This window comes from Halichoerus grypus, chromosome 7 (assembly GCF_964656455.1).
Source record: "Halichoerus grypus chromosome 7, mHalGry1.hap1.1, whole genome shotgun sequence".
Taxonomy (NCBI): Eukaryota; Metazoa; Chordata; class Mammalia; order Carnivora; family Phocidae; genus Halichoerus; species Halichoerus grypus.
Window position 1 is genome coordinate 64,332,680 of NC_135718.1, and position 62,146 is coordinate 64,394,825.

General features: G+C 42.2%; 1 protein-coding gene, 1 long non-coding RNA gene and 3 pseudogenes across 2 annotated transcripts in view; 3 read left to right on the forward strand and 2 right to left on the reverse strand.

Moving 5' to 3' along the window:
- Positions 1-190, forward strand: part of ANK3 (ankyrin 3) — a 333,563-nt gene extending 333,373 nt beyond the window's left edge. The window contains exon 46 of the mRNA XM_078076917.1: positions 1-190. This exon is cut by the window's left edge and continues 1,237 nt beyond it. The gene's annotated coding sequence lies outside the window, so the exon portion shown is untranslated.
- Positions 191-7,284: 7,094 nt separating this feature from the next.
- On the forward strand, positions 7,285-17,763 carry LOC144382572 (uncharacterized). The gene is made up of 3 exons (XR_013449756.1): positions 7,285-7,450; positions 9,840-9,966; positions 17,543-17,763. It is a non-coding gene; the product is annotated as an uncharacterized LOC144382572 (long non-coding RNA).
- Positions 17,764-31,628: 13,865 nt separating this feature from the next.
- On the reverse strand, positions 31,629-38,737 carry LOC118542520 (GPI alpha-1,4-mannosyltransferase I, stabilizing subunit pseudogene; annotated as a pseudogene).
- Positions 38,738-40,305: 1,568 nt separating this feature from the next.
- Positions 40,306-43,017, reverse strand: LOC118542519 (small ribosomal subunit protein RACK1 pseudogene; annotated as a pseudogene).
- A 2,559-nt stretch (positions 43,018-45,576) lies between these two features.
- On the forward strand, positions 45,577-53,115 carry LOC118542518 (cytochrome c oxidase subunit 4 isoform 1, mitochondrial pseudogene; annotated as a pseudogene).
- The last annotated feature ends 9,031 nt before the right edge of the window (positions 53,116-62,146 follow it).

Sequence of the window (62,146 nt, forward strand, 5' to 3'; positions counted from 1 at the left end):
TAAGGCTGCTGTGTTTTAAAGGGCATTTTTATTTGGGTTTTGGTGAAATCCTTTAATTTGTTGATTATATTCATATAAAATCAGCATTCATTGACACATAGCTCTAATGACATATGTATGAAAAACCATACACTGGATGACCTAGTCGATTATTTAAGCCTAAAATAAATTGTGTTAAACTCTTCACCCACCTCTGCTCTATAGTGTCCTTGTGTTCTCTGGCAAAAGGTAACCGTCTGACTCCTGGGCGTCTGGCCTCCCCAGCCCCCTCCCCGGTCCTGTTCCAGCCCCTGCCTCCGGAGTCACTAGAGTCCCTAACGTTCAGTTGTGCCCTGCAGACTCCCAGCTTACAGAAATCTGTGGAGGAGCCAAGACTTAAACATTAACTGACAACTGATCTTTGCCCTCATCTGGTTTGTGCTGCCCCCAGAAAAGTGGGGAATTGGGGCTGTTGCAACCGCATGTCCGGAAGTTGTACACAGACCCTTGCAGCAAGCATCCAGCCTGCAGTTGTTTTAGCCCCTAAGGCACTTGCTTGTTGGCCATTGGCGTTCATTGTCACTGCTTGTAAGTCGGGAGACTTCACATGATAACCCAGATTCCTAACTTCTCCTAAAACACAAGATTGGGCAACAAGAGCCCTCGTTCCCCGATGGCAACAACCTGCCAGGGCCACATGGCCCCTGCGCTCCAACCCGGTGTGTGCGGTCCAGGCCACACGGAGGCCAGCCCACCTCTTACATTTATGGGTCCTGACGGGCCTAGTAGGCACCGGAATTTGCAATCACACCCTACATGATAACTTCAACAGGGGCAGAGACCGTGGCTGTTTTAATTTGCATTCCAGCCCAGAGCCTGGCACATAGTGGTGATACTAGCAATTCTCACTGCTAAAATTGGAACCCTCACTGCATGCTCGGCTGTATACACAAGCGCATTGCATCGAGCAACTCAGTCCTCATAACCACCATATGAGGTAGGTACTATCTTTGGTAGTAGTTGGCCCCATACCAATATTACATGGGTGCTTGGAGCCATTTGACAGCGTCCCGTATTTCTGTCCATTAAAGATGACTGCCGACGGGACACCTGGATGGCTCAATCAGTGGAGCATGGGACTGTTGATCTGGGGTGTTGAGTTCGAGCCCCACATTGGGGGTGGAGTTTACTTTAAAAAGATGCTGAATCAGATGAGTTGTTCCCAAAAAGGATTCAGTATCAATGCAGAACACATGTACAGAGAATCTACTCTGCATGAATAATGGGGCTAGACATTTGCATGATATCCCAAACAAATGGAAAGTACCTCTACACCTACACCAAAATCATCTTATGATGAGCAAACTCAGACCCCTGAAAGGCTTTAAAAAAAAAAAAAAAAAAAAAAAAAGCTCCCCCAAAGCTTCTCTTTGTAAAACTGAGATCAGAATTCAGATATTCTAACTTCCCATCTAAGAGTTATGGATTTCTGACTCCCAGTCCTTGACAGATAGGTGTTTATCCTGAATTGGAAACTCAGTGAAGTATACTTATCTGGGTATTAAATAATTGTTATATTACATTTATATAGCTAAAAACTTTGACTGCTGTTCAAGAAAAAGCTCATAAACTTACTCAGAAGTATCCAAAATAGGAAAATATTTTATTTGCATTTATACGTGTTTATGTATATATTTATATATGTGTGCATAGATTGAATGAGGGCATACATTATATATTCCTAATAGTCTTTGGTCTGCTGGCTTATAAAAATGTATTTAAGCTTTCCCTTGATTTACATTGCTGTTTAAAAAAAAAAACTGATTGATAGATTTCTGATATTTGCTCTGTTTCATTTTATATTCTTAGCAAATTCCTGAATTTGTTAAATTGAAATGTATTATCACTCTTGTGTTGCCAAGTTATAGCAATATACTGTGCATGGTTATTTCACCATTTCTAAGAGGGATCCACTTCACCGAACACATGAGCATTTGTGTTTCTCCAGGGCAAATAAAAAATTGTTCATTTCCTTTATTATTATGAGCATCAGGTCACATTTGGCTGTGCAGCAGGGATATGTGGTAAGCCCAGAAATAGAAATCACAGGAATAATAACTCATTCCTGAGTCGCTGAAGAAACCAGAATCCAAAAGCTAACTTCCCATCTGGATAAGTCTTAGTATTTTTGGTTTGTTAAGGAGGCCCTAACATAGTAAAAGATGTATAATTCCCTAGTCATATAGCACAGCTTCTTTCTCATGAAGTCATGACAAAACAGTCCATAAACAAATATTTTTGACATTGAGCTACGAGTCAAACTTCACAAGACTTCTTTCGATAATGGCGACAAGAAGCAATGGTGTAATTTCCTTATGTGGTGACTTGGCTAACAATGTACCAATACAAAACAAAGAACAGAATAGACTCTGAGGAGCATCCTTGGTAATCAGTCCAATAGCCTTTACTTCTTTAATAGGATTAAATGCAGACAGTTCCAAATAGGGCACAAGGAGCTTCTGCACTGTATCTGCTATGCTCGGTGAGTAGAAGCTGTGAGTAGCATGTACAGCTAAGTGAGTCTGCAGTGAAGACATTTTATTCTTTATCCCCCGGGCCTTCCTGAGTTAAGAAATAAACATCCCAAGGGTTGCATTTTCAACAGGACTTCCAGGGTGTCCTCATCAATTCCAAAGTCGACCCAAAGCAAAGTAGCGAGGGACATACTCAGAGGATTCTAAAGGCCGTGGGAGCTGCTAGGCCATAGGAGGCCCCCAGGAAGCAAAATCTGCCAGGACTTTTTTTTTAAGATTTTATTTATTTATGAGAGAGAACGAGCAGGGGGAAGGGGCAGAGGGAGAGAGAGAAGCAGACTCCCCACTGAGGAGGGAGCTTGACACGGGACTCGATCCCAGGACCCTGAGATCATGGCCTGAGCCAAAGGCAGCCACTTAACCAACTGAGCCACCCAAATGCCCCCTGCCAGGACTTTTGGTCCAAGACCACCTCAGAACTTCTTGTTGATATCCCAGAACATAAGCGCTCTCCCTGCCTCCTTTCCCCTGACATCCTCAGTTGCCACTTCTCTTCTGACCCATAAGTCAAGCAAGGGCATAACTCTGGGAGCTGGGAAAGAACAGTGATTTGCCGGATTTTTATTTTATTTTTATTTTTTTTAAAGATTTTGTTTATTTGACAGAGATACACAGCGAGAGAGAGAACACAAGCAGGGGGAATGGGAGAGGGAGAAGCAGGCTTCCCACAGAGCAGGGAGCCCGATGTGGGGCTCGATCCCAGGACCCTGGGACCATGACCTGAGCCGAAGGCAGACGCTTAACGACTGAGCCACCCAGGCGCCACCAGATTTGCCAGATTTTTAAAAGTCCCAGTCCGTGAGGCACACTACCGGGTCCTCATGCTAGACTATGCACTTCCTGGAGCAGGAACCAGGTTTTGTTCTCTGCTATATCCACAGCACTAGAATACCGCTCGACACCTCATAGGTAGTTTGAGTTCCTGAATGAATGAATCCATCACACGTCAGAGGTCACAGAACAGTAAACAGGAGATGTTACTCCATGCACCATCTTGTGCACTATTTTCTTTTTTTTTTAAGATTTTATTTATTTGACAGAAAGACAGCCAGAGAGGGAACACAAGCAGGGGGAGTGGGAGAGGGAGAAGCAGGCTTCCCGCTGAGCGGGGAGCCCGATGCGGGGCTCGATCCCAGGACCCTGGGACCATGACCTGAGCCGAAGGCAGACGCTTAACGACTGAGCCACCCAGGCGCCCCATTGTGCACTATTTTCTATACAGTTTCAACCAAATTGGAAATCAAAGGAAGGCACAGCTTTCAATTCTAATGATTTCATGCACCAAGGACCAATGTGCTCTTTCCAGTTGCACCATGCCCTTGTTAGCCATGAAGCCTTAAATAATTAGATTGGAGTACACCAGTGCCCTCCGCGCAAACAGCACACCAGCCGCACTGCTGAGCTGGCCATCTTTCCCATGGCCGAGCTATCGTCCGTGTCCTTATCACAAAGAGGCCACCGAAAAACCTGGCAAGAATGTGGAGAACCCATCATGAACCCTTGTCTCTGTGAAAGGCACCTTGGTCTCCTCTCTTTCAGATGTGATAGTCAGATTTTTAAAAAAGTCTTGCTACCTCAAAATTCCCACCCCACTGCTGTTGTGTTTGCTGGGTTGGTAAAGGACCAGAAGGTCCAGAAATTATACCCTAGAAATCCTGGGGCCATATCCAGCCTGCAGAGATTTTGTTGGATCACATAAAGTTTAAAAAAAGATGGCCAGCATTTCTTAAAACTCAGGAGATTTTAGGGGCACCTGGGTGGCTCGGTGGGTTAAGGGTCTGACTCTTGATTTCGGCTCAGGTCATGATCTTGGAGTCATGGGATCGAGCCCTCTGTCGGGCTCCACGCTCAGCGGGAAGTCTGCTTGGGATTCTGTCTCTGTCTCTCCTTCCACCCCTCCCACTGCTCACGCACTTGCACTCTCTCTCTCTCTCTCAAATAAAATCTTTTTTTAAAAAAAATCAGGAGATTTTAATCGAAAAATGGATTGTGAGTTCTTTTTAAAATCTAAAGAAGTGACAATGCTATTTCTGAAATTCCTTCTAACAAAGGCTTACCATGGCCCGCCCTTGTCCTACTGCCTCTAAACCCAATCAACTTTATTCTGGTCTATTCAGTCTCAGTTTGGTCTCATTGGAAAATGGAGACGACAAATTGATGTGATCCTGCTTAAATTCTTCCTTTGTTTTTGGCAAACCAAACATCTACCTCATTTTCATCCTCTCTCTCAGTTTCAATAGGAAGATGGAATAAGGGCATGAGGAACTGAGAAGAGGAGGAGGGTTCTCCACACCCACCCATCCAGCCATCTCGCTCAGCAACAGGCATTCCGGGCTGGCCATTTTCCAGGGGCTATCCTGGGTGCAGGATGCCACAGTTCCCTGCCCCCGCCTTCAAAATGAGGAGCACACAAACAGCCTCTGTGTGCAATCGAAACTAAGGCCCCCTCAGGAAAAAACCCTATGATGACTTGTGGCAACAAAACTGGTGCAGGACACTGTAAGGAGCCCATGCTGGAGGACGAGGGGAGACCAGGCAGAGGGAGAGAAGCAGCCCTGTGGCCGCTGAGTGTAGCCATGGCGCTTTCATATCACACCAGCTGGTCCTAATCCAAGGAGACTCAAGGGCTGATGAAAATAGCAATTCAACAGAAAACTTTTTTTTAAGATTTTATTTATTTAAGAGAGAAAGAGTAAGCGAGAGAGAGACAGACAGACAGAAGGAGCAGGGGGAGGGGTAGAGGGAGAGGAAGAAGCAGACTCTGCACTGAGCAGGGAGCCCTACCTGGGGCTTGATCCCGGGACTCCAGGATCATGACCTGAGCCAAAGGCAGATGCTTAACCAACTGAGCCACTCGGGCACCCCTCAACAGAAAACTTTAAACACATCTCAAACTTATTTGATCAACTCTACAAGAGAATACAAGCCGATCTCTCTTCCAAAGATTCTGGATTTAGATGAAATCAGTTGAAACTTTAAATTCATGCATGATGTTTTTCAACTTCCAGATATAAAGTTCTTGCTAGTCAGACCTCCTCACAAAGTCTCCCCTGCTGATGCTAACCCACACTGGCAGCTCAGGTCAACTAAATGGGTATCCCATGATTCAGCACGCAAGTCTCCTACCTTGACAGTTTCTCTGAGTGTCTTGCTCTTCAAGAACAAGGACTGTGCTCTCCACAGTCCCAAGAGCAGATCTGGGCACACAGAAAGCTTGTAATAAATACTCTGCTTTGCATGTCTAACTATTTACTAGTTCTCTCTGGTGAAGTCTCAGCAGACTCTAGCTCTGCTGCAGTACACACCAATGGCTCAGTAGGGGTGCACACCCCACACTCCAAAGTCAGGGCTTGGATACAGTCAAGGGCAGAGGTAGAGCTGCCTCACAGCTTGGCTCACTAGCACCGTATCATGGTCAGCGTGACTTGTCTGCCTAGAACCTAAAGGAAGAAATAAATAAAGGGTATCTAAGAAAAAGCCTGTGGAACCTTAACCTTGAATGGTCAAGGCCATCTATGTAAGTAGGTAGGTAGGTAGATGATGGATGGATAAATGGATGGATGGAAGGAAGGAAGGATGGAATGGTGGTCATTGAAGCATGGCAAGCTTTAGAATAACTGTCATGCTTCTGGCTACGATAAAGCTCTGAATACTCAAGTTCCATAGGCCAAAGTGGTCATACTCTCAAACATCTATGGGCACTTAGGCAGGTCATCTAAATTAGGCAAAGAGGTGTGGTAGACGGTGTTATGTATAAGTTATTGTCTGCCTCTTCCTGCAGGTGACTACTCTCCAGCCCCATGGCTATCACCTTAACTGTGCAACTTGCTTTGGCCAATGAAAGCAGAGCAGATGCTCTAAGAGCTAGTGCATTTTTCTTCATGCTCCCTTTCCTCCTACCTCAATACCAGGGATGCTCCCCCAAAGAGACTGCTTCCTGACCTGGTGCTGGAGTGAAGGTGATGTGGAGCAGAGACCGTCACCCCGCAATGGACATGCAATGTGAGCAAGAAATAAACCTTGCTAGTAAGCAGCTGAGATCTGTCAGTCCTCTGTTACTACGGCATAACCCGGCATTAATATACAGGTCAGGGAGAAGACATTAGGGGTGTTGGGTACCAGGTAAGCATAGTCCCCTTCTAAGTTGTTAAAATGTTGGCAATTGGGGCACCTGGGTGGTTCAGTTGGTTAAACGTCTGCCTTCGGCTCAGGTCATGATCCCAGGGTCCTGGGATCGAGTCCAACATTGGGGTTCCCTGCTCAGCAAGGAGCCTGCTTCTCCTTCCCCCACTCTGTGCACGTGTGTGCACTCTCTCTCTCTGTCAAATAAATAAATAAATCTTTTAAAAAAATAAAATACTGGCAATTAATTTGATTTTTTCCCCAATAATTTTGTGTAGGTCAAACCAAACATATCTGTGAGCCACCGGTCTTCAACCTTTACCACTGGCTGTTGGCATTTGGAGAACAAACATGTACCTGGATCACACTATATAAATTTATTGACGTGTGATTTTTAATTACACACTATAAAGTTGGTTTCCATAAGCAAACAATTTAATTCCTGAGTCAGTCTGAGGGATTACCTAACATCCCCGCCTCAGTGCAGCCTGGCTGTGCTCTAAGTACCCTTTCAAGTGCTAACACTCTCATTAAGGGTCTAGAGGAGTCACTTGGCTTTTTCAGTTTCATTTCATTGCCTGTTAGTGAAGAGCTGATCTTCCCTTGTGCATCTGGGCCTGCGGTGATGCCTGCCTCCCTCCGCGGCCACACCCCGTCCAACTCAGCCTTTTCTCTGAGGACCCGGCAGACCCGTGAGCAAGTGCAATCCACGGACCACTCTTCATCTGGGAATTCGCTGTTGCCCGCCCAGTGAGGTAGGACACCAGATCCAGAATGTAAACCAACTGTGTTACTAAGCTTCACTTCAGCTGAGTTTCTTTTTTTTTTTTTTTCTTTTTTAACATCTATGAGGCTTTTTTGAGAAGGAAGTGGTGCACAGATTTACAATCTGGTGCAAGTTCCTCGTTGCAGATTGATGCGCTGTGTCGCACAGCTCTGGCAACACTAGCTTTCTTTTCTGTTCCTCAAAAGTGCCAAGTTCCTCCTCATCTCCTTCCCATCCCATTTGTCCTCTGCCAGGGAACCTCACATTTCACTCCCCAATGTCCCCTCCTCAGGCCTTCCCAGCACCCCTCCCCGACTCCCCCATTACACCGTCACACCTCCATATTTATTATCTTCATAGCATCACCACTCTAATCACTCTTTCGTTTGTATGTTTGTTTCTTGTCCCTATCCATTGCTATCTCCAAAGCAACCAACGCAAGGTGTTGCAGTAGTGGGCGCTCAGACATTTGCTGAATAAATAAAACGAGGGATGGAGGGAAGGACAAACCAGAATGGCTCAGGACACATTCCGTACAGATCTGTATGTGACAAGGAAACACAGCAACACCTGCTGTGACTCATTGTGAAAGATCAGAAAGACTTTGGCTTGCCTTTGAGGGTTGCTGTGCTTCACCCCCCAGGGAAGACTTGCTGAGGAGAGTTTTATAACTCAGCTCCCCCTCCACGGCATTTTATGAGAGCTTTGTTACAGACCGTCAGGTATCATTGTGGTGTTTTTCTGTCTTGTGCTGAAGACATGTGATGGGAAGTTTGTTAAAGTCATCTGGTATGTGTCACAGCATCAGATCTTCAAATGACTCTCTGAATCACCCAAACACACAGCACAGCTCCTGTTAAACTGGTACTAGACAAATGAGCCATCTTGCCGGATGAAACAAGAGTCTTGCTGGTGGGACAAAAACGGAAAAGGGCTGCTCAGACAGCCCGAGGGACTACACTGTATCATGGCTACAACTCTCCCTACCCTGGTGGGGCCAACCTAGAACTGGAATCTAAATTCTCCTTGGGCTTCGCAAGGTTAAAAAATCAGATGCTACAGGGCCTGATGCAAGGCATGAGAAGTGATAGGGCCTGAGAGCACATGCCCCAACTAAAACCATGACAGTGAGTTCTAACAAGATATTACAATGCAGGAAGGCAGGCCCAGCGTTGTCAGCACTTCTGGGTTTTTTCAAGAGAACCTGGAAATCTAAATGAGAATATGGAAGTGGGATATGGATATGTAGGAGTATAGTATCTATCCAATTCAACTCCAGTGCTATTTATCTCGCCCATGCTATGTCCAAGTCACTGTCCTAGATATCTTTATATATCCTAGATAGAACTATTTTTCAAAAATAAAAAAGAACAAGAACTGGAATCCATAGACTCAAGAGGCTTTAACCTTCTCAGATAAGCAAGATATGTTCTTAAATAGAACATGAGACGATCCGCGGAGGGCTATGTATTAAATAAGTAAATGTGTGTAGAGCACCTTGATGGTCCTGACACGCAATCAGTGCTGCATGTGTCGGCTCCGATGATGAATGTTCTGAGCGTTAATAGTATGATTACATTATCCTGACAACCATGATCGCAGGATCACCCTGACAAAGTGAACAGAGAAAGCCAGGCAGAGAGTCTTGCACATGTCGGGCGCTCAGTAAACGCCAGCTGAAGGAAGGACTGCTTGCTGAGGGGGCGGGACTTGGGAAATGAGCAGAATTTCAACATATCAAGAAAGGAGGCCTGGGCAAAAGGAACAAAGAGGGTAGAAGAGGAGAAATGCATCCCTGAAGCGTGGGCAAAGCTGGTTTGGGTCAGAACATCAGGAGAAAGCACAGGAGGCCAGGGTGGAAGGAGACCCTCAGTAGGAGAGCCCGGGCTGCCCGCGCAGACTCTGTGTGGCCCACAGGAGGCACCGGATCGCATCGTAAAGCCCGCTGGGCACAGCCTGCTAGACAGTGTAAGTGACAACTCGGCCAAGAGAGAGGCTAGTTCTCAAGAGCAGTCCCAAATTTTAGATGTTTAGGACCTGGAGAATGGTTCCATGTGCATACATGCTTTTGTGTAATTTATATCACGCTGTACTAGTTATATGGCCTCAGACAAGTTACTTAACCTTTATATTTCTTCATCTGGAAAATGGGGGTGTTAGTTTTATCAACCGCAAATAGCGGAAATGAGATCATCCACGTAAAGCACTTTAAAAAGTATCTGACAGAAAGGAAAGTGCTCCATAAACGTTACTTTTTATTATTTGTGGGGGTGTATTATGCTGAGAGGTGAAAGAGAGGAAAATGCCTTGCTTGGGCCTCTGTGATTTGTGAGTCGTGGTGTAGGTGGGAGGCCCATGACACAACCTTTCATGTCTAGGTTGCTCCACGCTGCCCCAGAGACCAGGAGATGGACACCCGCTCTGGGACTCTGCAGTCCAGCCCCATCCCCATCACCCTCCGAGGCTCCAGCAGCCCCCCTCTCTCCCACCCTTGCCGGTGGACAGGTAGGCCTCCATCCCCAGCCCAGAGACAAGAAGTGAGTCTCCTGCCAGGAAACCACCCCCCACCCCCCATCCCCCATCCCCCGCGCCGCCGGTCTCCACCTGCTGCCCCACCCCCTCAGTCAGTAACGAGCTCCCACTCTAAGGCAAGAAGGTCCCCTCTTGACACAGTCGCCTCTAATCTCATTCTTGTTTCTCTAAATTCACTTCCTCTGCTCCATGAGAAAAGAGAAGTACTTTTTTGTTGTTCACAGAAGCCTAAAATGTCTATCTGTGGTGAGGAGCGGAGGTTGAGTTATGAGAAACTTGTATCCAGAACCTGTTTTTTAATGACCTGGACCCACAAGTTATACCAACAGATTAAAATGAAAAGATTTTGATTCTTTGATTTATCGACCTCTTCATCATCCACAATCATATTAAAATTCAAAGCTTACCAAGTCCTAAATGAGAGCAAACGCCCTGCAAAAATCCAAGAGGACGTTAGGCTGGAGAGCTGCGTCTTCCGTGTACAGGCTGGGCAGCAGCCCACGCCGGGGACACACTGAGTTACAGCAGAGCACACACCAAAGCTCCGCGTCCCAGCCGCGAAGCCAGGGCCGCAGTCAGGACTGCGGGGGGTTCTCGTGAGGACGCAGGGAGGCTTTCGAAAGCAGTAATCCAGAAGCAAAGATGAGTTTGGCAACCAGGCAGTTGGGATAGGAGGTGAGTCAGGAAATTGGATTCAGGATTGCTGTCAAATGCTTTCCCTGTTGCTTGAGCCGGTTTCTATTTTACCACTTTCAAATGTGGCAGCTTTCATTCCAGCGACATCATAAGGCACCACTTGCCTCAGACGTCAGTCCTTTACAAAGTACCTCAATAACACAGGTTGTTTTTAATGGTTCTGCTATTAATAGTGAATGGTGGCTCTGATTCATCAGAAATCATTCAAAGTCTATTTGCCTTTCACAAATGTCTATTATTTTGGCTAAAGGACCAGGCACTCAATTTCAGCGCTTTGTTGCTTTTATTGCTTTGCTACTGTGCCACCAATAGGAACAAGAAGGGACATTAGGCTCCAAAGACTTATTTTTCTCCTTATTTCTCTAACTTTCCAAATGCTGCAAGTTTTCCTTGTTTTTTGGTTTAAGTCTGTTTAAAAATAACAGAGAGATAAAATGTAAATACTGGTTAAAGAGAACTTGTCCTGTTGCCATAAAAGTCTCCTGCGAAGCGAAGGAAACCGCCAACAAAATGAAAGAGCAACCTACAGGGGCACCTGGGTGGCTCAGTTGGTTAAGTGTCTGACTCTTGATTTCGGCTCAGGTCATGATCTTGGGGTCGTGAGATAGAGCCCCGTGTCGGGCTCTGTGCTGAGTGTGGAGGCTGCTTAGGAGTCTCTCTCTCTCTCTCTCTGCCTCTGTCCCTCCTCCTGCTTGTGTACTCTCTATTTCTCTCTCTAAATAAAATCTTAAATAAAAAAAAAAGCAACCCACCAAATTGGAGAAAACATTTGCAAATCATGTATCTGATAAAGAGTTAATCTCCAAAATATATAAAGAACTCATACCACTCAAAAGCAAAAACAAACAAACAAAAACCTCCCCAAACAATCCAATTTAAAAATGGACAAAGAATCTGAATAGACATTTTTCCAAAGAAGACATGAAGACATTCAGATGGGCAAACAGGTATGTGAAAAGGCGCTCAACATCACTCATCATCAGGGAAGTGCAATTAGAAGCCAATGCGGTATCACCTCACACCTCTTAGAATGCCTATTATAGAAAAGACAAGAAGGACAAATGTCGGCAAGGTGTAGAGAAAAGGGAGCCCTCGTACACCTTGGCATGAATGTAATTTGGTTGCAGCCACTATGGAAAATTATATGGAGGTTCCTCAAAAAATTAATGATAGAACTGCCATGTGATCCAGCAATTCCACTCTTGGGTATTTATCTGAAGGAAATGAAAATGCCAACTCAAAAAGATACATGCACTCCCGTGTTCATCACAGCATCATTCACAATAGCCAAGACATGGAAGCAATCTAAGTATCCATCAACGGATGAATGGAATATTTTCTATATGGAAATTTCCGTAATGGAAATGTGGCATATTTTTCACCCATTTAAAAAAAAAAAAAATTCCTGCCATTTGCAACAACATGGATGGACCTTGAGGGCATTACACTAAGTGAGATAAGCCAGACAGAGACAACTCCCATGTGATCTCACTTACATGTGGAATCTAAACAAAAACCAAACTCCCAGAGAACAGACTGGTGCTTGCCAAAGGTGGGGGATGGGCAAAATAAGTGAAGGGGATCAAAAGGTACTGACTTCCAGTTATAAGAGAAATAATTCCTGGGGCTGTAATGTACAGCATGGTAACTATAGCTAATAACACTGAACTGTATATTTGGAAGTTGCTAGGAGAGTAGATCTTAGAAGTTCTCATTGCAAGAGATGTGGAGGTGATGTGAACTGGACTTACTGTGATCATTTCACAATCTATACAAATCATGTTGTACATCTGAAACTAAGATGTTATATGTCAACTATACCTAAATTGAAAAAAATCTGAATACATCAAGCAAGTAAAGGCAATATGGAGAAATAGAATAGTCACAGGCTTCTCAGTATGACAAATTTGGGTTCAAATCCTGACTCTCGGTGATCATGGGAAAATGATTTTTCCATACGTATGTGGAATACTAACCCTATCTTGCAAGGATATTTGGGGATTCAAGATAATGTATGTAAAAGTTCTCATCTGGTAATGGTGCTATTTTAATCACAGACAGAATTTTGACCAGGAATTCAGTGATTCAATGATCATGCCCTGACAGAGTCAGGTTGAACACCATGCAGATAGCAAACGAATCACTTTAAAGGTGCCTTGTGCTGTGGCAGGACTGCCGCATGGCTGGGTAGTAACAAATGGAAGGGATATGTGAGGGGCAGGGAACAAGTGGATTGCAAGTCAAAAACATTCTTTGTCTTTAAATATGCCGTTATAACTGTTCTGAAAACTCTTTGTTTCACATTGTTTGGGATAAATTAAAATATTAAAAAAAGAGAGAGAAAGGTCTTTTCATTCTTGACAAATGAAACTAAAAATGTCTACCTTTACCTCCTCCCTCAAAGGGAAGAAAAAAAGAAACTTGCTTTTGTCTTTTTTTTTTTTTTAAAGATTTTATTTATTTATTTGACAGGGAGAAAGAGACAGCGAGAGCAGGAACACAAGCAGGGGGAGTGGGAGAGGGAGAAGCAGGCTTCCCGCTGAGCAGGGAGCCCGATGTGGGACTCGATCCCAGGACCCTGGGATCATGACCTGAGCCGAAGGCAGACGCTTAACGACTGAGCCACCCAGGCGCCCGAAACTTGCTTTTGTCTTAGAAAATACATAATGCTTAAGATAACTCATTATTAAGTACGTTGACTTCCAAAAATGAGCTCTGTGGGTCGGTATTAAATCAGAAGTATGCTTATTGCCTGTACTGTGGGGGAAAAAAATGGCTTTAAGTATATTTGTATCCCTTTATTTGTCTTAAGTCCTAAACATCCTGTTGTCATGGAAATGCATTTCCTGAGCATCATATATGAGGTGCGTTCATGTTCCGCGTAAAGAGATTTCCAGTATTTGTCACATTGACCAATCCCATATAGAAGAAAGCTGATTATCCAGGATTCATATATGATATATAATATCTGAAGCATCTGGCATGATTAATCCACGAGCTGGAACTGAAATGGAGTTGAAAGGAGGCATTGACAGCTCCAGAATGGCGAGGAGGAGGAGGAGAAGAAAGATAAGAATAAAACCATCGAGTGAGGCTACTTAGGTAAGAAGCACCACAGATAAGGCTGCATATTTCTTTTTTTTTTTTTTTTTTTTTAATTTATTTTTATTTGAGAGAGAGAGAATGAGAGACAGAGAGCATGAGAGGGAGGAGGGTCAGAGGGAGAAGCAGACTCCCTGCCGAGCAGGGAGCCCGATGCGGGACTCGATCCCGGGACTCCAGGATCATGACCTGAGCCGAAGGCAGTCGCTTAACCAACTGAGCCACCCAGGCGCCCCAAGGCTGCATATTTCTTCTCTGTATTTTTCTAATGCTGATAACGAGTCAGGGTCCTTGGTTGAAAACAAAGGAATCCACCTGGCTAACCTGAGCAAAAAAAAGAGTTTACTGAAAGAATGTCAAGCAGCTCACAGAATCATGGAAAAGGTTAAAGCTTTGGAAAACAGGCACAAACCAGGCGAAACCGGGACGCTGGAATTGGAGCCAGAGTCATGTCACAAGCAAAGCTTGGCTAAGTAGACCTTGGAAATGCCAGCCACGCTCAATGCCACCACTGTGCTCGCTTCGTCGTGACACTCACTCTAGACACAAAATTCCAGGTGGGATGGTCTGACAGGCTAAGCTGGGTTGCATCCTAGTGGCCAGGGGCCAAAAGGAACTTCCACAGCTGGAGGTAGAAACCCCACCTCCTACCAGACTCATCAAATAGAAGGAGGCTTAGATGTTGGGCAGCCCCCACACAAAATCACAAAGTTCTCCCGCAGAAAATGTTCTTTTGCATTTATGGTTTATATACTCTTTCTACCTTCAGAGAAGACTTAAAGAGGCTAGCAGTAAAATGTACAGATTCAATGGCCATATGAAAATAAAGGAAAGTATTTAGAAGCCCTGGAACAAGGCTAGAAAGGCCTTAGATTGGGGCAGAGGGACGCTAGAAGCAAGAAAAAAATGTATCCTATTATTTCTGTTACATTTTTCCCTCTCCCTCCCTCGATGAATTTTCTTTCATTCTCAGTAGTGTGAAAAGGTATAAAAAGACACTCCGAGGCCATAGGACTTCTAGAACTTGTTCTTCTGTCTTTCTGGATCAGTTTTCTCAAGGTTTAAATGTAAAGCACAACTAGTAGGTGCCTGGGTGGCCCAACTGGTTGAGCGTCTGCCTCCAGCTCAGGTCATGAACCCAGCGTCCTGGGATTGAACCCCACATAGGGCTCCCTGCTCAGCAGGGAGTCTGCTTCTCCGTCTCCCATCTCCCCCACTCATGCTTGCTCTTGCTCTCTCTCCCTCTCTGAAATAAATAAGATCTTTAAAAAAAAGAAAAGAAAAGAAAAAAGGACCGCTAGTATACAATGTTGAAAATCCTGGCACATCACTGGCCATTACTAAAAGCAAACTCCTCTGAATCTCTCCAAGAAATGAAAGTGGTTGAATTCAGGTGCTATGGTGAGATGAACCTTAGCCTGAGTCATCAAAAAACCATATTCCAGCCCAAGGTTTCACCTATTAGAGGTTAGATGACCACAGGAAGCCCGCCTAACCTCCATCTTGGTATTCAACATGGCTAGAGTGACAAAAGACTATGTATGAAAGTTAAGGTGATTCCAGACAACTGTATTCATCCATCCATCCATTTATTTATTTATTCATTGAGCACTTACTACATGATAAGCCTAGTGAATAAGCCACAAGGTTACTACCCTCAAGAAGCTGACATACTTGTAGGTTATTTAAGGTTTGGATAGAACTCAAATGCCTTCAGTGAACAGAACAGACAAGCCGTGAAGAAGCTGTTTTTTTTGTCAGTATTGAGTGGGGAAGACACTCTGCACAAGTCCTACCTAAAAGCATTGTCTGTTTAAAAAAAAAGAAAGAAAAAAGGGCATATATGTGAACAAATATTTAAATACAGAATACTGGGTATAATAAAGTGTGTACAAATTAACACAGAAAAGAGATTTGTTCAGCATGGGCGTCAGGGTGTTAAAGTTTCCAAGAGAACATGATGCCTAAAAAGGGTTCGAAAGACCAAAAGGAGACTCCCAGGCAGATAAGTGGGAGAAGGGCAGTTAAAGGCAAAGTGAGTATCCAGTGCAAAGGTTGTAGGATTGAAACTTTCAGTGTATGGTGGGATCTATAAGATGTTTGGAGCAATGGAAACCCAGAAGGAAGCAAGGAAGAAATGAGACTAGAGAGAGAGACTAGGGACAATGAGTGGAACACCTATTATGACCACTTATAGGCAAGTGGGGAACAGACGGTTTCACACAGGGAACTGAGAGGATCTGGAAGCAGTTGGGTGGATAGATTTGAGAAGCATAAAACTGCAAGTGAAGAGAGTTACTAGAACGGATGGCCGTACCACAGGTGACAGATGATGAGGCCCTAAGTGAAGTGGCTGCGGAAATAGACAATCTAAGGACAATCAAGGAAGTAAGGCTGAGAAAAACTAGTGGTTTAATAAATCTGTGAGCTGGGGCACGTGGGTGGCGCAGTCAGTTAAGCGTCTGACTCTTGGTTTCAGCTGAGGTCATGATCTCAGGGTCGTGGAATGGAGCCCCACATCAGGCTCCACGCTCAGCAGGAAGTCTACTTGAGACTCTCCCTCTGCCCTTCCCCCTACTCACATGCTCTCTCTCTCAAAATAAATAAATAAATAAATCTTTTTAAAGAAAGTCTGTGAGTTAACCTAGTGTTAAATGTTCTGCCATTGAGGGCGCCTGGGTGGCTCAGTTGGTTAAGCGACTGCCTTCGGCTCAGGTCATGATCCTGGAGTCCTGGGATCGAGCCCCACATCGGGCTCCCTGCTCAGCGGGGGGTCTGCTTCTCCCTCTGACCCTCTTCCCTCTCTTGCTATCTGTCTCTCATTCTCTCTCTTTCAAATAAATAAATAAAATCTTAAAAAAAATGTTCTGCCATTGAAAGAGATCTGTAGGATCAGGGAGGTAGAAAGACAACAAGGAGACCACAGTGTCATGAAAGTCAACAGAGGAGACCATTTTAAATGGACATGAATGTTACCAGTGTGAAATGTTATGGAAAAGTTAACTTAGAGGCAGAAACATGTCTGCTTGACATTTGTAAGGCTTTCAGACATTTTGGCAAAAGCAATGTGAGCAAATTTAATGAATGGTAGTGATTACCCTAAAACAGGGAAATGTATCTCAGAAGAGGACAGGTTTTTTTTTTTTAAGATTTTATTTGACAGAGAGAGAGAGACAGAGAGAGCACAAGCAGGGGAAAAGCAGAGGGAGGGGGAGAAGCGGACTCCCCGCAAAGCAGGGAGCCTGATTCAGGGCTTGATCCCAGGACCCTGGGACCATGACCTCAACTGACTGAGCCACCCAGGCAGTCCAAGAGGACAGGTTAGTAGAGGCCACGATGAAGAGGACCACTGGCCCTACACGGTAGACACAGAAAGGGAGAGGTGAGAAATGACCAGATAACTCCTATTTTGCACCCAGACATACATTCCTCCTTCTAGCAACAGCATCTTGATTTCCCTTTAGAGAACTAATCTTCCATCCCCCAGAACTGACTTGGCTGGGGATGTAGCCACCATATGGACACAAGACCCAGGCCTGGTCAGAGAATTCCATTCCCTTGGCCACAACAATGGATTCAGTGATGAGCCCATAACCCAAACCAGACCGTGAACACACAATCCTCCATTTGTTTTTCATATATCTGGGTTGGTTTGGTTTGGTTTAGTGTGAGCTGGTTTTCTGGGTTTTGTTGTTGGGGAGGGGCAGGTTGTGGAGCCTTGTTTTTGGTTTGGTTTTGTTTTGTTTTTTAGAGCTTTTGGTTCTTCTCTCTGGAATCACTAAGTTTATAGGATACATCCCTGGAGATCCCACCAGCTGCAGAAGACCGGCCTTGGAACAAGGCCAGCACAGAGGAAAGCAGCACTGAGAGGTGGGGAGGAAGCAGAGGAGGAGAGAAGGGGGAAAGAAGTGAGGTTGTAATGACGTCATTCAAGCCACACTCATATACTTTTCAATAAAATGGGCCAGTAGATCCTCTCTGGTTTTCTTTCTCTTCTATCCTAAAAGCCCGGTCTGAAACAGCAGGTGGAGAGGTTTAGAAGTAAACCAGGTCCTGCAGCCTTGCCGGGAGCCAGCTCTGAACACGGATCTCCACGTTCGCCCCCCACCCACTCAGGCACCCAGAAGTTTAGGGGCCTTACCCTCCAACGCCCCCAGGGGACTGAGTCAGAAGAACACGTGAGGAAGCTTGCAGGATCTCAGCAGCTTGGCCCTGAGCCCGGGCCATCCTCTTGCTGATGGATCAAGGTTTCCAGGAACCAGCTGTGAGAAATGGAGATAGGGTCCAATTCTGAGGGCTTTTGGAGCAAGGACCCCTGACTGCTGCTATTCTGTAGAAATTAAGGGCCAGACCGCCCTTTCCTGCCCAAGTAAGCCAACTTCTAAAATGCAATTACTGTAAGAAAGAGAATCCCAAACGCCTGCCACTCGGCATTTAAAGCAGATATTGGGCCTTCTTTGTGCAGAAGTGCAGGGCTTACCCCCAGGGGCACCAAACCCACGCAGTTATGTGAGCAGCACCCCCTGGGGTTATACCCTGTCCCACCTGCACCGCCATCTGTAAGGCTCCTGGCAGACGCTCCCTAACCAGCTAACGCACATTCGCATCCCTGGCCCCTACCGCCCAGAAAGCCCCTGCAGCTGTGTGCACTCCAGAGTGGGGTGAGAAGAAAGAAGCCCTGTGCAACAGCTCAGACAGCAGGAACCTTTAGGGTTTCAGATCTTCAGAAATGAGCTGCTGAGTTGTCTGTATGAACCACCTTGTCCTGGTCCTCGGAGCTGAGTGCAGGGCAGGGTTCACAACCAAGGTTAACGGAACAGTCCACCCCAGTCTGAGCCCCTGTGCCTTCTCTTTCCCAAGGGGATTAAGTTGATGAAACAGGGACTAAAACAGCTGCTCCTTAAGAAGGCATTTGGATTTTTGGCAATGGTGCTATTGAGTCCATTTATAATAAATAAAAATCAGGTAATTTAAATGTGGGGCAGCGTCAGAGTTTGGGGCCTTATTTAAACCCTCAGGATTCCATGGTGGCCCTTTCTCCTCCAGATATGGGACACAGTGAAAATTCAGAATGAAGTGCCCAAAATCTTTGCAAGCCTGATCCTGAGTCCACCTTCCAGGATAGGATTAGTGTGTCCAGTGAGGCCAAGCTACAGGGGTTTGCTCCCCAACAGTTCCACGTGGGAAGTACAGAGAGATGGTCTCTAGCTTCCCAAGGCAGAGAGGGTCTCAAAGACCCAGTAATTGCCCCTAAACCTCAAGGAGAGCACCATTCTGATAAGAGTGCTGTGTTGTTTTCCCCACACAGAAAGACTAAAAAGACATTTTTCTTATTTCTTCTGTGAAACTGCAAGTATTCAGAAATCATTTTCTCCCTAACTGTATCGTCCATTGGCAGTTTATTTGTGCTCATGGGTACAATCTGATTGGAGATTTTTAAATTTTCTTGTACCAGTGAGAACTTCTGCTCACAGCGAATGATCTCCTGACCTCACCTGCATTTTTCTGAGTAGCAGAAACGTTCACCTTGGATGATCCAGCCCTTAAAAGTCTGTGCTGTGTGTTTGTTTCCAAAGAGTCACTGTTCCAAAATAAGAACTGCATTCACAATTGACAGAGGCCTTTGTCTTCGCTCACACTTTCCATGATGGGCTCTCCCGGCCCAGCATCAAATATGCTGCCAGTTCCCAGTTGTGTAAATCAAACAGGAAAATCTTTTGATTCCCTTCAGTATTTCAGAGGTACGGATTATAACTAGGAGATCAGAGGGAGAACCTACCATGTAGTAAGCACCTAAGATGCGCTTTACAGATACTATCTCTAATCTTAGAATAACCCAGCAAAAGAGGTATTATGAGCCCCATACAGAATTATTGGATGTTACAGCTGAGATTTAAACTCACATCTACTTAGGCCCAAAGCCCAGGATCTTAGGCCACGGACTTACTCACTAGATCAGTTCAAGCATAGAAAGGCAGACATCTTTAGCTCGCAGAAAACAGGAATTTTATCAACTTGATATCACACACAGCACAGTTGCTCCAGGGACTGATTTGGAGACCCTGATGGCGGCAAGAGAGTGCTGATCATTAGATTTATAATGATCATGCGCTCAGGGATTAGGCCTCATTGGCTCGGTCAATAAGTCGGTAACACTCTTCACAGCAAGGACACAGAGGGGAGAAATGGCCTGTAGCAGATCAGCCAGAGCAACAGGAAAAAGCAGATGCCAATCTTTGTGATTGGGTCCAGTGTTCGAAGGCAGCCAGGTATTTGATATTCAGACATAAAACACTGAATTGAAGAGTTGAGCACCTAAGTGGAACACTTACGAGGCTAAATATTTCCTGCCTGGTAATGAGAAGCAAGATGTAGACAGCCACGAGTGCCCGCCAATGACAAAGCACCTTCTAGAAACCATACCGATGATCCTATCAGTGTCACCAGATGCATGTAGAAGATAATGGGTAGGTAAGGAATCCTTCACATCTCCAGTTCAAACAAGTGAGCAACAAAAATTTTCATCAAAAATATCTGAATAGTTATGGTTCTTATAAAACTTTTAATATACTGCTAGAAGATAATTAGGAGGACAGAATAATTGGCATTATATTACACAACAAGCAGATTTGTTAAAGTATATTCAAACTTAAGTTGGAGAAAAACTAGACTAATCCTGGAATTCCCTGGATTTTAGTTTACAAAAATTCATATAGATTTATGTGTGTCTGATTCTAAATCTGAGTTTTAAAATACTAAGATTCCAGAAAGACAGGTGTTCTAAAACAAAATTAAAATTAAATCTTATTTAAAAAACACACACACACACGCCTCAGCTGACTTGACCATCACATAAAAGACAAGGTCACACTGAAATAATAAATCTCCTATTTTTGAAAGAGAGAGAAAATTTATTTCTCTATTATCTCTGTTATTATTTATTTCTATATTATCATCAAACAAATGCTCTTAAAAACCATAGGGAAAACAGAATCGAATAAGTGAGGTTCGTGGACCTGTAGAGTTGAGGAGTTGGGTGGTCAGGGGATGTGTGAACACTCTGAAGTCTTCTGTGTATTTGTGCAGTTGGTGAGAGGAGATGGGGGAAGCTCATCACATGCTTCTCAGAGGAGTATGTGACCCAGATAAGGTTAAGACTGACCGTAGTAAAGTCTGAGAAACTTTTAAAGCCTTGGCAATTATTGGAAGCTGTGACTGTCACTGATTGGAGCCTAAAATAAGAACTAACTAAAATATAGGTACAAAATCTCTGAACTCCAAACTCAGAAGAACAAAGAACCCTTCGGGAATTATAAAAGAGCTGACTCTGTGACCTTCAGTAGCATCCAGAGAGCCAATAGTCCATCAGGTCATTGTCCCTCTCTATCCCCCCTACAAAGGACCAAGCCTAAAATGTGTACGGGATTTGCTTTGTTCTTCCGACCACAGGGCCCTAGCCACTCACAGCAGCTGGAGCCAGTCCAGGCCACATGCTGGAAGGGGATGGGCCTTGTATTTCATTTTTATAGACCAAATGGCTTCTCAATAATTTATCATCCGTGTGATGGAGAAAGGTACCAATAAAATGTGACTGTAAATCTCCACCTTCTTCCAGGATCAAGGAAAGAACTTAAAGAAAGCCAAAAGAAAAATGACAACACAGCTTTGTGAGCTAAAAATGCAGGTCTTCCAAAATCAGATGCTGCCCCTATTTCCTGAACTAAATGTCTTTGAAGATGTTGAATTTGAAAAGTAGGGAAAATTGAGTGGGGGAGGGGAGAATGTAGAAGAATTGTGCATAGCTGGGCAGCCTATTGAATGAGATCTCCCCGACATAGAGGTGGTAAGAATCCCCTGTGAAACCTGTTATCTGTTATTTCCTGTTAACATGCAGAGCTGCATCTCTGCATTGTGTTTGAGCCCCTCGTCCCAGAAAGGGTTCTTTACAGATGAAGGAAAATAAATCACGCACATGAAGAGGAGGACGGGGCTGACATTACAAAGGGCTATAAGGAATAAAACTCAAAACAATAATAATAAACAAAATAATTAAAGAATGTTTAAAAAGAAATAAAACATCACTGGATGGATTTCACTAGAATCTATTTCTGGGATGACTCCTACTTACACATTTGTGGCATTTTGCCCCAAAGAATATATTTTCATTATAAGATTTTTTTCCCTTTTCAGCAAAATTCTGTGGCACTGTGCTCTCTCAGATGCATCGTCAGCAGCTACCTTGAAAGGTCAGTAGCTCTGGCCTCTGAGCAACTTCCACACTGCCCTCTACAAATATAGGCGCCCGTAAGAATTCCAGCCTGCACTGAACAACCAGGCTGGAGACTGGACCCCTTGCTGCCTTGTCAATGTCCCAACCAAACCCAGGGCACACAGGAGGCTATTCCGTAGTCACAGAACAACAACAGCTAACATGCCTATAGAGCTTACTGGGCCCCAGGCACTGTTCCAAGTTCTTCTCAAAAACCTTCCATGGTTGGTACTATTATTACCCCATTTTATGGATGAGGACATTGAGACATGAGAAGATTTAACTTTAACGAAGGCCACACAGTTCTTCAATAACAACCCAAAGGGGGACAGATGATTTTTCCTACTTTTTGGACAAGGACCATGAGCCTCAAGAGGTCAAGTGGCTAACCCAAATTCACACAGTTAACAAAAGCAGCCAAGATAGAATCAAACCCAGAGCAGTCAGTACTCTTTCCCAATATCTGTTTACAAGCCTATAACAGCTTCAGCAGCACTTAAATCCTGGACAAAACTTCGTACTTTAGTTCTTTTTGACTTAGAGGACATCAGAAACCATTCTTCCAGACGGAAAATAAGGGCTTTAGAAATAAAGCTCCCAAGAAATAAAAATGTTCTCTAGATTTCTTGTTCTCCCAATTGGTGAAAGATTAATACAGTAATGTGCTTAATTGCTTCAAACTCCACTGGCAAGAACAAACAAGTTTGAAGATCACGCACACTCAAAATATCAATAGCACAAAAAAGGAGATGAAAATACATATCAGTGTCTTGTCAAGAACAAAGGAATTTCAACTTACATCACTTAAATTCAGCTAAGGATGAGATATATTAGATCTTTATTTCTAATAAATGAACTATTTACCTTGGCAAACATCAGAGTAGAACTTGCCTTCTGAAGCACAATGTCATTTGTAAAAAATGTACTCATCCCTGCATAATAAGGACATTTGCACTTAGAAGCGTTTATAATCTTAGAGAGAAAACAAAATGTTTTTGGCACAATGGTTTTAGGCTTTGAGTTAGATAAACCAGGGCTTAGACAAAGGACTTGTTCTTGGCAGTTCTCTGTGAAGCAGCCAAATCTTGCTGTCAGCACCTCTCCAGCTTACCTGCCTCCTCTGCCTCCAGGTGTGTTCCTAGGACTTACATACTGTTCCAAGGATGTGCACCATCAGATCCACCCCACTACTGTTAACATTGCCTCCCTGCAAAGTCTGATGTGACTCTCTCTTTTTGTACAACAAAGACTGACTTTTCTCCCTTAAGTTCAGAGAATGCAAGGGCATGTTTTTGAGAGGGGAGAGGTATGAACTGGAAGAATAGAAGATATTGCTAAATATCTCTCCAAAACCCATTCACTCTTTCTATATTTTTGTAATATAATTCCCCTGCCAGCTAGAAATGATATAGCACAGCATCCCTTCCACCTAGTCTTGACCATAGGACTGACCAAAGTAGTGGCCAATAGGATGTAAGCAGGAGTAATGCATGCAACTTTTTTTTTTTTGTTGTTAAAGATTTTTATTTATTTATTTGACAGAGAGAGAATGAGAGAGAAAGCACATGAGAGGGGGAGGGTCAGAGGGAGAAGCAGACTCCCTGCCGAGCAGGGAGCCCGATGCGGGACTCGATCCCGGGACTCCAGGATCATGACCTGAGCCGAAGGCAGTCGCTTAACCAACTGAGCCACCCAGGCGCCCAGTGCATGCAACTTCTTAAAAGTAAGTCATCAGGGGCGCCTGGGTGGCTCAGTTGGTGAAGTATCTGCCTTCGGCTCCGGTCATGATCCCAGGGTCCTGGGATTGAGCCCTGCCTCGGGCTCCCTGCTCTGCGGGGAGTCTGCTTCTCCCTCTCCCTCTGCTGCTCCCCCTGCTTGTGCTCCCTCTCTCTTTCTGTGTTAAATGAATAAATAAAATCTTAAAAAAAAAAAGTGAGTCATCAGGCCTCCACTCCCTTTTTCCCCTTCCATGGGTGCTGGTAAGCCAGTTTCAAATATGTGGATGAGGATAAAACACAGGGAATGGGGAACAACCAAACAGAAGGAACCCAGGTCCCTGGATGTCGTCAAGGACTAAACCTTCCTATAAACCCAGGACCATCTGCCTACCATCACATCACTGAGAGAAATAAACTTTAATTCTGACTGAGCCCCTGTTATTTTGACCCTGTAAAGTGGTCAAACCAATATCCTAAGTAGTATGGGCAAGAAGAGAAAGACCAGAAATCACACTCACACACACACACACACCCCTCCTCTGTGCCCAATTTCTTCATCTAGAAAAAGTAATAATACCTCTCTTTCAGCACTATTGTGAGGATTACATTAAATAATGCAATGTATTAAGTAGACATCATAAGGTTTCAAGTTATGATAGCTTTAAAAAAGTTACAATCTTCTCAATTGAAACATCAGATGTTCTTTCCTTCTCACATTTCTATGTGCAAAATATCTTAATCAGAAGATTCTAGGAAGATAGCAGAGTAGGAATCTGTCTTCCCACCTGACAACAATTGCACTAGCAGAACTTGTCTAACAATTTTGGAACTCTGGAGTCTATGGAAGGCATGAAATTCTGTACCTTGTGGTTAATTTTGGTCAATTTCAGCTGTTAGCAGAGTACCCATCCCTCCCACCCCCATGGCAGACAGCTGTGGACATGCTCTTAGAGCAGCTTGCACACAGCTTGCAGGACTCAAGGTGGGCCTAAAAAACCCTGTTCTTGGGTGTCTGGATGGCTCAGTCAGTTAAGCATTGACTCTTGGTTTCGGCTCAGGTCATGATCTCAGGGTCTTGAGATGAAGTCCTGCATCGGGCTCTGCAGTCAGCACAGAGTCTGCTTGGGATTCTCTCCTTTTCCCTCTGCCCCTCCCCCCACTCATATGCTCTCTCTCTCTCTCAAGTAAATAAATAAAATCTTAAAAACAAACAAACAATCCTGTTCTCCACATATCCGGGATCTATGCTCTGATCACTGATTGCTGCTTCTGATCACAGAGGAGCAAAGAGGCAAACAAGCACCATTGTTGTACCTCCCCTTCCAGCTGACATAACTGCCAGGGAATTGAAAGGCTGGAACAATTCCACCTGCTGCATTCCTTCCCTTCTTTTAGGAGGCAGACATTAAAGATGAAGACATTCAAAAGCAACTGCATAGATGGGGAAAATTAGAAAATGTGCACACCCAGCAAAAGTCACAGACTCAGGAAAGACCTGAGAAGACCTTAAGCTTACACCTCAGGCTGATCCTTGGCACAGAGACTGCCTATCACAGTCAGCACAACAAAAACAGCAAGCCCCGAGGAAGAGAGAGAATCCCAAGGTAACACATTCTTAGATTCAAACGTCCAGCTTTCAACGACAACAAAAGAATCACAAAGCATAATTAAAAAAATAAACAAAACAACAGGAAGTATGGCCCATTCAAAGGAAAAATAAAAATCAACAGGAGCTTTCCCTGAAAAAGACCTGATGGCTGATCTACCAGAGAAAGTGTTTTAAAACCACCATCATAAAGATGCTCAAACACTAAAGGAAGACACGGAGAAAGTCAAGAAAATGATGAACAAAATGGAAATAGCAACAAAGAGAAAACTTAAAAAGAAATGAAAAAGAAATTCTGAAGCTGAAAGTAAGATAACTGAAATGAAAAATCATTAGAAGGATTCAAAGGCAGATTTCAGCAGGCAGAAGAAAAACATCAGTGAACATGAAGATAGAGTAATGAAAATAATGGAGTCTGAGGAACAGAAAAAAAAAGTTTAAAGAAAAGCAAACAGAGCTTAAGAGACCTTTTGGACACCATATGCATTGTGGGAGTGCCAGAAGAGAAGAGAGAAAGAGGCAGAGAGAATATTTGAAAAATACAGCAGCTGAAAACTTCTCAAATTTGATGAAAGACATGACTATAAATATCCAAGATGCTTAATGAACTCCAAGTAAGGTGAAATCAGAGACTCACACTGAGATGTATTATAGTTAAACTTTAAAAAGACAAGGAGAGAATCTTGAAAGCAGCAATAGAAGCAACTCCTCACATACAAGGAATCTTCCATAAGATTAGAAGCAGATTTCTCATCATAAACTTGGGAGGCCAGAAAGCAGTGGGCTGATATCCTATATCCAGCAAAACTGTCCTTCAAAAGTGACAGAGGTTGGAAGATGGCAGCAGAGTAGGAGGAACCTAGGCTCACCTCGTCCTATGAATACAGCTAGATAACTATCAAATTATCCTAAATACCCCAGCAATCGACCAGAAGACTGGCAAAACAAACTCCACACTAAAGGTAGAGAAGAGGCCACATCAAAGAAGGTAGGAAGTTGCAGAGATGCAGTTTGGGAGAGAAACAGATCTTGGCTGCTGCAGTGGGGAGGGAACTATGGTTGCAGAAAAGGGCAAGACACAAATTAAAACACAGAGGAACACAGGGGGAAAATGATTCCACATGGCAATCAGCTTGGAAAACAAGAGGACCTTAATTTCTTGCAACCAGTAGGGCTTAAAGCCTGGAGTGTTACAGGTCAGTGTGCTTGGCTCTGGGAGAGCTTGGAGGACATTGGGGCTGCTCTTGGAGAAAACAGGGCAAACAGCCTTCATACACACAGCACAGACACAGTGATCTGAAGAGTGCCTGTGGCACACAGTGGGGAGGTTAGTTGCTCATCTTGGAGTGTGTCCCAGAGAGGCAGAGTTCACAAAGAGACCTCTCAGGGAACAAAGGAAGTGGCCAGCACCATTTCCCTCCTCCTCTCCTCAGCATAAACACAGAGCCACCTGTAGGAACTTGCTACCTAACTTGCTTACACCAAACCCCGCTCCCCCCTCCTCCTGCCCCATGCTCCAGTGGAACCACCCTTCCTAGTCACACTTGCCCCAGTTCCAGTGATTCTGGCCCCTCCCCCAGAAGACCTGCCCAAACCCCTGTCAACAACCATCTCCTGACCAGAGAGTTTTGTGAGGCCTCAGTTCTGGTGGCAGCAGTAATGGGTCTCATTTCTCAAGCAGACCAGAGCACATCTAGTTAAAATGTGCCACCAAACATTGCCCACAACAAGCAAACAAAGCCCCTGCAGACAACTGGCCTGAAGGATAAAGTAGCCAGGGCACAACAGCAGAGTGTATGTAGCACACATTGGAGCCACTCCTAGAAGCACCAGGCCCTGGAGAACAGGGCACTATAGGACCTTTTCTTTATAAAACCATTACCCTCAAGAACAGGAGACATAGCTGACTTTCCTAACACAGGGAAACAGTCATAGAAACTTAGGAAAAAATGAGAAGACAGGGTAATATGTCCTAAATGAAAGAGGCGGACAAGGCCATGGCTGGAGATCTAAGCAAAACAGATACAAGTAACATGCCTGATGGAGAATTTAAAGCAAGGATCATAGGATACTCAATGGACTTGAGAAAAGAGTGGAGGACATCAGTGATACCATTAACACAGAGATAAAGAATAACATAGCAGAGATAAAGAGCTTGATAAACAAAAGGAGAAACACACTTGATGGAAAGAAGAGCAGGCTGGAAGAAGCAGAGGAATGAATTAATGACCTAGCAGAGTCATGGGAAGTAAGCAAGCTGATCAAAAGAGAGAAAAAAGAATTATGCAAAATGAGAATAGACATAGGGCACTCAGTGATTTCATTAAACATAGTAATATTCATATTGTAGGAGTCCCAGAAGAAGAGAGAGAAAAGGTGCAGAGAATTTATTTGAAGAAATAATAGTTGAAAACTTCCCTAATCTGAGGAAGGAAATAGATATCCAGATGCAGGAGGCACAGAGAGCTCTCAACAAGGGCAGATCCACACCAAAACATACTGTAATTAAAATGGCAAAATATAGTGATAAAGAAAAAAATATTAAAAGCAACAAAACAAAAGAAGACAGTTACATACAAAGAAAACCACATAAGGCTATCATTGGAATTTTCAGCAGAAACTTTTGAACAAGGTCATGATCTCAGGGTCCTGGGATCAAGCCATGCGTCAGGCTCCCTGCTCAGCAGGAGTCTTCTTCTTCTCCCTATGCCTCCCTGCCCCCCGCCCCGGCTCATGCTCTCTCTCCGTCCCCTCCACTGAAATAAATAAATAAGATCTTTTAAAAAAAGAAACTTTCTGAGCAAAAAATAAATAAAAATAAAAACAAATAAATAAAAAGAAATTTTCTGAACTAAAAAGGATGGGCATAATATATTCAAAGTGCTGAATGGGAAAAATCTGTAGTCAAGAATACACTATCCAGCAAGGCAGTCATTCAGAATAGAAGGAGAGATAAATAGTTTCCCAGACAAACAAAAACTAAAGGAGTTCATGACCACTAAACCAACCCTGCAAGAAATATTAAAAGGAACTCTGAGTGGAAAGGACAGGCCAAAAATGACAATATGAAAGTACTAAACACAAAAGCAGTGAAAATTAATATTTCTGTAAAAAATCAGTCAAGGAATTTACAAAATAAAAGGTTATGAAATATAACAACATATACCTAAAATGGGATGAAATAAGCAAAGAACAGGTTCAAAATTAAATGACCATCAACTTAATATAGACTGCTAAATGCAGAAGATGTTTTTTAATGGTAACTGTAAATTTAAAAAGCCACTAATAAATATGCAAAGAATAAAGAGAAAGAAATCCAATTATGGCACTAAAGTAAACCAGCAAACCATGAAAAAGAGAAGACAAAAAAGGATCAGAGAAAATCTTCAGAAACAACCACAAAACAGGCAATAAAATCACAATAAATATATCAATAATGACTTTGATTGTAAATGAACAGAACACTCCAATCAAAAGACACAGGTGATAGAACGGATAAAAAAAAAACAAAACAAGACCCATCTATAAGCTGCCTAAAAGAGATTCATTTTAGACCTAAACACACCTGCAGGCTGAAAGTGAGTGGATGTCAAAAGAAACCAGAGTAGCAATACTTATATCAGACAAAATAGACTTTAAAACAAAGACTAAAACAAGAGACAAGGAAGGACACTATATGATAAAAGGGACAATCCAACAAGAAAATATCACAATTGTAAATATTTATGCACCTAACATGGGATCACCCAAATACATAAAACAGTTAATAACAAACATAAGGGAACTAATTAATAATGTTACAAAGATAGTAGGGGACTTTAACACCCCACTTACATCAATGGAAAAATCATCTAAACAGAAAATCAACAAGAAAACAATGGCTTTGACTGACACACTGGAACAGATTAACAGATATTCAGAACTTCCCATTCTAAAACAGCAGAATACACATTCTTTTCAAGTGCACATGGAACACTCTCCAGAACAGATCACATATTAGGCCACAAAACAGGCCTCAATAAATTCAAAAAGATTGAAGTCATACCATGCATCTTTTCTGACCACAATGCTATGAAACTAGAAGTCAACCACTAGAAAAAATCTGGAAAGACCACAAATACATGGCGGTTAAGTAACATACAACTAAACAATGAATGGGTCAACCAGGAAATCAAAAAAGAAATCAAAAATTACATGGAAACAAATGAAAATGAAAACACAACAGTTCAAAACCTCTGGGATGCAGCAAAGGCGGCTCTAAGAGGGAAGTTTATAGCAATACAGGCCTACCTCAAGAAGCAAGAAAAATCTCAAACAACCTAACCTTACAACTAAAAGAGCTAGAAAAGAACAGCAAACAAAACCTAAAACCAGCAGAAGGAAGGAAAAATAAAGATTAGAGCAGAAATTAATGATATAGAAACAAAAAAACTATAGAACAGATGAGCAATGAAACCAGGAGCTGGTTCTTTGGGGGGAAAAAAAATCAATAAAATTGATAAGCCTCTAGCCAGACTTATCAAGAAAAAAGGGGAAAGACTCAAATAAATAAAACCACAAATGAGAGAGAAGAAATAATAACAAATACCACAGAAATACAAACAATTGTAAGAAAGTATTATGATAAACCATATGCCAACAAGTTGGACAACCTAGAAGAAATGGATAAATTTCTAGAAACATATAACCTACCAAACAGAAACAGGAAGAAATAGAAAATTTTAATGGACTAATTACCAGCAAATAAATTGAATCAGTAATCAAAACATTCCTAACAAACAAAAGTCCAGGGCCAGATGCCTTCACAGGCAAATTCTAGCAAACATTTAAAGAAGAGTTAATACCTATTCCTCTCAAACTATTCCAAAAACAGAAAAGGAATGGAAACTTCCAAATTCATTCTATGAGGCCAGCATTACCCAGATACCAAAACCAGATAAAGACACTACAAAAAGAGAGAACTACAGACCAATATCTCTGATGAACATAGATGCAAAAGTCCTCAGCAAAATACTAGCAAACCGAATCTAACAATACATTAAAAAAATCATTCACCACAATCAAATGGAATTTATTCCTGGGTTGCAAGGGTGGTTCAATATTTGTAATCAATCAATGTGATAGATCACATCAATCAAAGAAAGGATAAGAATCATTTGATTATTTCAATAGACATAAAAAAACATTTGACAAAGTATAACATCCATTCATGATAAAAACCCTTCACTAAGTAGGTTTAGAGGGAACATACCTCAATATAATAAAGGCCATTAGTGAAAAATTCATAGCTACCATCATCCTCAATGGGGAAAAACCTTCCCCCTAAGGTCAGGAACAAGACAAGGATATCCATTCTCACCACTTTTTTTTTTTTAAGATTTTATTTATTTATTTGAGAGAGAGAGAGAGAATGCGAGCACATACACACACAAGCAGAGGGAGAGGGAGAAGTAGGCTCCCCGATGAGCAGGGAGCCCGATGCGGGACTCAATCCCAGGACCCTGGGATCATGACTTGAGCCGAAGTCAGATGCTTAACCTACTGAGCCACCCAGGCATCCCACTATTCTCACCACTTTTATTCAACATTTGATTCAACTGGAAGTCTTAGCCACAGCAATAAGACAACAAAAAGAAATAAAAGGCATTCAAATCAGTAAGAAAGAAGTAAAATCTTCACTCTTTGCAGATGCACGAAACTATATATAGAAAACCTGAAAGACACCACCAAAACACTCCTAGAACTGATAAACAAATTCTGTAAAGTCACAGGACACAAAATCAACATATAGAAATCTGTTGCATTTCTATACACCAATAATGAAGCAGCAGAAAGAGAAATTAAGAAAAAAATCCCATTTACAATTGCAACAAAAAAGTAAGATACATATGAATAAACCTCACTAAAAAGGTAAAAGACCTGTACTCTGAAAACTATAAAACACTGATGAAAGAAATTGAATTACTACACAAAGAAATGGAAAGACATTCCATGCCCATGGATTGGAAAAAATATATATATTGTTAAAATGTCTATATTACCCAAAGCAATCTACATATTTTTTCATCTAAATTATTTTATTCTTATTTATAATGATTTTCTCAATTTTTAACTGAAATTAAAATGTTTTTATTTACAAAATGAGAGTAATTTGTCTCTAATACATAAAGTACTCATTTTCCTAACTGAAATGAAGTAAATAAGTCTTATTTAGGTTCATAGAAAGCTTTTAACTCCATAAAACTTATAGGGGAAAATGGCCATACTTGCAAATAGCCACAGGGATCAAAGTAGGATACAGGAGGGTAATGAGCAGAGTCATAGAACATACTACAGAAGTAATGTATAGTCAACCTCACTGGAATCTGTAGAGTCACATTCTTATATATGGATTTATATTTCATATTATTCCATTGGCAGATATCCTTATTCTTCAAAGCCCAAGGATCTGCTACTTCCGCGTGAGCGCAGCATTTCAAAATTGGAAACTCTTGGTCATAATACATCAAGAAATCAGGGTTCTTGACCACAATAAAGGTTTCCCCATCTTGACTATGCGGCCAATTAATAGTGATAGTGCACAGGCAAAAAAGCTTGGAAACAAGGCTCTGTGAATCTTGTCTGGCATAAATTAGAACTTCAGATTCCTTGGACAAATAACTGGGAGCTTCTATATTAAAATTTTCTGAAACCATCACTGCCTCTGTTACGTTTCTCTCTCGAAATGAAGCTAGCTCATATGGATTCACAAAAAGTCCTGTCAGGATGTACTGTTTAATCAAGAGTCAGCAGGCCTGGAAGTCCTCAGTATTTTCTCCAAATTTCACTTCTATTAAAAGGTCTCTGTGGGAACCATCTTTTAAAATTTCTTGCCTCAAAATAATTTCAGAGCAAGTGGCCCTTGTGCCAGGATTGGTGGGGGTGGCAGTGAAAACTGTGGCTGGTGTGTCGGTGAGCCCAGCCACGACCCAGAGGAGTGGCCAGGCCACTGCCCGGATGCCCGTAACCTGTCAGCCAGGACGGGGAAGAAACGCGGATGGAGGAGCCTGTGCACACCTCAGGCCATTCCTAGAGTGTGCTGCCACAGAATTAGTGACCACCACAGAAGACTCAGTGACACCCCCCTGAGGTCCTGCCATTCCCTGGCTCTCCTGGCTCTGGCCCCTGCGAGTTCCGGTGTTGTGGGAGGCAGCAGGCCTGGCATCCTTGTTCTCTCCCTCCCTGCCCCTCGCACTCTACACATTCAAAGCAGTCCCGATCAAAATACCAACAGCATTTTTCACAGAACTAGAACAAACAATCCTAACATTTGTATGGAACCACAAAAGACCCCAAATAACCAAAGCAATCTTGAAAAAGAAAAGCAAAGCTGGGGACATCACAATTACAGACTTCAAGTTATATTACAAAGCTGTAGGGTTCAAAACAGTATGGTACTGGCACAAAAATAGACACAGAGATCAACAGAACTGAATAGACAATCCAGAAATAAACCCACAATTATATGGTCAATTAATCTCTGACAAAGCAGGAAAGAAGTCCAATGGGAAAAAAAGCCTCTTCAACAAATGGTGTTGGGAAAACTGGACAGCAACATGCAAAAGAATGAAACTGGACCACTTTCTTACACCATACACAAAAATAAATTCAAAATGGGTTAAAGGCCTAAATATGAGACCTGAAACCATAAAAATCCTAGAAGAGAGCACAGGCCGTAATTTCTCTGACATCAGCTAGCAATTTTTTCTAGATAGAGCCCCCGAGGCAAGGGAAACAAAAGCAAAAATAAACTATTGGGACTACAACAAAATAGAAAGCTTCTGCACAGCAAAGGAAACAATCAACAAAACCAAAAGGCAACCTATGCAATGGGAGAAGATATCTGCAAAGGACATATCTGATAAAGGGTTAGTATCAAAACATATAAAGGACTTCTCTAACTCAACACGTCCTCCCAAAAAATAATAATCCTATTAAAAATGAGAAGACTTGGACAAACATTTCTCCAAGAAAGACATACAGCTGGCCAAGAGACACAGGAAAAGATGCTCAACATCACTCATCATTAGGGAGATGCAAAACAAACCACAATGAGATATTACCTCCCACCTGTCAGAATGGTTAAAATCAACAACACAAAACATAACAAGCGTTGGCAAGAATGTGGAAAGAAAGGAACCCTCTTACACTATTGGTGGGAATGCAAACTGGTGCAACCACTGCGGAAAACAGTATGGAGGTTCCTCAAAAAATTAAAAATTGAACTACCATATGATCAAGTAATTCCACTAGAGGGTACTTATTTAAAGAATACGAAAACACTAATTCAAAAAGATATATGCATCTCTATGTTTATTGCAACATTATTTACAATAGCCAAATTATGGAAGGAGCCTAGTGTCCACTGATGGATGAATGCATAAAGAAGATGTGATATGGGGCACCTGGCTGGCTCAGTTGGTAGGGCATGCAACTCTTGATTTCACAGTCGTGAGTTCAAGCCACATGTTGGGGGTAGACTTTACTTAAAAGAAGAAGTGGTGTGTGTGTGTGTGTGTGTGTGTGTGTGTGTGTCGGAATATTACACAGCCATAAAAAGAATGAAATCTTGTCATTTGCAAGTCAGTCAGAGAAAGACAAATACCATATGATCTCACTCATATGTGGAATTTAAGAAACAAATGAACAAAGAAAAACAACAAACCAAAAAATAGACTCTGGGGTGCCTGGATGGCTCAGCCGGTTAAGCATCTGACTCTTGATTTTGGCTCAGTTCATGATCTCGGGTTTGCGAAATCAAGCCCCAAGTTGGGCTCCATGCTGAGCACGGAGTCTGCTTGAGATTCTCTCTCTCCCTCTCCTTCTGTCCTTCCCCCTGTTTGCTATCTCTCTCTTTCTCTAAATAAAATAAAAAAAACTTTAAAAAAAAATTCTCTTTAAACAAACAAACAAACAAAAAACCCCAGACTCTTAACTGTAGAGAACAAACTGACAGTTACCAGAGAGGAGGTGGGTGGGGGGATGGGTTAAATAAGTGATGGGGATTGAAGAGTGCAGGTGTTGGGATGAGCACTGAGTAATGTGTAGAATTGTTGAATCACTATATTGTACACATGAAACTAATATAACACTGTATATTAAGTATACTGGGTTAAAATTAAAAAAAAAAAAAAACTCCGACGAGATACCACCACATACCAATTACTATGTTTTGGCTACTATCAAGAAAAACAAAAAAAACCCAAAAAACAGAAAATAACAAATGTTGGTGAGAATGTGGAGAAATTGAAACCATTCTGCATTCTTGATGAGAATAAAAAACGGTACAGATGCTATGGAAACCAGAATGGAGGTGCCTCAAAAAATTAATAATAGAACGACCGTATGACCCAGCAATTCCACTTGTAAATACATACCAAAAAGAATTGAAAGCAGTATCTCAAAAATGTACTGGTACACTCGTGTTCATAACAGTGTAATTCACAATAGCTAAAATGTGGAAGCAATCCAAGTGCCCACTGAAGGACAAATAGATAAGCAAAATGTGATATAATTCATACAATGGAATATTATTCAGCCATAAAAATGAAGAATTTTCTGATATATCTACAACATGGATAAACCTTGAGGACATTATGCTAAGTAAAATAAAATAATCACAAAAAGACAAATACTGATTGATTCCACTTCTATGAGGTACCTAGATTAGTCAAAATCATAGAGACAGAATGAAGAATGGTGGCTGCTGGGGAAAAGGGAGGTTATTGTTTAATGGGTATAGAGTTTCAGTTTTGCAAGATGAAAGAGTCATAGAGATGGATGGTGGTGATGGTTGTACAACATTATGAATGTATTTAATGCCACTGAACTGTACAATTAAAATGGTTAGGATGGTAAATTTTGTCATGTGTATTTTTACAATTAAAAAAACCTTGGAAAAAATATATTTATGGGGGCGCCTGGGTGGCTCAGTCGTTAAGCATCTGCCTTCGGCTCAGGTCATGATCCCAGGGTCCTGGGATCGAGCCCCACATCGGGCTCCCTGTGCTGCGGGAAGCCTGCTTCTCCCTCTCCCACTCCCCCTGCTTGTGTTCCTTCTCTCGCTATCTCTGTCAAATAAATAAATCTTTAAAAATATATATATATATATTTATGATCCATCTTTTTCTCTTAATTCTTACTACTATCACTTAAGTCTGGCCAGGTGTCAACAGACTAGCCACAGGCTGAATCCAGGCCAGAGACATGCTTTTTGTTTTTGTTTTTGTTTTTTTTTTAATTAGTTGCCAATATAAAAACTGGGAATCTCCAGATACCATTTTCCACTTAGGAGAACCAAGATTCTTTGGAGAAATGACAGTTCCAAGTTTGGGCAGGAAATTTTAAAAGATGAGCTGGGACATCGTGTCATACAAGATAGTAAAGAAGTTACCAACTTCTTTAATTTGGGGTTGTGCCAAATGACTCAGGGGCCAACTTGCAGAGGCTCAGATGTATAAAATGTGAGATGATTTTATCATCAACCAGAAAAACTGCAATACATTAAAAACCATTGAATATATTTAAATCTTTGAGTTCATAATCATAATAAAAACAATTAATTGATAACCAGGAAGATGCATGGGAATTAGCTCATTATTTTGAAAATATACAAGTAAAAGGAAAGAGTCAAACGTTCTTCCTGCCATCCCTGAACAAAGTACACTGCTAAGTAACCAAATAATGGATAAGGGAAAGTTTCTCTTTACAGAAGTATTCTAGCTAATAAGTAAAGAGGTTCTTATGCGCACACATACACTATATACATATATAATTGATATAATAGAAAATCACTATTCTGCAACCTCAAAAAACTAGTTGAACCAGATATTCAATATGAATGGCTGCTAATATTATAGAAAAGAGAGACATCACATTACAGGTCTTCTGGCATATGAAAGAACACAATACCACTTATTTAGTAGGTTTGCCCAAAAAAGTTGAGCTGAAATTTGATCAAGCTTCTATATCTGACTACCAGTTGACAGAAAATACAGAGGAAAGGTGAAAACATTAAATGATACTTTAAGGACGCAATCAGAATAATCCAGACTCTGGAAATTTTTACAGAACAAACATCCCAGTTTCTTTAATATATGAAAAAAATGCAAGACACCCATGAAGGATTATCTCCTAATAATAGCACTGGGGTTTAAAGCACAGACTTTAAGCATCAGAATGTCTTAGAGACAAGTACTGCCTCTGCCATTTATCAGCCATTTGCATGGAGAAACTAACCTAACCTCTTCAAGTTCAGGCTTCTTTACCTATAAAATGGTAATACTAACAGCAACTATCTCATAGAGTTGTGAGGATTGAGATAATGGACATAAAACACTTAGCTCATTGCCTAACTTATGGTACATGCACAATAAGTTATTTTTATAATCTTCATCATTAAAGAATGTGTGCTGAATGATTAAATGAATGACTAGAATTAATCGGCTAAAAATACTGAATATGAACTATTCTTAGCTGATAATGTTGGCCATGTCATTTACTCAATATTTATTGGGCACTGGAGCTAGCGCAGAAATGTACAAAAATGAGTAAGATGTGGCCTCTACACTTGGATTTTTGCCTTTTCAAAAAAAAAAATCCTCCATGTCTTAACCCCAAGGAATACTAGCTAATGAGGATGTCAAGTCCCCTCTAACAGTCTGCTGGGAAGAACTCTGAGAATAGAGGACCATCATTCATTGTTCTTTCCTACAGAACCTGATTGAGGGGTGGGTAATGCTCATTGTCATGAGTGTACTCTGCATTATTGAAACACTTTAGGACTATGAACAGTCTTAACAGACCTTGGCTGCTTTCGTCTGGCTCTCTTTTGCTCGTCACTTCCACCTGTTCTTCCTTTCCATCTGCAAGTTTTCCTTCTGCTGCGTACACCACCTGAGGATCAAAAGATAGGCATATTCATCGGTATGACTTGGACAGCAGAAAATGAGCAAACGGAATGTTGCCAGAATGTTAAGAGAACAAGTACTTCCTCATTAAAGAAGAGACAACTAACCTACTTAAAAGCTGAGATCCGAACAACTAATGCAGGACAGACAGTCCCCACCTTATGAACACTCAACTTACAAATGAACCAGACACACATTACTGCTCTACCCCAGCCCCAACCCAGGAAGCTGCTGTTAGCATGGGCACCACTAGGTGCAGGAAGAGGGGGGAATGAAGATTTTATAGAATCAGGGGTTCAAAATAAAAGGGAAAAACTGAGACGAGGTTAGCTTGTTTTCATCACTTGGCATCAGGGAAATCCAAATCAAAACCTCAATGAGATACCACCTCACACCAGTCAGAATGGCTAAAATTAACAAGTCAGGAAACGACAGGTGTTGGCGGGGATGCGGAGAAAGGAGAACCCTCCTACACTGTTGATGGGAATGCAAGCTGGTGCAGCCACTCTGGAAAACAGTATGGAGGTTCCTCAAAAAGTTGAAAATAGAGCTACCATATGATCCAGCAATTGCACTACTGGGTATTTACCCCAAAGATACAAATGTAGGGATCTGAAGGGGTACGTGCAGCCCAATGTTTATAGCAGCAACGTCCACAATAGCCAAACTATGGAAAGAGCCAAGAGGTCCATCAACAGATGAATGGATAAAGAAGATGTGGTATATACATACAATGGAATATTATGCAGCCATCAAAAGGAATGAGATCTTGCCATTTGCAAAGACGTGGATGGAACTGGAGGATAAGTCAATCAGAGAAAGACATGTATCATATGACCTCACTGATATGAGGAATTCTTAATCTCAGGAAACAAACTGAGGGTTGCTGGAGTGGTGGGGGGTGGGAGGGATGGGGTGGCTGAGTGATAGACATTGGGGAGGGTATGTGCTATGGTGAGCGCTATGAATTGTGCAAGACTGTTGAATCACAGACCTGTACCTCTGAAACAAATAATACATTAGATGTTAAAAAAAAAAAAAAAAAGATAGCAGGAAGGGAAGAATGAAGTGGGGGAAATCGGAGGGGGAGACGAACCATGAGAGACTATGGACTCTTAGAAACAAACTGAGGGTTCTAGAGGGGAGGGGTGTGGGGGCGATGGGTTACCCTGGTGATGGTATTAAAGAGGGCACGTTCTGCATGGAGCACTGGGTGTTATATGCAAACAATGAATCATGGAACACTACATCAAAAACTAATGATGTAATGTATGGTGATTAACATAACATAATAATAAGAAATAAAAAATAGAAAAAAAAGAATAGCTTGTTTTCCCAACCATATCTCAAGTTTATTCAGTTAACTCTGTTTTACTGCCTGAAATTCTGTATTAGAGAGAGCCATGGTTAGCAAGCAGGGCTTTTTAAAAAGACAACTACTTCTAATGGGAGTTTTTGCAATCCTCTATTACTTTCAGGGTAATTTTTCACTAATGATATGAGAGACTCTTAACGTCAGTGGTTTTTTTTAATGTATTTTTAATCAGAGAGAAAGATCGCCCTGATCGCACCAACCACAATAGGTACTCAGCACCATAGGCACAGCATCCTGAGCAAGGGACGTTCCCTTGTTAAGTCTAATTCACAGCCACCATGTGTCAGAAACCCAACCACCATTTGTACATGTAATACAACAGGAAAGGAGCCCCCTGGAGTTCTTATTTGGGGGGTCTCTAAGATGGAGGACAGAGACCTGAGACAGCCCGCAACAAAGCCTACCCCCTGGAGGAAAGCCAACCAAAGTAAAAGAGGCCAACAGACAAAGAGAAGCTGATCTGAAAAATGTATAAGGAAACAGACACAGAGAAAGAGAAAGAAAAGGAGGGGAAAAAATCCTGCTGAAGTCATTTGAACTCCTAGAAACTATGGACTTTCTAGTTACACAAGCCAATACAGTCTTGATATGCTTAATATACTCTGAATTGTGGTTTTTTTGTCCCCTCCAAACAATAGCCCTAGAAGAGCTTCATTCTCAGACCCACTGGTTCACTTCCTGGCTTGTCTCTCCCTGACCACTCAGCAGGCATCCACCTGGTTTCCAGAGTAGTGACCTCTCTCCTCAGGGCCTTGTCTTCCAAGGGCAACTCCGAAATAAGACTGGCCAGTCCCCCAGATCAGCTTCTCTCCCTGGAGCTGGCCTATGAAGGGGGAATGCTATACTTCTAGGTACAGCATTCCTTCCTGATTATGTGATCTGGGCCTTTATTTTCCTCCTGTGTTGTTGGATACCCCTTGAACAGTACTATATAGAATTCCAAATATTTCTCAACAGCTTTTGAAAACAGTGGAGATACACCGTGAGGGTCCCCAGAGCTGGGTTGTAAATATTTGCATTGGTAGAGTAAGTGAAGTTGAGCAGTGGAATACTATGGGTAACGAATGGGCATTTGTTTATTGCATTTAAGGTTTGAGCTAAGGTTTTTGCCGACTTTATTTCAATGTAGTTTGTGTAGTCATTTCCCAGAAATTACATGACCTTCTAGGATCTTTTTAGATTTTTTTTACATTTTATTACAAGGGGGAAAAAAAAAACTTAAAAAGAGACCATATTTAATTCCACCTTTCCTTTTTTTAAAAAAAGATTCATTTGAGAGAGAGAGCACGCAAGGGAACACAAGCACAAGCAGTGGGGGAGGGTGGAGGGACAGAGGGAGAGGGAGACGTAGACTCCCCACTCAGCACGGAGCCCTACACGGGGTTCGATCCCAGGGCCCTGAGATCATGACCTGAGCTGAAGGCAGACGTTTAACCAACTGAACCACCCAAGCGCCCCTAATTCTACCTTTCTAAAATAAGTATTTCCTTCCAGTTTGCACCTAATGTATTTTTTTTTTAATTTTAAAAGTCAGAAAACCAATTTTTTTATTTCTAAAGCTCTGTCATAGATTTCTGGCAGGTGCCGATGGTCACCTGCTACACGAGACCCCTGTAGCTGGCAAACAGAGTCTAGCCATCAGCAGACCGGGCCAGAGAGGTTCACTGGGGTGGCTCCGCCTCGCTGCTCGTACTGATGACTTCCTGCTTCAGTTCGCCTACAATGATCTTGCCTTCTAAGTCCCAGATCTTGATGCTGGGGCCCGTGGCAGCACAGAGCCTGTCACGGTTAGGACTGAAGCCCAGGGCACTGATGATGTCCCCACCATCTAGAGTATAAAGATGCTTGCCTTTGTGGAGGTCCCACAGCATGGCCTGGCCCTCCTCGCCTCCAGAGACACAGAGGGAGCCATCTGGAGACAGACTCACAGCGTGCGAGTACCCTGCGTGGCTGATGTGATTGGTCTTCAGCTTGTAGTTTGCCTCGTTCCATACACGGACCAGCTTGTCCCAGCCACAGGAGACAACGATGGGATCACTGCTATTGGATGAGAAGCAGACACAAGACACCCACTCCGAATGGCTCCCATCCTGGACAGTATATTTGCATACACCCAGAGTATTCTACTACTCGATGGTTTTATGTATGGAGCCAGAGACAATTTGCGACATTGTCAGAGGAGAAGGCCTCACTCAGCACACCCTTGGTATGGCCTACAAATCTGTGTGTGGAGGTATCCGTTGAGAGATCCCAAAGCCGGAGGGCTCCACCTCAGGAGTCTGGCCATCCGAGGAGATGACCCTGAGGAACACGCTGGGGATGCCCTAGTCAGTCTCCTCCCTGGTCAGCTTCTCAAGAGGCAGACAGTATCATGTCCAGGAACTGGGGAGTGGCAGGAATCTGCGTCAACCAGCCTTTGTGGCCTTTGAGGGTACCACAAAGTGTCATCTGCTTAGTCACGGCGGTGCCAAGGGCGGGTGTCCCCGCAGCGACAAGGATGGAGCTGGATGGCTCAGAGAGACTAGCACCACAGCCGCTCTGGCCACAGCCCTACTGGGGAATAAAGAGCTGCATCTGATGTATTTCTATTTTTCCACATGTGGAATCCCAGTGATATAACTGTCTGCTTTGTCACTTATATTAAAAAATAAAAGCTTTTCTCCGTGCCTGGTCTTCATAAATATGATTTAATAGTTATATGTGTAATATAATGTAACTGTAAACAGAAATATAATTTAATTCTATTCCTTCCAATAGATATATAATTTACATGATATTCATAATTTACATTATCTAGTCGCTAGACATTTTAATTTTTTCCCAATGGAAAGTGGAATTATTGGGTCAAAAATCTATGAACAGCTCTTGCTGTGTATTATGTAAAATTCATTCTCAAAAGAATTATTTCAAGTCACTCCACCAGCCAAGTGCGGGTGCACGTGTATCAATGTTTCACTTAACATGCGAGAGAGGCTGTCTTTGGTACGATCTTATTTCTCTTTTTCTAATAGAATACGTACTACATGTTACTTTAATGGACATCATCTAAATTAAAATCTGAATTTCAAAAGGAATAATTAAGACTTAAGGAGACAAAAATGAAAGCTTGCAAGTATGTAATTTTTCTATTTCTAAATCTTTTGAAAGTTAGCACTATTAATGTATACTATTTATAATTCTTTTCCCTGTTTTAGACACTGTAACTTACAGAGAAGAATGTAATCTTGCATGGGCATGCTATCCTACAGTAAAGACTCTGGTTTCACAGGGCATTAAAACAAAGATGCAGATCTGTCATTTTATACTCCACTAAAAAACAGGTATACCTTGTAAAAGACAAAACTGTAAGGAACAGAAGAGTCAGAGAAGGCAAAACCTAGAGATTTCATTTGAGAGGTTTTACAGAGTCACAAAGAAGAGGGATTAAAACTCATGAACCAATACCATTCAAAAATATCCCATGCTTTTCTGACGCTTGATGCATCTACCGTCCCTGTTCCAAGGTCTGAATCTTTCTTTAGGACAAGTATCCAAGCTATAAATCTACAGGGTGCTTTACTTAGGAAGCAGTAACAGGCTGAGTGGGGCTATGTGGCCCTAGATGAGGACTCTGGAACAATCTTTAACTCTGGAATTCTGCCAAGAATGAGGTGCAGCTCTGGGCTAGACTTAGGACAATGAAGACTGAAAGGACTGACACATTTAAACAGTTGTGGTCAGACTGCAGAGACTAGCAGCCCTAAAACAGATTGCATGCAAACTTGATAGACTGTTTTTAACTCCTTGCTTGTTTATCAATGTGTGTAGTCTTCATAAAAGCACTTTAGCAGGTTATATGATGTTTATATTCCAAATGCCATACTCTAAACTTGGATTTCTACAATTCACCCACAGGCTCTTGTTGTTAAGTATATATAACAGCAAAAAAAAAAAAAAAAAAAAGTTAGAAAAAGACTATTTCTATAATTATTCTACAAGAGTATTGAAGGTAATATATGTGAAGTGCTTAGTGCATTCAATCCTTCATTCATTCAACAAATTTTTACGAGTACCTATTAGGCATTAGAAATTCGGTGATGAATAAAGGTTCTTGCCCTCTGGGAACAGACATTTTCAGAGGTGGAACAGAGAGGGCAGACAAATAAATACAATACCTCTAATTAATTAAACTATTAAATATAATTTACGTAACAGAAAATGACATTAAGTCCTCGAAGATCGCATAAAGAACTGAAATGGAAGATGACAAAGTTGAGGAGGTGGGAAGATCCTAAATGAGATGGCTCTTTGCACTTTACAGCACCTATCATTTCCAGGATCTGCGCTAGTCCTTCCTTCCTCCTCTGGCCTGCACCAGCCTACAGCCGCTGCAACCCCAGCCCGTGTGCACACTCAGGACACGGTCACGCATACGCACGCCCCTTTTCTGATGACCCCGAGACTTGGCTCAGTATTATGAGACTAGAAAACCTTACTTTTTTTTTTTTTTTTAAAAGATTTTATTTATCTAGGGCGCCTGGGTGGCTCAGTCATTAAGCGTCTGTCTTCGGCTCAGGTCATGATCCCAGGGTCCTGGAATCGAGTCCCACATCGGGCTCCCTCCTCGGCGGGAAGCCTGCTTCTCCCTCTCCCACTCCCGCTGCTTGTATTCCTGCTCTCGCTACCTCTGTCTCTGTCAAATAAATAAATAAAGTCTTTTTAAAAAAAATTTTTTTTTTATTTATCTATTTGAGAGAGAGAATGAGAGAGCACAAGCAGGGGGAGTGGCAGGCAGAGGGAAAGGGAGAAGCAAGCTTCCCGCCAAGCAGGGAGCCCGATGTGGGACTCGATCCCAGGACCGTGGGATCATGAGCTGAGCGAAGGCAGACGCTCAACCGACCGAGCCGCCCAGACGCCCCTAAAAAACCCCACTTTAAAGAAACTGCAGGCAATAGGCACTCTTAGCTGCCCAAAATGATACTCGGTTATTGGAACTGCAGCTTGACATATTTTTTCCAGTCACCACTTTAATCTCTCATAGCACATTAACCAAAAACCACTGAACAAAGAGCATTTGAGAGAAAGAATAGCTGACTTCAAACGCGGAGAGAGAAAAACTTGGGGGTAGGAGAGGAGCGTGGGCACTCACCAGGCACTTGTGTAGAGCATGGCCATTCAGTCTCCACTGAAAGTCACCACCGGTTCAGTACCAACTGCGACAGCGTGGAAACGACTCTCCCGAGGTTAGAAGTCATCTAACTCTAGCTCTCAGGGCAGTCCTCACCAACTCAAAAGAAATTAGATAAATCCCATCTGGGAAACTGCACCTGAAGGCTGCTTTCTGCAAGTCTCTGGGAGAAGGTTCAGGAAGCCCAGCAACGGGGCTCACACCAGCTGCATATGTCTCACCAGGGCTAGGACGGTGAGGAGGAGGGCAACGTGCCGGTTTTGACTCCCACGCAGTCCCACCTGTGCGCTTGACTAACGAGTGAGGGCAGGCATACGTCAATGACCAGGATGGCCTTCTTGTCTTCCATGCAAACCAAGAGTCATGTTGTAGTTCTGTAACTCTGCCCCAAGGCACAGGTCTTAATTTTTTATTTTGGCAAAACTTCAGATAAAATGAAGTCACAGAAAAGAGCTCAAAGATGCCATAGACTCTTGTTGGCTCTTTCTGGCCACAGCTCAAAGAGATACACATGAGGTCTCCTTAACTGGATTCACTTGGGATAATTTAACCTTAAAGAGGAAGCAAATGAATAACAGGTTTAGTTTTTGTTTTTAAATAATATGCAGTCACCAAGAAAGAACTGTAATTCAATTTAATCCCATTAATTACCTGGAGGGCTTGTTAAAAGTAAGATTTATCCAGAACCCTCGGGTTCTTATATGGTCTGGCAAATCCATTGATCTAGAGATGCAAAAACCATGTCTTCACTCAGAGAAATAATTGCCAAAGTGTGGTATGTGGGGCTTTGGCACTTAGTGGGAGAGGTTCTAGTGATAGCCCCTGGCCTCACACAGAGACAGGGTTTTATTCAGTCTGTATGAGATGAGCACTGCTGGTTGAGCTGCCACTGATGTAAACATTTTTTTTTTAAAGATTTTATTTATTTATTTGACAGAGACATGGCGAGAGAGGGAACACAAGCAGGGGGAGTGGGGGAGGGAGAAGCAGGCTTCCCGCGGAGCAGGGAGCCCGATGCAGGGCTCGATCCCAGGACCCTGGGATCATGACCTGAGCCAAAGGCAGATGCTTAACCGACTGAGCCACCCAGGTGTCCCCGATGTAAACATTTCTTGGTCATTTGTAGGCTATGTATACAACCCAAGTTGGTTTATAGAAAACAAAAAGACCAACAATTAATTTATATCTGTGGGATAGAAATGTAAATAAGAAGATGGTTTAAATCTGTCCTTCCCAAGCACAGCAGCCCCCCCAGTGGTGCCTGGCTTCCAGTGGCCGGAGGATCTGCTGCTTATGTCTTGGGCCATGTGGGTGGGTGTTAAAGAGCCCATGCGGTACAATGCTCATTACCTGCATTTGAGGCAAACAGCAGGCGGACTGCCTTCCGACTGTCTTAACAGGCAAAACCACTACAAATTCCAAAATTGGGTGGGCAGTGTAAATCCATGAGAAGAGTGGAAGGGCACTGAAGGAGAAATAAGCACTTCCTATATGATGATGATGCGATGATGACAACACTCTAATGGTAGAGTATTGGAGATTATTAAATAAATGCATTTCTATTCGCAGTTAACTCTAAGTTGACTTATAACTCATATCAAGAGCCATGTAGTGTCTTTATCACCTAAAGATTTTACCTTTCTGTCATTCAAGTTGAGCAAGGAGATTGAGCGGCATAAATGCAGTCCCCGTAGGAAAGAGGATGAAGGAGAAAGCCTGTCCTGATCAGTACCTAGAAATCATGGGTAAGGGTGGGGAGGGGAAGTAAGCTATTTGCCATGTGAACTGACTGGTCTGGGAGCAAAGGATTATTACATAGGTTTGAATAAAAAGCCAGAATCAAAGGAGTTTTTGACACACTCCCCATTTGGAATCTTGGAATGAGACCTCCATGCAAAGCATTCTGCCTACCTCTGGCAAGGGGTTGTGATGGATGGGTTGAACGAAAGTAGAAGAAAAGACAGTGCTCCTTGTTCCCTACAGTGTGTGCCTGGTGTGCAAAGAATACAGAAAGATGGGACACCAGTGGCTTAGTTGGTTTAGTATCTGCCTTCGGCTCGGGTCATGATCCCAGGGTCCTGGGATCAAGTCCCACATCGGGCTCCCTGCTCAGCAGGGAGCCTGCTTCTCCTTCTGCCCCTTCCCTCTGCTGGTGCTCTCTCACTCTCTCTCAAATAAATAAATAAAATCTTTAAAAAAGGAACACTAGGAGTATCTTTTGTTCTAATGTTTGGTCTTTGACCCCATACCTAACACAGGGCTCATAAATCCCTTGGAATTTAATGGGTGAATGTCTTTTGTTCTGAGGTGACTCTTGATGGGCTCTTGAATGAGTTGCTTGTCACCAGAAAGACCAAGCCATGATAAGAAGCTTGGAATTTTCATTCCCACCCTCCTTTCTCCAGGGAGGGGAGAAGGTCTGAAAATGGAGTTAATGATCAATCATGCCTACCTGAGGAAGCCTCCATAAAAATCCCCAAAGCATGGGGTGTGAAGAGCTTCCAAGCTGATAAGCGCATGCAGGTGCTGGAGGAATGGCTGGCCAGAGAGGGCACGGAAATGTCACAGCTCCTTCCCACATGCCTTGCCCTACATGTCCCTCTCCATCTGGATGTCCATCTGCATCCTTTCTCATATCCTTTTTTTTTTTTTAATTTTTTATTGTTATGTTAATCCCCATACATTACATCATTAGTTTTAGATATAGTGTTCCATGATTCATTGTTTGTGCATAACACCCAGTGCTCCATGCAGAACGTGCCCTCCTCAATACCCATCACCAGGCTAACCCATCCTCCCAACCCCCTCCCCTCTAGAACCCTCAGTTTGTTTTTCAGAGTCCATTGTCTCTCATGGTTCTTCTCCCCCTCCGATTTCCCCCCCTTCATTCTTCCCCTCCTGCTACATTCTTCTTCTTCTTTTTTTCTTTCTTAACATATATTGCATTATTTGTTTCAGAGGTACAGATCTGAGATTCAACAGTCTTGCACAATTCACAGCGCTTACCAGAACACATACCCTCCCCAGTGTCCATCACCCAGTCACCCCATCCCTCCCACCCCACCCCCCACTCCAGCAACCCTCAGTTTATTTCCTGAGATTAAGAATTCCTCATATCAGTGAGGTCATATGATACATGTCTTTCTCTGTTTGACTTATTTCGCTCAGCATAATACCCTCCAGTTCCATCCACGTCGTTGCAAATGGCAAGATCTCATTCCTTTTGATGGCTGCATAATATTCCATTGTATATATATACCACATCTTCTTTATCCATTCATCTGTTGATGGACATCTTGGCTCTTTCCACAGTTTGGCTATTGTGGACATTGCTGCTATAAACATCAGGGTGCACGTAGCCTTTCGGGTCCCTACTTTTGTATCTTTGGGGTAAATACCCAGGAGTGCAATTGCTGGATCATATGGTAGCTCTATTTTCAACTTTTTGAGGAACCTCCATACTGTTTTCCAGAGTGGCTGCACCAGCTTGCATTCCCACCAACAGTGTAGGAGGGTTCCCCTTTCTCCGCATCCCCACCAACATCTGTCTCATATCCTTTTATAATAAACTGGTAATCAGTACATAAAGTGTTTTCCTGAGTTTTGTGAGCCACTCTAGCAAATTAATTGAACCCAAGGAAGGGGTTGTGAGAACTTCTGATTTAGAGCGGATGGGTCAAGTACAGGTGACAACCTGAGCTTGCAAGTGGCCTGTGAGGTAGGGTCAGGACAGTTGCGGGTTTGAGCCCTTAACCTGTAAGATCTGATGCTACCTCCAGGTGGATAGTGCCCGAACTAGTTAAATTATAGGACATCCAGGTGGTGTTGCGGAGAACTGCTTGGTGAAGGAAAACTCCCACACAGCTGTGTCAGAGGTGTTGCGAGTGAGACAGCGCCCTGAGAGGAAAAGACAAGCATAGGACAAAGACAGGTTTTCTTTATACCATCTTTGGGGAAAATATGATGAGGGAAGGGGGCAATAGCTCCATGATGAAGACAGATTTTTGACTGGCTAAATACTTCCTTGGAAGTCTTTAAAACCAGAAGAAGGTAACATGGTCTCTTTCACCCCCCAAAGCAGCCCTCTGCTATCTAGCAGTGGGTTATGAGAAAGATCTCCTACAGGAAGTAAAAAAGCTACATTTTCTTTGCACATCTAGGTGGAATGTATAAATCACTGTATAGTAAGTACTATTATTACCCCCCTGTTTTACAGTTGAAGAAATTGAGGCACAGAAAGATTAAGTAACTTTCTCAAAGTCAGTGATGGGGTGAGGATTTTTTTTTTTAAAGATTTTATTTATTTATTTGAGAGAGAGAGAATGAGAGAGAGCCCATGAGAGGGAGGAGGGTCAGAGGGAGAAGCAGACTCCCCACCGAGCAGGGAGCCCGATGCGGGACTCGATCCAGGGACTCCAGGATCATGACCTGAGCCGAAGGCAGTCGCTCAACCAACTGAGCCACCCAGGCGCCCCATGGGGTGAGGATTTAAACTCAAGCACCCAAGATGTAGAACCCATACTCTTAACCCCTATACTGTGTGTTCTCAAAAACCTTCCTGTTGTATGGTATACATTTCAAAGAGCTTCCTACATAGGTTGCTATTAATTTGACCAAGAACAACTTCGAAATTACATTGTTTGATGACAAAAGAACTTATTTATATAAATTGTGCATATATTCTTATACATAGAGAATTATCTGTCATGATATTCACCAGGAGATTGAGAATTGTTGACCCTGGGTAGTAGAATTTGGAATGATTTTTAAATTTTTCTTTATTCTTTACTGTTTAATTAAAATTTTTATAAGATTATGGCTTCACTTTACAAGTAGAAAAATACAGTGAGGCTTGTATTAATCAGGAGAGAATTGGCTTCACTACAATAATAAATCTCAAAAACTCAGTGGCTTAACACATGCAATTTTCTTTTCTGCTGCAGATCTGGCAGCTTCCTTTTGAATCCTAACTCAGCAATTGGATCTACTTCTAGCTTATAGCTCCACCACTTCAACCCTTGGTTTCTAGGGTCATTAGAGGTAAGGGATAAAGGAGAATGAAGAATTTACACCTGCTATTAAATGCCTCCATTGGCCAAGAACCAGTCACATGACCCCACTTAAACTATAAGGGGTGGGAAGTGTAGTCTATCATGTGCCCCAGAAGGAAAGAACTGGACATAGGCAAACATAAGTAATCTCTATCATAATGTGATTTCCATTGTAAGAACTTAATAAAAGAGCATGGCCTCCAGAGTCAGGCTGCCTGGGTTCCTATCCCAGCTTAGGCACTCACTGATGATGTGACTTTGAGCAAGTTATTCAACCTCATTGTGCCTATTTCCTCATCTGTCCAATGAGGAAAACAATATTGCTGTGCAGGTTAGATGAGGTTGTATGTTGACAAGCACAGTAAATTGTTCACAGAGATGACTAATATAACTCCTCCTATCCTTGTATGCCCCCCCATTTACACTGTGATTTTCCTCTCCCCCCATAAAAGCATACAGTTAATCACCCTACCCTTGGATCTGGGTTCTACCTGTAAATTGCTTTGATCGATAGAATGTCATGGAAGTGATATGTGGGATTTCTAAGCCTAGAATTCAATGAGCCTTGCAGCTTCTGCTCTTACTTCTTGGAATTCTGTCCTGAAACCTCCATGTGAAGAAGGCTGGCCTGGCTACTGGAGGATAAGAGGTCAGTGAAGGAGAGACAAGATGTCCCAGTGGAGGGTCCTGATACCAAGCAGCTAACAGTGACCACTCATTGCCAGACATAGGAGAAGGGACAACAAGTTAGGCTATCAGATCTGCCAGATAATTTGCAGCCATATGCATAACCACAGGCAAGAAAGCAGAAAAACCATTCAGCTGAGTCCAGCCCAAATTGCTGACTCACAGAATCATGAGTAAATAAAATGGTTGTTGTTTTAAGCTCCTAAGTTTAGCACAGTGTCTGTCTTAGCTTCATCACGCTGCTTAACACAGTGCCTGGCACATAATAAGTCCTTAATAAATGTCAAGTGGTGTTATCACTTCTTCATCTAATTTAAAGCTCATAATATTTATAAAAGGCAGCAGAGATTTCTAATCTCATTTCATAGGTGAGGAAATGAAGGCTCAGAGGTGGTAGATAGTTTATCTGATATCACAGAGTCCTTAAGGAGTCAGCTGAGCATTTAAGACTTGACCTTGTAAATCCTTCTCCAGTGAAGGCCTGTTCTCCACAAATAAATCCTTTCATGAATAGGAATAGGAACCACAGTGGAATATTTGCTCTTACAGTTTTTAAATTACTAATTTCTCAGCAAAATGGATAATCAAGCTCCCAGTGCTCAAGTATTTCTTTTTTTTTTTTTTTAAAGATTTTATTTATTCATTTGAGAGAGAGCAAAAGCCAGGGAGGAGTGGGGGCAGAGGGAGAGGCAGAGCAGGGACCCTGACACAGGGCTCAATACCAGGACCCTGGGATCATGACCCGAGCTGAAGGCAGACACTTAACTGACTGAGCCACCCAGGTGCCCCCCAAGTATTTCTTGTTAATGACCTTTAGTACCCGCAGCATCAGGTTGAACTTCAGAGAAAAGTAAGTTATTATTTTTTTTAATGGCAAAGAAACTGGTTTTTTTGGAGAAGATGTGAAAAAGATGATCTCTTTGAAATCAGAAATGAGATTTGCAGGGTATCCATCAGCAGTGATCAAAATTCCCTGAAAATGAGCTCTACCACTTTAGTGATAGACCCCACTGACCTGTTCCAATATCCACTAGTTCCCCACAAATTCCTGCAAGCAATTTTTGGTCATGTATATATCTCCATGATTTTTAAAGATTTTTGCTCTCTTCCAGGTGAAGGATGAGTTCTATTCCATTGAGCCAACAGAGATCTATTTCTTCTGCATGTAAATATTTCTAATCCTTCTACCTCTGACAAAGTAGACTGGCAAATATAGCTAATTCATCTCTTCCTTTCATTCCCTCATAAACAATTCATCAGGAAGTCCTGTGAACTTTACCTTCCAACTCTACCCCAAGTACAACACTCCTCGCCATCTCTGCTATTATAGCCCCTAGTCTAAGATATCAATGTCTTTACCTTGAACTAGTGGTAGCCTCTAACTGCTTCTGCTCTCTCTAGAACAGAACTTTTTGCAATGATGGAAACGTTCTGTGCCTACACTTCCAGTGGAAATATTCTATGCCTACACTTCCAATATGGCTGCCACTAACCACATAGTTATTTGAAATGTGTCTGCTGTAACTTGGTAACTAAATTTTAGTTAATTTTAATTGATTTAACTTTGAATAGCCACATAAGGCTAGTGGCTACCATACTGGACAATACAGATAAAGGGCATGAATTCTAATTATGTAATTTGGGGCGCCTGGGTGGCTCATTCGTTGAGCGTCTGCCTTCGGCTCAGGTCATGATCTCAGGGGCCTGGGATCGAGCCCCACATCGGGCTCCCTGCTCGGTGGGAAGCCTGCTTCTCCCTCTCCCACTCCCCCTGCTTATGTTCCTGCTCTCGCTATCTCTCTCTCTCTGTCAAATAAATAAATAAAATCTTAAAATAATAATAATAATTATGTAATTTGCCTGTTTAAAATCCTCCACTGCAATTAAGATAAAATACAAAGTTCCTGCCTGGCCCACAAGGTCCCTCATGGTCTGGTCCTACCTACTTTCTTCCCCTGGCTCAGTACACTCCAGCCATAAGGACCTTCTTCATATCTCTTGAACACATCAAGTTCACTCTCTCTGACATTTGTTCTTCCTTCTTCAGTGGATCCTCACATAATTGACTCCTTCTTCTCATTCAGGTATCTGCTCAAAAGTTATTTCTTCAGAGAACTTTCTCTAGCCATCAACCCTAAAGTCTGCCCTAAATCCTAGTCTATTCAACACATTACAAATCAGACGTTTATAACATTTATCATAAACTGAAACTATCTCACATGTGTATTTATTTCCACATATTTGTTTCTAGTTTTGATTGTGTCCTCCATCAGAAAAAAAAGGCCACTAAATGCAAAGACTTGGCTTATTTATCACCATCCTAGTGTCTTGATGAATCAGGGAATCTGGGCTCTTGAGGTGAGAGCCCAACGGCAATACCAGTGGCCTAGTGTTTCTTTGACTATTACATGTTGAGGGGATTACATGTTGTTTTTCCTATGACTTAGCACTTACTGAGTGCAGGCAACATGTCGTAAAAGAGAATGAACCAGGCCCTGGCAGATGGGCTTAGACTTACTCTGGGAAGGTATGAGAGCTGCAGAAATCATTTAGCCTTTCTTTCTCTTCCCCATAAGATTCTGACCATTTCTTCTTACTAGTGGCCAAAGAAATAACCTCTGGTGAGAATGAAGTCACGAAGAGTCTTCCACATTCTCTCATCTCTCTGACCACAGTGAATGTGAATGAAAGATCCAGAAAGAATTTTCAAAAGCTTGCTGCTCAGTCACCAACCTTTGGGAGAAGCTGTGGATTGACTGCTGCCTGCACTGAGGTCTCCAGAACCTGCAGCGGCTTTCCAGGAGAGCTCCTGGTGCTGGTAATGAGACATGCCTGACCCTCACAGCTGCATTTTAGCCCCAACCCCAGCACTGACTCACGCGGAAGCTCTCTGATTTCCTGAAGGATCTTCCACAGGGACATTCCACACTTCCCAAATCTTTCCTGATCTAAGAAACCCAGACTAGGGCACAGAGGGCACAGAGGGCAGTCGCGGCGGAATGGTGGCTACCAGTGTTTAGCCTAATTGGCAAGCAAGCAGTTCCATCTCAGTGTGTGTTCAAGCACATGGAAGTGTCATGAAGAGTGAAGACTATGCTCTCCCAAGTGACGACGACTGGGGTGACTATCCCCTGCCTGATGTGGCCCCCGCCAAGAACCTCTCTGCCACCCAGAAGGCCTTGAAAGAGAAGGCAGCTCCCTGGAGCAGCCTCTCCATTGAGGAGAAAGTTGAATTGTACCATATCCAGTTCAATGAGAGCTTTGCTGAAAGGAACAGGAACACGAATGAGTGGAAGATGGTTGTGGGCACCGCCATGTTCTTCATCGGCTTCACCGCTCTCAGTCTGAATTGGGAGAAGCACTCCGTGTACAGCCCTGTCCCACACACCTTTGAAGAGGAGTGGGTGGCCAAGCACACCAAGAGGATACTCAACATGAAGGTCAACCCAATTCAGGGCTTCTCAGCCAAGTGGGACCATGACAAGAATGAGCGGAAGAAATAGGAGCCTGCCACTCACTGATCTGAGCCTCACCTGTTCTGCCCCCTCCACACAGCTCAGCATCTTCACTGGAAACTGTTGTGTTGCAGCACCAGTGCTAATAAGTGAGCAGTCTATGTGGAGAAAAACAAACAAACAAAAACAAACCCAGACTAAAGATGAAACCAAATAAAGCCTAGGGATTTGGAATTTTAGTCATGTTCTTTCATGTGTCAGTAACTATAAGGCAGGTTCGCACAGAGTGGCCATAAAGTGATTAAACAGCAAAATTCCTGACTACTTCCGTAGTCAGTGAGAAATGTCTGAGAGCATTTCATAGAATTAGGACTTGTGTGCAGAGAGGAAAATATTTCAAGTCAAGGATTCATTCATTCATTCATCAACTCCTTCATTCATTCATTTCCTGCAATAAAGATTTAGGAAGCTCCTGCTATGTGTCAATGACTCTGCAGAGGTGTGGGGAAACAGAGACGAATGCTACGTAGCCGGTGGTTTTTGACCTGAGACAGTTCTCCACCACCTTTCTGATAAGAGACCAGCCCTTCCCCAGCATGACAGCATTGGCCAACTGCAATGCTCCATTCCCCCAGCCTTAGTGACTCTCCTTTCAGGAATTTTCATCTGGGACTAATAGCAAAGACTGCCATTTGCCTGTGGGGACACCGTCCTGAAAACCTAGTACCATCATAGCCAAACAATCCATCGTGTGAAGGAACAGTGTCTGCAGTAGGAGTGAAGGAAGCCACTACACAGCCTGAAGCAGAGTGAGGGGTAATGGAAGAGAAGAAACGAGAAGAGGAAGGAGAGGAAGGAGGAGAGGGAGAGAGTAAGGGGAGTAAGAGTAAGACCACTTGGTATTATTTTCTGCCTGGATCCAGTCATGCCAGATACCAGCACCATCCCTCCCTTTTAACAAATCAATTTCATAATCCTGAGATAATATATATTGCCCTCCTCCCATGCTTATTTTTTCTTTTTTTTTGTACAATGATTTCAGTTACCTGCCAACTGAGAGAATTTAGATGAAATCAGAGAATTTGAGGAGGTCACTTTAGTAGCCCAGCAATCATATTTATAACCACAAGACAAATGTGACATAGGCATAAATACAATATACAGTCGTGGCAGAAAAGGGAGAAGGATCAACTCCACCTCGATGGTTCCTAGCCCAGAGGCCAGGGCTTGGTTTCTTTTGGGGAGCATGTTGCCTTGTACTCAGTAAATGCTAAGTCATTGAAAAAACATCATGCACTTGCCTTGTCACTCAAGAAAGGCTTTGTGATACTGAAGTTAAGTCTGGAAGAGCATAAATCTGCCAAGCTGAGAAATTGGGGAAGATGCAAATGGAATGGTATTAGAAAAAATAGACCTTAAAAAAAGAGAGAGAGAGAGAGAGAGAAAAGAAAAAAAAATAGATCTTAAAAAAAAAGAGAAAAAAGAAAAAAAAATAGACCGATGATTCACTAGATGTGGTACCCTTGGTATGGCAGGTTAGAGACATCCACAAATTCTTTGCCGCTCCTCCTAGTGAGAGGTGGGATCTAATTCCTCTACCGTGGACTGACCTTAGTGACTTGCCTGATCAATAAAATGCTGTAGAAATTATATTCTGGGATTCCTAGATCATAAGCAGTTGTTGTTTTATGCCACTAAGTTTTGAGATGTTTTGTTACGTAGCAATACACAACCAAACAACATAACCAAAACAATTGGCATAAGAAGAGAGTGGTTTTCGTATTAAAGATAAGGTTACAAAAATTGGCAGATCCTAGAGGGACATGTAAAGAGCTTGGATTTGGGGGCACCTGGGTGGCTCAGACGGTTAAGTGCCTGCCTTCGGCTCAGGTCATGATCCCAGGGTCCTAGGATCGAGCCCCACATCAGGCTCCCTGCTCTGCAGAGAGCCTGCTTCTCCCTCTGCCTGCAACTCCCCTTGCTTGTGCTCTCTCTCTGTCAAATAAATAAATAAAATCTTTTTTAAAAAAAAGAGCTTGGATTTTATCTTGTAAGATTTGAGGATCCATTAAATACTTGCAGTCTAGGATAATCATTCCAATGATATTACGGAGACTGGATTGGAAGGGAACCAATCTAGAATTAGGGATAGAAACCAGGTGTAGGTAACTGCAGTAATTTAGGCATGAGATGTGAGGACTTGCCCTAAGATAACAGCAAGGGGGACTGAGAGGAAGGATCAGTTACATGACATGATGGAGGCAGAAATGAGACACTGATTGAATGAAAAACAAAGGAGAGAGGTAAATATCAAGGCTTGGATGACTGAAGTGGACATTACCAGATTAGAAACTATATGAGGATGAAATGATTTGGACAAGAGTGATTAAGAGTTCAGTTTTTGACACAATGAACTAGGGGAAATCTAAATGGAGATATCTACTAAACACTTAGCTCACAGCTGCAGTTAAATGATTATTCATATCTTTTGTTTAGCATCTGTCTTTCCCCACTAGATTTTAAGCAGACTATTTTTGCCTTATTGACCATTAAATACCTAGCACCTGACAGTGTGTCTAGAACACAGCCAACCTTCAATGAGTATTTGTTGAATTAACGAATGAATGAAATGATGTCTAGCAGGGGACTCTACCACAGTAGTTCTCAGCTTCAGATAAATATAGGAATTATCTGGATAGCTTTCAAAGCCACTGATGGCTGGATCCCCCTACGCTTCCCCCAGAGATTCTGATTAAATTGGTCTTGGTTGCAGCCTTGGCATTAGGACTTTTTAGAATCCCTAGCTGATTTTGATGAACAGTAAATACTGGATGTGTGAATCTGGACATGATCTGCATATAAACAGCTATGACTTTAAAGTTGTTCCTTTCCCAACAAAAAGCTAAGGTGGACTATCAAACTCTTCCCAATATAAAATTACTTCCCATAAGTTCTGTCCACAAAACAGAGCAGAGGAGCAAAAAGAGGAGCCCTCAACAAGGGTATGGGAGGCCGCAACCAGCATTTTGCCAGTAAAGGAACTAAACCTCCTTAAGTTTTAAAGTTACATGGAATTAGGCAGTAGATAATTAAAAACAGCATTAGCCAGACTCATAGAAAACTATAGAAATATGGTTTTGGACTCAAACAAAACCATCAAGAAAGTGAAAGAGAACCCACAGCCTGGGAGAAAATATTTGCAGAACTATATCTGATAAGGAACTTGTATCCAGAATATGTAAAGAAATCTTATAACTCAGTATTAACACAAATAACCTAATTTTAAAATAGGCAAACAGTTTTAACTATCATCTGTATGGTAATGACTTCTTCATCTGTATCTGCAGTCCAGATCTTTCTTTTGAGCTCTAGCCTCATACATCCAGCTTTGCAGGGCGTCTCCGTTAGGATGGCTTACAGGACAACAAACCCCAAAGATCCAAAACTGAATTCATTATTGGCCACCACCCAACTGTCCAGCTCATAACCTTGAGTGTTATCTTCTGTGCCTGCCCTTCTCTCATATTCTGTACCTAATCAATGACTGAGTCCTACTCGGTGACTCTTAAAATGATCCAATTCTATCTAACACCACTGCCTCTGTGCAAAAGTTCACCTTTTGTTCTCCCTTTTCACCTGGTAAACTTCTACTGGTTGATCTTTAAAGTTCGGCTCAGTCACCATGTCTTCATGAAAGCCTTTCTTGATGTTCCCACCCTCAACCCATGAGACTGAGGTGGTGTCTCTTCTCTGTGTTTCTAGAAAATCTGTTATCCTTTATAGCACTCTTCATACCCTTATAATAGGTTATCTTTTTATCAGTCTCCTCCACTAGACTAAAAATTCCCTGAAGACAGAGAATGTGTTTTGTTCATTGTGGGCCTCCATTACACATAGCACCCCAGGCCTGGTACAAAGTCATTGTTGAACTCAGCTTGAAGGGAGACTAGAAATAAAGCCCACATTAGTACATGTGAGAGCTCATGTATGAAAGTTTACTCAAGTGTGTTCCATGAAATACTATTTCCTTGGAGGTAAGAGGAAATTAAGTTCTATGGTCAAATAAATATGGGGAAAAACATTATATCTTCATTTTAAAGATTATTGAAGGGGTACCTGGATGGTTCAGTAAGCCTCTGACTCTTGATCTCAGCTCAGGTCTTGAACTGAGGTTTCTGAGTTCAAGCCCCGCATTGGGCTCCCCTGTGTGGAGCCTACTTTAAAAAAAAAAAAGGATTATTGAAAATTCACTATGTTTTCTAACATATCAAATTCTATGAGAAGTCTTGCAATACAGAAGTCCTTTTAAAATTTTGCTATCTTGTTCCCCAAGTAGATTGAACATGGGATCATTTGTTAATATCCTGTGGAATGAATGGCCTACAGATTTCTTTTAGGGTGGCAGATCAGTATATCTCACCCTTCTTTTCGAGAAGCTATTCCCCTCCCCCTACACTGGGATCAGCAAATTTTTTCTGCAATGGGTCAGATAATAAATATTTATACTTTTTTTTAAAGAGGAAGAGAGAGGTAGGGAGAGAGAGAGAGAGAATCTTAAGCAGGCTCCATGCCTAGTGTAGAGCCCAATGCAGGGCTCGATCTCACAACCCTGAAGTCATGAGGAGCCAAAATCAAGAGTTGGATGCTTAACCGACTGAGACACCCAGGAGCCCCAGTATTTATACTTTTCTGACCACATACATCTCTGTTACATATTCTTCTTTGCTAGTACCCTACCCTACCCCCAACTTTTTAAAAAATACAAAAATCCTTCTCTGCTCAATGTGTGCACAAAAAAAATCAGGTGCCAGAGGGCCATAATTGCCAACATTTGCCCTGGATCTACATGATTATTATCTGGGCTACCACCCTCTTGGCCACAGCTTGTTTCCTCTAAGGGTGGCTAAATAAACCAAACTGGGAAAATTAAAATCTCTTCCCTAGGAAATTAGAATATGACTAAGAGATATCTGATTGGTCTTTTAAAATGAAGAGAGGGGAACCTAAGAATAATTCTCAATAACTGTGTCCTGCCATGTGTCCTGAGAATGGAAAGAGAGACCCTCTGAGAGACGGGAATGAAGCAACTGAGAAGGAGAGAGAAACAATGGGTAGAGGATTGCCTGAGTATCCTACAGTCCCCAGGGTCTGTGTTCAGTCTTTCCTGTGTTTCATTGCATTGCTGCCCTTGCATACCATGAATATCTCTCCCCAACACTATCCTCAAAGTACATGCTCTTCCTTCATCTAAGACAGGTAGAGGTGGTTTCTGTCACATGCAACCAAAAGGGATCTAATAAATACACTTTGGAAAATTAAAAAAAGAAAATAGGCAACAGATTTCAATAAATATTTCTCCAAAGAAGACATGCAAATTAGTTAATAAACTGAAAAAGATGCTCAACATCATTAGTCATCAGGGAAATGCAAATCAAAATCACAATGAGCTAATACTTCACAAACACTAAGATGGCTATAATTTGGGGGGAAAAAACAGAAAATAAGTGTGGGCAAACATGTTGAAAAACTGGAACTCTCATATATTGCCACCCTCTATATATGGCAAAATAAGATATAAAAAAAGTGGTACAAACCACTTCTGAAAAATCTTTCAAAATGTTAAACACAGAGTTTCCGTGTGACTCAGCCATTCCATTCCTAGGTATCAACACAAGAGAAATGAATGTCTGTACAGAGACTTGTACTTAAATTTGTTCCTAGCAGCATTATTCATAATAGCCCAAAAGTGGAAACAACCCAAACGTCCATCAACTGGTGAATGGATAAACAAAATGTGGTATATATCTATACAGTGTAATAACATTCAGCAATTAAAAAAACCCAAGTAGATTTTTAGGCCAATGAAAATACTCTGGATGATATTATAATGATGGAGATATGTCATTACACATTTATCCAAACCCATAGTATGTAGCACACCAAAAGTGAACCTTAAGTTAAACCATGGACTTTGGGTGATTGATTATGTGTCAATGTAAGTTCATCCTTGGTAACAAATGCACCACTCTGATGAGTGATGTTGTTATTGGGGGAAGTTACGTATGTGTAGGGGCAGGAAGTATATGGGAAATCTCTATCTTTCTCTCAACTCTGTTGTGATAGGTTGTAAAAATACAGGGGCACCTGGGTGACCGGTTGAGCAGCCGGCTCTTGATTTTTGGCTCAGGTCATGACCTCAGGGTCCCTGGGATTGAGCCCTGCATCAGGCTCCCTATTCATCGGTGAGTCTGCTTGTCCCTCTGCTTGTCCCTCTGCCCCTCCACCTGCTTGTGCTCTCTCTCTCTGTCAAATAAATAAATAAAATCTTTTTAAAAAGCACATATTATAAAGATTTTTAATTAGACTTCATGTCAAAAAATTAAGTATTTCTGAATCCAAAAGATAAGAAATAACAAGTGTTGGTGAGGATAGAGAGAAAAGGGAGCCCTTGTGCACCGTTGGTGGTGTGCAGCCACTATGGAAAACAGTATGAAATTGCCTCAAAAAATTAAAAATTGACCTACCATATGATCCAGCAATCCCACTTCTGGGGATTTATCTGAAGCAAACAAAAACACTAACTCAAAAAGATAGCTCACCCCCATGTTCATTGAAGCATTATTTACAATAGCCAAGATATGGAAACAGTGTAGGTGTCCATCAATGGATAAATGGATAAAGAAATTATGGTTATATATTCAAGTGAATATTACTCAGCCACAAAAAAGAATGAAATCTTACCATCTGTGACAACATGGATGGAACTTGAGGGCATTCTGCTAAGTGAAACAGAGACAGAGAAAGGCAAATAACATATGATCTCATTAAATGTGGAATCTAAATTTTAAAAAGTAAATTAAAGGGGCGCCTGGGTGGCTCAGTTGTTAAGCGTCTGCCTTCGGCTCAGGTCATGATCCCAGGGTCCTGGGATCGAGCCCCACATCGGGCTCCCTGCTCAGCGGGAAGCCTGCTTCTCCCTCTCCCACTCCCCCTGCTGGTGTTCCTTCTCTCGCTGTCTCTCTCTCTGTCAAATAAATAAATAAAATCTTTAAAAAAAAAAAGTAAATTAAAAAAAAAAAACAAGCTCATGAATTCAGAGAATAGCCTGAAGGTTGTCAGAGGGGGGTTGCTGGGGAAGGGTGAAATGGGTGAAGAGGTCAGAAGGTACAAACTTCCAATTATAAAATAAATAACTCATGGGACTGTAATGTACAGCATGGTGACTATACTTAATACTACTAAATTGCATATTTGAAAGTTGCTAAGAGAGTAAATCTTAGAAGTTCTCATCACAAGAAAAAAATTACAACTATGTACCTAGACTTATTGTGGTAGTCATTTCATAATATATACAAATAACAAATCATTATGCTGTACATCTGGAATTAATATAATGTTATGTGTCAATTATACCTCAATTTTTAAACAAACTTTAAAAAAAGAAGAGTGAAAATATGTACAAGGGGGTTAAAAAACTAAACCTGATGAAAACCGGTGTAACTTTATTAATAGCAAACATACACATTTTATTTATTTATTTTTTTAAAGATTTTATTTATTTATTTGACAGAGAGAGACAGCGAGAGAGGGAACACAAGCAGGGGGAGTGGGAGAGGGAGAAGCAGGCTTCCTGCTGAGCAGGGAGCCCAATGCGGGGCTCGATCCCAGGACACTGGGATCATGACCCGAGCCGAAGGCAGATGCTCAACGACTGAGCCACCCAGGCGCCCCAAACATACACATTTTATTTTTTTTTATTTTTAAAGATTTTATTTATTTATTTGACAGAGAGAGACACAGCGAGAGAGGGAACACAAGCAGGGGGAGTGGGAGAGGGAGAAGCAGGCTTCCCGCGGAGCAGGGAGCCCGATGCGGGGCTCGATCCCAGGACCCTGGGATCATGACCTGAGCCGAAGGCAGACGCTTAACTACTGAGCCACCCAGGCGCCCCAAACATACACATTTTAAATTTGAGAAAGACACTTTACCTTTGTGGCCTTCCCCACTAAACCTGTAACTCCCATCTAACCACGACAAAAACATCAGACAATCCCAAATTGAGGGACATTCTACAAAATATCTGAATAGTACCCTTCAAAACCGTCAAAGTCATCCAAAACATGGAAAGACTAAGAAATTGTCACAGAACAGGGGATCCTAGAAGACAGGATAACTAAATTCAGCATGGAATCCTGAACTGAATTCTAAAACTGAAAAAGAACATTGGTGTTATATGTTAATTATGTATGAGAAAAATGAGTGAAATGCAAAGAAAATCTGGAGTTTACTTAATTGTAACGTGTCAATGTTGGGTTGTTAGTTGTGACAAATGTGCTTGGTAATATGAGATATTAATTTTAGGGGAAACTAGGTTATAGATAGACAGGAACTCTCTGTACTCGCTTTGCAACTTTTTTGTAAATCTAAAGATACTCTAGGGGCACCTGGGTGGCTCAGTCGGTGAAGCGTCTGTCTTCAGCTCAGGTCATGATCTCAGGGTCCTGGGATCGAGCCCCAAGTCAGGCTCCCTGTTCAGCGGAGAGTCTGCTTGTCCCTCTCCCTCTGCTGCTCCCCCTGCTCCTTCTCTCCCTCTCTCTCTCGCTCTCACTCTCTCTCTCAAATAAATAAATAAAAATCTTTAAAAATAAATAAATCTATTCTAAAATCAAAGTTTATTAAAAAATAAAAAAAGATTTCTGTTCATCAAAAGACACCCTTAAAACAAACCACTGGCTGGGAGAAAGTGTTTGTAATAAAAATATTAATAAAGAACTCAATTCTAAAAAAAATGTACATATGTATACATATATATGTATATATATATATAAAACATCCATTGGTGTACTAAGGGCAGGGCAGTAGGAAATTATGCCCTACGTGCAGAAAATAAAACATTGTATTGTCTGTGAAGAATGTAAAAGCAATAATAAAACTGACTAAAAGTTGGTATGTACTTTATTACCTTGGGCTGGAAATTCTAAACAATGTCATAATGAAATACTCATCTAGGAAAAAACATCATTTGTTTGTGTCAGTTCTAAACCTGAAATATGATCCACAGACCTAAAGTAACCTGAGA